This window comes from Annulohypoxylon maeteangense (genome assembly GCF_022496945.1).
Source record: "Annulohypoxylon maeteangense strain CBS 123835 unplaced genomic scaffold GGS22scaffold_32, whole genome shotgun sequence".
Lineage (NCBI taxonomy): Eukaryota > Fungi > Ascomycota > Sordariomycetes > Xylariales > Hypoxylaceae > Annulohypoxylon > Annulohypoxylon maeteangense.
In genome coordinates this window covers 1-50,950 of record NW_025953279.1, presented here as the reverse complement: position 1 = coordinate 50,950, position 50,950 = coordinate 1, and the positions used below count along the sequence as shown (strand labels likewise).

At 40.9% G+C, this 50,950-nt stretch overlaps 15 protein-coding genes and 1 non-coding gene across 16 annotated transcripts; 6 read left to right on the top strand and 10 right to left on the bottom strand.

Moving 5' to 3' along the window:
* Positions 1 to 8,058: 8,058 nt before the first annotated feature.
* Positions 8,059 to 10,110, bottom strand: GGS22DRAFT_100332 (uncharacterized protein). Its single transcript, XM_047957662.1, has 4 exons — positions 9,893 to 10,110; positions 9,550 to 9,824; positions 9,338 to 9,479; positions 8,059 to 9,275 (listed from the first exon to the last, which is right to left on the bottom strand). The coding sequence occupies exons 1-4, from the start codon at positions 10,021 to 10,023 to the stop codon at positions 8,564 to 8,566; spliced, it is 1,260 nt and encodes a 419-aa protein (XP_047813879.1). The 5' UTR covers positions 10,024 to 10,110; the 3' UTR covers positions 8,059 to 8,563.
* Positions 10,111 to 10,570: 460 nt separating this feature from the next.
* Positions 10,571 to 12,270, top strand: GGS22DRAFT_176001 (uncharacterized protein). The gene is made up of 2 exons (XM_047963353.1): positions 10,571 to 11,176; positions 11,241 to 12,270. Exons 1-2 carry the CDS (start codon positions 10,655 to 10,657, stop codon positions 11,865 to 11,867), a joined length of 1,149 nt encoding a protein of 382 aa, XP_047813878.1. The 5' UTR covers positions 10,571 to 10,654; the 3' UTR covers positions 11,868 to 12,270.
* GGS22DRAFT_176000 (nineteen complex-related protein 2-domain-containing protein) lies at positions 12,271 to 13,820 on the bottom strand. Its single transcript, XM_047963352.1, has one exon. The coding sequence runs from the start codon at positions 13,646 to 13,648 to the stop codon at positions 12,308 to 12,310; it is 1,341 nt and encodes a 446-aa protein (XP_047813877.1). The 5' UTR covers positions 13,649 to 13,820; the 3' UTR covers positions 12,271 to 12,307.
* Positions 13,821 to 14,165: 345 nt separating this feature from the next.
* On the top strand, positions 14,166 to 14,989 carry GGS22DRAFT_175998 (LSM domain-containing protein). The gene is made up of 4 exons (XM_047963351.1): positions 14,166 to 14,256; positions 14,319 to 14,390; positions 14,479 to 14,553; positions 14,611 to 14,989. The coding sequence occupies exons 1-4, from the start codon at positions 14,227 to 14,229 to the stop codon at positions 14,677 to 14,679; spliced, it is 246 nt and encodes an 81-aa protein (XP_047813876.1). The 5' UTR covers positions 14,166 to 14,226; the 3' UTR covers positions 14,680 to 14,989.
* Positions 14,990 to 15,200: 211 nt separating this feature from the next.
* On the bottom strand, positions 15,201 to 15,306 carry GGS22DRAFT_t137. The gene has a single exon. It is a non-coding gene; the product is annotated as a tRNA-Met (tRNA).
* Positions 15,307 to 15,877: 571 nt separating this feature from the next.
* Positions 15,878 to 19,554, top strand: GGS22DRAFT_100299 (uncharacterized protein). Its single transcript, XM_047957661.1, has 2 exons — positions 15,878 to 16,842; positions 16,896 to 19,554. The coding sequence occupies exons 1-2, from the start codon at positions 16,415 to 16,417 to the stop codon at positions 19,447 to 19,449; spliced, it is 2,982 nt and encodes a 993-aa protein (XP_047813875.1). The 5' UTR covers positions 15,878 to 16,414; the 3' UTR covers positions 19,450 to 19,554.
* A 104-nt stretch (positions 19,555 to 19,658) lies between these two features.
* GGS22DRAFT_193630 (uncharacterized protein) lies at positions 19,659 to 20,456 on the bottom strand (the record flags this gene model as incomplete). Its single annotated transcript, XM_047965405.1, has 1 exon — positions 19,659 to 20,456. The coding sequence occupies one exon, from the start codon at positions 20,454 to 20,456 to the stop codon at positions 19,659 to 19,661; it is 798 nt and encodes a 265-aa protein (XP_047813874.1).
* A 2,857-nt stretch (positions 20,457 to 23,313) lies between these two features.
* Positions 23,314 to 25,029, bottom strand: GGS22DRAFT_198361 (uncharacterized protein). Its single transcript, XM_047966125.1, has 3 exons — positions 24,881 to 25,029; positions 24,112 to 24,727; positions 23,314 to 24,052 (listed from the first exon to the last, which is right to left on the bottom strand). The coding sequence occupies exons 1-3, from the start codon at positions 24,920 to 24,922 to the stop codon at positions 23,460 to 23,462; spliced, it is 1,251 nt and encodes a 416-aa protein (XP_047813873.1). The 5' UTR covers positions 24,923 to 25,029; the 3' UTR covers positions 23,314 to 23,459.
* Positions 25,030 to 27,194: 2,165 nt separating this feature from the next.
* On the top strand, positions 27,195 to 27,947 carry GGS22DRAFT_175989 (uncharacterized protein). Its single transcript, XM_047963350.1, has 3 exons — positions 27,195 to 27,680; positions 27,821 to 27,857; positions 27,927 to 27,947. The coding sequence occupies exon 1, from the start codon at positions 27,227 to 27,229 to the stop codon at positions 27,593 to 27,595; it is 369 nt and encodes a 122-aa protein (XP_047813872.1). The 5' UTR covers positions 27,195 to 27,226; the 3' UTR covers positions 27,596 to 27,680; positions 27,821 to 27,857; positions 27,927 to 27,947.
* On the bottom strand, positions 27,878 to 28,944 carry GGS22DRAFT_100281 (uncharacterized protein). Its single transcript, XM_047957660.1, has 2 exons — positions 28,511 to 28,944; positions 27,878 to 28,445 (listed from the first exon to the last, which is right to left on the bottom strand). Exons 1-2 carry the CDS (start codon positions 28,659 to 28,661, stop codon positions 28,078 to 28,080), a joined length of 519 nt encoding a protein of 172 aa, XP_047813871.1. The 5' UTR covers positions 28,662 to 28,944; the 3' UTR covers positions 27,878 to 28,077.
* Positions 28,945 to 29,864: 920 nt separating this feature from the next.
* On the bottom strand, positions 29,865 to 33,549 carry GGS22DRAFT_198357 (P-loop containing nucleoside triphosphate hydrolase protein; the record flags this gene model as incomplete). The annotated part of the gene is made up of 7 exons (XM_047966124.1): positions 29,865 to 30,207; positions 30,238 to 30,315; positions 30,349 to 31,220; positions 31,325 to 32,071; positions 32,173 to 33,078; positions 33,129 to 33,296; positions 33,435 to 33,549. The coding sequence occupies 7 exons, from the start codon at positions 33,547 to 33,549 to the stop codon at positions 29,884 to 29,886; spliced, it is 3,210 nt and encodes a 1,069-aa protein (XP_047813870.1). The 3' UTR covers positions 29,865 to 29,883.
* Positions 33,550 to 35,116: 1,567 nt separating this feature from the next.
* GGS22DRAFT_198351 (heterokaryon incompatibility protein-domain-containing protein) lies at positions 35,117 to 37,723 on the top strand (the record flags this gene model as incomplete). The annotated part of the gene is made up of 2 exons (XM_047966123.1): positions 35,117 to 36,497; positions 36,588 to 37,723. The coding sequence occupies 2 exons, from the start codon at positions 35,117 to 35,119 to the stop codon at positions 37,646 to 37,648; spliced, it is 2,442 nt and encodes an 813-aa protein (XP_047813869.1). The 3' UTR covers positions 37,649 to 37,723.
* Positions 37,724 to 38,771: 1,048 nt separating this feature from the next.
* GGS22DRAFT_100269 (putative hydrolase) lies at positions 38,772 to 40,388 on the bottom strand. Its single transcript, XM_047957659.1, has 2 exons — positions 39,103 to 40,388; positions 38,772 to 39,033 (listed from the first exon to the last, which is right to left on the bottom strand). The coding sequence occupies exons 1-2, from the start codon at positions 39,992 to 39,994 to the stop codon at positions 38,864 to 38,866; spliced, it is 1,062 nt and encodes a 353-aa protein (XP_047813868.1). The 5' UTR covers positions 39,995 to 40,388; the 3' UTR covers positions 38,772 to 38,863.
* A 1-nt stretch (position 40,389) lies between these two features.
* On the bottom strand, positions 40,390 to 41,442 carry GGS22DRAFT_100268 (uncharacterized protein). Its single transcript, XM_047957658.1, has 2 exons — positions 41,121 to 41,442; positions 40,390 to 41,039 (listed from the first exon to the last, which is right to left on the bottom strand). Exons 1-2 carry the CDS (start codon positions 41,385 to 41,387, stop codon positions 40,941 to 40,943), a joined length of 366 nt encoding a protein of 121 aa, XP_047813867.1. The 5' UTR covers positions 41,388 to 41,442; the 3' UTR covers positions 40,390 to 40,940.
* Positions 41,443 to 41,584: 142 nt separating this feature from the next.
* GGS22DRAFT_175985 (3-deoxy-7-phosphoheptulonate synthase) lies at positions 41,585 to 43,407 on the top strand. Its single transcript, XM_047963349.1, has 2 exons — positions 41,585 to 42,344; positions 42,408 to 43,407. Exons 1-2 carry the CDS (start codon positions 41,854 to 41,856, stop codon positions 43,360 to 43,362), a joined length of 1,446 nt encoding a protein of 481 aa, XP_047813866.1. The 5' UTR covers positions 41,585 to 41,853; the 3' UTR covers positions 43,363 to 43,407.
* Positions 43,408 to 43,660: 253 nt separating this feature from the next.
* Positions 43,661 to 48,951, bottom strand: GGS22DRAFT_100258 (uncharacterized protein). The gene is made up of 4 exons (XM_047957657.1): positions 46,484 to 48,951; positions 46,207 to 46,436; positions 45,212 to 46,140; positions 43,661 to 45,145 (listed from the first exon to the last, which is right to left on the bottom strand). Exons 1-4 carry the CDS (start codon positions 48,663 to 48,665, stop codon positions 44,290 to 44,292), a joined length of 4,197 nt encoding a protein of 1,398 aa, XP_047813865.1. The 5' UTR covers positions 48,666 to 48,951; the 3' UTR covers positions 43,661 to 44,289.
* Positions 48,952 to 50,950: the final 1,999 nt, after the last annotated feature.

Here is a 50,950-nt window from a genome sequence, read left to right as displayed (position 1 = left end):
TTAAAAAAAAGAATTTTATTATAGTAATAAATTTTTTAATTATCCCGTAATATTAATAATTTAAACATATTTAAAAATTAAAAAACTATATTATTTTATAAATTTATTTTAAAGTTAATTATATACGAAAATTTAATAAAACTTTAAATTTTATTTAAAAAACACGTTAATTTATTTCGCATTTATTCGAATATAACGCGAAATAAATAATAAATATATATAAATTTAAAAATAATTTCGAATATATTTTTTATTTTATTATAAAATTAATTATTAATATTTTATATATATATAATTATTTCGTAAAAAAAATCTTATTAAATTTTTTATAAGTTATTTTTAAAAAAATAAAACTTAAATTAAAAATTACTTTTTTTTTAAATATACTTTTTTTATAATTAAATTTATATAACGTAAAAAAATTAGTTTTTACTTTTTAAATATTTTATTTAATAAAATTTAAAATAAGTTTAATAAATTTAAATATTTAATAATAATTAATATAATTACGTTTTATTATAAAAACTTATAATCTTTTAAAAATTTCCACGGATTTTTCCTTTTTTAAAAATCCATTATTTTAAAACTTAAAATTTTAAAACTTTAAATTATTAAATTTTATTTTTTTATTAATTTTTTTATCATTATATTTTAATAAATTAAAAATTATTTTTTTATTACGCGTTAAAAAAATAAAATTTAATAATATTTTTTTATCGTTATTATTAATTTATATATTTAATATTATATTAATATTAATTTTATAAATTTTATAAACGAAATTATCGTTATCGTTTATTTTTATATTAAATATTAAATTAATATTTAATTTTTAAATTAAAAAGAATATTTTTAAACGTTTAAAACTAAATTTTTCTAAAATTTTCATTATTTTTATATTTTTAAAACTTTATTTAATAATTTTACTTTCGTAATAAATTTCCACCTTAATTATAAAACTCATTTTTAAAATATTAAATAATATTAAAGCCGTTATTAATAATGTAAATAACGGAATAATTAATATAAATAATTAAGGAAATTAATAATAAAATTTTCCTTAATCTTTAAAAATAATATTAAATAAAGCTACATAATAATAAATTAATAAAATAATAATTATTATAATAATAATAATAAATATATAAATAAATAATAAAATAATAAAAAAAATTATTAACGAAATAATTAAAAACTTAAATTTCTTTAAAATTTTAAATAAATGCGTAATATTAAAAAATTAAATTTCGAATATAAAAAGTTAATTAATTAAAAATATTAAATATTTTTATTTAAATATAAAATTAATTATTATAAAATTTTTTAATATTATAATCGTGGGAAAAAATACTTTTTAAAAAAACATGAATTTATTTATCAAAATAATAAATATTATAAAAATTAATTTAAAATAAATCGAAATAATTTATAAAAAATTCCCGTAAATACTTTAAAAATTCACTTAATAATAATAAATAAATATTTTAATAATTAATAAAAAAATTAATTATTTATTTAATAATAATTAAGCTTTTTAAAAACTTTAAAAAAATTATAAAATATTTATATATAAAGTAATATTTAAAATTTAAAACGCGAAATATACTCGAAATAATTATTTATAAAATATTAATATTAAAATTTAAATTATGAAATTTTTTCGTATATATAAAGTTACGAACTTTATAAAATTAAAACATTAAATAATAATAATTTAAAATATTTTAAACGTTAATTTAAAAATAATTATATTATAATTAATAAAATTTATATTTTTAAGTATTTACTTAAAATATTTAAATAAAAAAAAAAAAGCTTAGAAAATATAATTATTTATATTTAAAATTATTTTTATTCTTTTAAAATTAATTAAAAATGTTATTAAAACTTAAATAAAACTTTTTAAAAATATTTTATTTAACGAATTTATTATTTTTAAAATTTTAATTAACATTATTTATATAATTAATTAAAAAAATAATAATCCCTTAATTAAATTTAATGATTTTATAAACATTTATTAATAACGAATTAATTTTCGTTAATTATATAAATATTAAAAATATAAATAACCGTTTAAAAATCGTTATAAAACTTAACAACCAAGTAATTATAAAATAACTTATAATTATAATCGTTTTTATAATTATTCGTTTTATAAAAATTATCGAAAGTATAAACGTTTACGTTATAATAAAAATTAATATAATAATAATTACCGTAAACTATTTCATTATTAAAAATATTAAATAAAAAAAAAAAAATAAAAAAACGGCATATATTTTATAAAGAATAAAGTTTTTTATATAATTAATAACATAAACTTTATTACATATAAAATTAACTTTTAAAAAAAAAAATATTTTTTAATAAAAAAAATTAAAAACTATTTAAACATTAAGAAAATTAATAATAAATTAAACGAATATAATTATTTTATAACTTTTAAAATAAATAATAAATAAAAATTTAAATATTCGAAATATGGAAAAAACTTTAATACGAAATTAAATTATTTTAAATATATATTAACGAATAAATATATTTATTTAATTATGTTTATAAAATAAATAATTAAAAAAATTAAAAAAATATTTAAATAAAAAACTTATAATTATATATTACCCTTTTTTAATTTTAATATAAAAAACGAAAATTTAAATATAATAAATAATAATAATTTAAATATAAAATTAATATTTTTTTATATAAAATTATATTTTTTATTTATAATCGAAAATATATTAAATGTTTATTTTATAACTTTATAAAAAAGAAAAAAAAAATAATATAAAATTAAATTTAATAAAAAACTTAAATTTAAAATATTAATTAATATTAAAAATATATTTTATATATTTAGAAAAAAATTAAATATAAATAAAATATAAAGTTATAATATTTTTAAAATATATTTTTTAATTATATTTATATTTAATATTAAAAAATATATTAATATATTTATTAAAATTATTAATGATTAAAGAATGAAATTTTAAATATATATTAATTTAAAAATAAATAAAAAAATAATAAATAAATAATAATTAAAATAATTTATTTAAAATTACGAAACTTTTACTTTTAAAAAACCATTTTACATTTAAAGAATTAATTTAAATAATATTAAACTTTATTAAAAGGCTTAATTTTATATTAATATATTAAAAAAAATAAAAATAAGATAAAAATGTTTAATCCATATTTAAGTTAAAACTTAAATTTATAAAACCGGTTTTATTATATATTTTATTATAAGAAATAACTTTTTATATAAATATAATATAATTTTAAATTATTTTAAATTAAATATATTTTTAAAATTATATTTAAAAATAATAACTTTTATTATAATTAAGAAAAATATCTTTATTCGAAAAAAAGTAAAAATCTTAAAAAAAATAATAATATTTAAATATATAATAATATTAATTTTAATAAAATATTTTAACTTATCGAAAAAAAGAAATTTCTTATTTATTTTAAAATATTTTAATATTTATAATAATATTTATAATTATTTTTTAATAAAAAGTGTTATTATTTTAAATAATTTTAATAACGAAATAATTATTTTAAAAAACATGTATTTTAAAATAATAATTAAAATTAAAAACGAAATATTTTATAATATAATATAAAAAAAAGTAAACGTAATATAAGTTATAATTTTTAACTTTTATAATTTAAATACGATATTAAATTATAATAATTAATATATTTTTACCGCCGAATTTTTTATAAATAAAGATATTAATATTATATTAAAGTTAAAAAAAATAAGATTAAAAGTTATATAAAATTCTTTTTAAAAAAAAAAAAGCTTTTTAAAATTTAATATTTTATTTTTAAAAATTTTAACGTTTATAAATACTTTTAAAATTATAACGAAAAATGAAATCCATTATTACGTTATTAATTCTTAATTTATAAATAAACTTATAAAAATAACCGATAAATATAATTATTAAAAAAATAAAAAAATATTATAAATACTCGAAAAAAATAAAATATTAATAAATATAATTAATAATTAAAAAAAAAAATTAAAAATAAAATATATTTATTTTTTAAAAGTTAAGGATAAAAAATTTCTTAATTAAATATTTAATACCATACATTTTAAAAATAAAATAAATTAATAAAAAAAAATAATATTATTTAATTATCCGTATTTTATAATTTAAAAATTAATTAACGGTAAAAAAAAAAAACATGTAATTATCGACTTAAAAGTTTTAAATAAATATATTTTATTAAATATATATCCCTTATTATTATAAAACGAAATTATTTAAAAAATATAAAAAAAACGATATTTCGTTATAATAAACGGAATAACATTTTATTATTAACTTTTAATCGTTATAAAAAACCGTAATAAAATAATAATGATTTTATTTCGAAGTTTCGAAATTTTAAATATCGCTTTAATAAGTTTTAAAAATTTTCCTATTTACGGATAATAATATATAAATTATTTATTAAAATTATTAAAAAAATTTATTAAAGCTTATATAAATAATATTATTATTTTTTTCGATATAAAAAAATAATATTAATAATATTTAATAAAACTTTTCCGTCGTTACGAAAATACCGGTTTAATTTTTAACTTTAAAAAAATATTTATAAAATACTTAATAATTATATTACTAAAATTTATAATAAACGGTTTAAAATTAAACGTCACGGAAAATCGTATTTTAATAATTCGAAAATTAAAAATATTAATTATTTTATTAAAACTCGAAACTTATATTAAATTTATAAATTTTTTACGAAAATATATTTTTTATTATTAATAAAAAATAAAGCCGTTTTAAAATAAAAAAACTATATTATTAAATAAAAAGTAAAAAAATTAAAAATTATTAATATTTTTAAAAAAACGAAAAAAATATATTATAAAAATAAAATTCGAATTAACGAAATTAAAAAAAAAATTATTTTTAATTTTATAAATATAATTTTATAATTCGATAAATTTAAATTATTAAAAATATAATTAATAAGTTTTTTTAAATATTAACGCTTCGAAATAAATAAAATTTAAAGTTATAATATTTTATTTAAACGAAAAATGAAATAATTAACCGATAAAAGTCGATAAAATAAAATTAATGGCTTATTTTTTAAAAATCTTAACACGCGTAAAATCCCGATATAATATCACGAAATTAAAAATAACATATTTAATTTAACTATATCGTTTTAACCGTATTCGTTTATAATTTTACACGAAAATTATTAAAGTAATTATTAATTATAAATCGATACGAAAAATAATAAATTAAATATCCTTAAAAATAATTAATATAAATAAAATAAATCCGAAATTAATCGTTATTTTAATTTTTTTATTTTAATTTAATTTAAAAATATATTATATCGTTAATAAACTTAATTTAATATTAAATACTTTATTAAAACTACTTACGATTTATAATGCTTTAAACGTTAAAAAAAAAATATAAAAAAATAAATTAATATTTAAAAATATTATAAATAATATTACGATAAATAATAACAAAATAATATATTTAATATTTAAAATTAAAATATTAATAAAATTTCGTAATTAAATCATAATAAAATATAAATATAACCGAAAATTAAAAAAAATAAAAAAAATTTTAACGAAAATAAAACGAAATAAAAAAAACATAACTTAATAATATTAATATAAATTAAAAAATAATTTAATATATTATATTACAACGAACGGTAAAAAACGTTTTATAATTTTATTAAATTATACTTAAAAATTTTTAATTTTAATTTACGATGCGAAACATTATTTCGGCTTTAAACGTATATATTATAAATTAAAACATATTTAATTATAAAATATATCGAAAAAAATTTAAAAATATATCGCTTAATATTTTAATTATATTAAAAATAAAACGAATAAATTTAAAATAAAAAACTAATTAATCTTTATAAACTTTTTAATAATACCGTATTATATAATCGTTTAAAACTTTATTATTAACTTATTAAAAATAAAAATAATTTTTTTATTTTAATTTATAAAAAAATATAAATATTTTAATTTTTTATTTATTATTATATATAAATTTAATAAAAAAGTTATTTTAATATTAAAAAATGTTATATATAAAATCGAAAATTAAATATTATAATTATTAAAAACATTATAATTATATAATTAAAAAATATTAATAAAAATAATATTCGATTACGATCCGAAATTTATATTAAATATATAATAATTTTTTTTTATAAAAATAAAAATTAAACTTATAATAAACATTACGTATTATTTTTAAATAAATAATTAATTAAAAAAAAAAAATTAAAAAATTAAATTTACGTTATAATATCACGTTATAATAATAAACATTTTATAAATTAACATTATTTTAATTTTATAACATAACATTAATAATATTTATTTATTTATTTTTAAAAAGTTATTAAATAAAATCGTTTTAAGTTTTAAATTAAAAATAACTTTTAATTTATTAAAAATCTTAATTAATACTTTTAATTACGAAGTAATTAAAAAATAATATTAAAAAAAAACGAAAAAAACGATTAATTATATAATTATAAATACGAAAACCCGATATAATAAAAAATATAAAAATATAAATTTTAAAATTAACGAAATAATATATTTACAATTATATAAAAAATATTAATTATTAAACGTTAAAAATAAAAAATTTAAAATTTAAAAAACCGGACTTTTAATAATTACGAAAAAAATCGAAAATATAACATACGAATTAAATATTTTTAACAATTAAAAAATTTATAAAGTTATAAATATATTTTAATTATATAAAGTTTTATAAAATTAAAATTTTTATAAACGTCGTATTTTTACGCATAACCGTATCGTTATTAAAAAAAACATAAACGAATAATAATTATACGAAATAAAAAAATTATTACGATAATAAATTAATAAATAAAAAAATAAAATAATATTAAAATATTTAATTCGTTAAAAAAGTTTTTCGGTTATTTACGATTAATAATATACGAAAAAACTTTTATTATAAAACGTTATAAAATTAATTTATAAATAAAATATAAAAAATCTTATAAACTTTAATAAAATAAAAACTATAAACCCATAAAAAACGACATAAAAAAACTTAATTAAATTAAAAAAAAAAATTCGATTTATTATTAAAATTACGACAATTCCCGATGTTAATAAATCTTAATTTTTCGAACCTTTATTTTTTTAAACGTTAAAACTTATATTACTTTTATTACCATTTAAAAAAAACAACTTTATAATTTCATTACTTACTCGTAAAAAACTAAAACGAAAATTAACGAAATGTTAATATTTTTATAAAAAGCCGGAAAATTAATAAAACATAATAAATAATATAAAAAAAAAAAATATTTCATACGTAATTCGAAATTTAATATAAAAAATCCTTTCTTATATTTTTATTTTATTTTAAATTTTTCTTTTATTTAATAATTATTATCTATTTTTTTATATAAATAACTTTATAAAAATAAATTTTTTTTTATTTTATAAATATTTACGATATTTTAATTAATTTAAACTTATTTTATAATTATTTTTATAATTATTTTATAATTAATTAACTTCGTAAATAAATTATATAATAATAAATATATTAAAAATTAATAAATTAACGTATATTAAAAAAAATACGAATAAACGCGTTTTTTAAATTTTATTAACGTTTAAATTAATCGTATAAAATAAAAACATATATTAAATAAATATATAATTATTAAATTAATTAAAACTTTATTATTATTTTAAATTTATATTTATTTTTATAATAATTAAAATAATTAATTAAAAATAATAAAATAATTAATTAAAACTAATTAATTAAAATATTTAAAATTATTTTAAAATAAAATTATATATAATATATAAATAACTTTTATAAATGCAAAATACTTAAGTATATATAAAGCCGGAAAGTTTCTCCGTTCCGTTATACGTATAATGATTTTATTATACGATATTAATATAATACATTATGCGTATTATGCAGTTTTATATTATATATTGCAGAACCTTATCGTGAATACTTAGCTAGGTACTGAAAAATGGACATAAAAAATAGCTGAGAAATACAATGGGTGGTTTACCGATGACATCGGAGAGTCCTAATGAGCTTAGTTTAGGTAGGCAATTGGTCACGAGGCTAAGAGCAACGACCACAGAAGCCTTCTAGCTCTCAGGAAAGCAAATTGTGTAAAATTCGCTGAACCCTTCGCTATCCAGCGGGAAGAACCCCTCTGGTTCCATTTCTATGATATCTAGTAGTCGTCGAACCTCCTATTTCAAAACTCGCTCGCTCTCTAGTCCCCTTATGTGCAAGCGAAAGTCAAATTAAACCTAACAAGCCGAAAACGCCCCTATTATGCATGCACTAATGCATCTCCCTAGCTTCTACCAACCGGGTGGATATACATTTTCAACCCTATACCCATTTCCCTCCTGAACGCCGGCCTAATCCATTAATGCCATCAGTGGTATCCTCTTAACCCTAGTCTGACCTGTCGACGACGTGAAGACATTCATCTAATACTTAGGAGATTGTGTCCTCATGCGGATAGTCCTAAGGCGAAAGTTCGTCGTTCTAGTGTCGAAAGTCTCCGTCTTGGGATCCCAGAACGCCGTGGCATCGATTGTGATGAAAGCGCGCGGCGTGGTGATCTCAATAAGCCCGTTTACGTAGATGGAACCTCGCGGAGGGAGACCCTGAATAGGTCGCCAAGATTGACCGAACTTCTTCTTGAACTCCATCCAAGGTCCTTTCACGTGATCTTGAGTATGTTCTATGCCATATATATCCTTGACGCTCTTTGGCTTATTGGATTCGACGCCGGAAATGATCGGCATAGGGCGACTCACCCCGGAGCCGGGAGAGGCGGTTGATTCAGGAGGTGGGGATGACCCGGGGGATGTAGAGTCACTTGATGGACCACCGGCTTCTTGGGCTTTTGCGGAAGAGGAGGGGTCAGATGCCTTCGTATTAGGTTCGGAGGCGGGTTTCTTTAGCCTCTGTTGGACCTCTTCTATAGTTTGCTGCAGTGAAGGAGGAGTTGAATCGGGATCAGGGTCGTATCCGAATAGCCTGGCAACGTGCAAAATGTTCTGCTTCACTAGCGCCCCCGAAAAGCTCCATAATGATACGGAGACTGCGTAGGGCCAGAGAGCACGCTGTATCCAGATAGCTGTTGTAGTGTCGATAGGTTCCTCCGTAATAGCAACTTCGTCACCTATCGATATCCTATAGAGCCGGTTAGTTTTCAGGATTAGATATACGAAGCAAGGCGCATCGAGGAGTCGTACCCTTTATGGACGAAGGTTGGCGGTGGTCTAGTGGGATATATAATATGAAGCCAATATCTACTTAGCGACATATCATTACCACATCTCTGAACAAGCACCGTGCTCCGCATTGCGGTTTTGCGAACAATCTCAGCGAGACCATCTAAGACAACAATTAGCTATCCGGTCGATGCGCTCTCGTTCTTCCCTTTCCCGAGTCTCCACCAGCTTACCTTGTATACTCCTTACCAGTTTTTGATCTTTGTTAATTCTGATAAATGTCTGCCACTCTGGATCGGAACCCTTGTACGGTGGTGACTCAATAACCCTCGTGGTGAAGGGGATCGGGAAAAACATAGGCTCGAGCATATCTTCTTCTATCTCTTCCCGTTCTTTTCTAGTTAAATGTTTCTCTTGCTCGTCTAGCCAGGCGGAAAGGGTCATGAAGATAGCCGAATCATAGACTTGGTAACAGACGTAGTAGATAAAACCGGCGAGCATGAAACTCCTGTATAATGTTGGTTAGTATGTGTGATATGGATAATATGGACGGTATTCGGATTTCTGATCTCTTACTTTGGCTTGAACCATTTTCGCCGAATCCTCACCCTCTGCACTCGCATAACTTGAGGCGTAGGACCGGTAGATCCATGGACTCGAGAAGCGAGAGTAAAAGGATTCGGTCGCGATCGCAAGAGTCGCAACATGGTGGATAGGCGATCGAGGCGCGCCTAAAATTGGCGGCCGAAGAAGGGAGGGACGTGGCGAGATTTCGGATTTCTATGTAGGTAGAAATTTAGCGATCGGTGGTGTAAATTACTTAGGCGTACTGGGCGTATCGGCGGTTATAAGTGATGTATGGTACGCTTTGGAGTTCCCATTTCATGAAAACCCGACATCGGAAATAACGGGAGGAATAAAATGAAAGTTGTGAAGCTTTCGGTCATTTACAAATAAATTGACTTTAACTTGTAAATGACAAGGCAAAATCGTAGCCTCTAGACGTGGAAGGTGTGATAGACGATTGACCATTTGCTTCTAGAACTTCGACACCCCCCAATTAGACAGTTTCTAGCTAGAACTAATACTGTATAGATTACCTAAGATATCCACATATACATCTTATCAGATCTTCTTACGCACGTATTACATATCACGTGTTTATTCGAATAACGTGAGTAGGAAATGATTCTGTATATACATATTTCTGCATCACTTTGCCGATATTCATCCAGTCAAATCCCCTAACCTCTTCGTCGCATAAGCTCCAGCTAACGAACGTCGTCTTCGCGATCTCCATCACAATCAAACAGCTTCAGAGTTACCAACCTTAACAATATGAAGCTCCAGGGCTTCTTGTTACCGGCTTTGGCTGGTATTACCACTGCCAAGTCAGAAGAGCAATTGCAAAATGCAGAGGTCTACATCATTAAACAACAAGAGACCAAATTCTCGAATGTCCCTTCGATACCGCAAGACCTTGCTCAAGCTATCCTCCTTCAGCGTCTCAGCACGTCCGAGCAACCATCGATTTTAGGCCAACTACCCGAATCAATCTCCCAAGATGAATCTATACTCTATCTCAACCAGTACGCGAAGACGCCTCGGCCGTTATTCGAAGAGGTCGACGCGAATGAGCCTAGGCAGCTAGTCATCGCGTTTTCCGGCGTTACGACCCAGAAGCAGAAGGATCTTCAAGCCGCTCTTCCGGGTGTACCTCTTGCTTTTACGGCTCCTGGACTGAGTCGACTTTCTGCGAAGGGGAAGAAGACTGGCTGTGCATTTGATCAGTCGATCAACCCGGAAAATGCCAAATGCTGGAAAGGCAAGACACAGTATCTCGAATACAATGCTGCTAAGGTATGATTCACTTCCTTATTTGCGTCATATGATTGAATGATGGGTATAATCTAACACTAAGTAGGACAAGAACATAATCAAACAACTGAGCCAAAACATCGCAACCCTCCAATCCCGCGCCCAATCCAGCACCCTCGAAACCACTATCCTCCTCCTCGCCGACCCCAGCTCCTCCCCTCTCCGCCGAGACATCCTCGAAGACGAACTCGTCATGGCCGAAGACATCCCCACAGCTGACAGCTCCTTCAACGCCGACGGCACTAAGAAGCCCTCCGACCCATCTAAGCCCTTCCACGCCTTCTCCTCCAAACCCACCAACCTCGCCTCCCGCCCCGGCATCCTGCCCTCCTGCTTCACTTCACACAATGCTTGCATCACAGCAACGGACAGTTGCTCCGGCCACGGCCAGTGTCTCGACAAGTGGAGCACCATCGACAGCGGCGACAAAGCGTGTTTCTCTTGCCGCTGCATGAGCACGAATGAGACGAATGCGGAGGGTCACACGAGCCTATACCACTGGGGCGGGTCCGCCTGCCACAAGCGGGATATCAGCACCCCGTTCTGGCTATTCGCTGGCACTACGCTTGCCTTGGTCGGCACAGTCGTCTTTGCTATCGGTCTGCTGTTTAATGTCGGTGAGGAGAAGCTGCCGGGTGTTATCGGGGCTGGTGTTTCCCGGTCTGGGAAATAAGTAGGTGTCTACCTAGCTTATCGTTTAAATCGACTAGGTGGTTCTGTGTAAGTTGCCTAGGAGAAGAGTAGAGAAGTCCGGAAACTGTATGGACAGATGAATAGAGGCAAGGACTGCCACCAAGGCTTACCGAAGACATGGCGAAGAACGAGAGAGAAAGACTGTCTCAATGTAGACGATAATGCAGATGTATCATACATGTACTGATACCGGGGACAAACAAACAGGCGCTGGTTAGCATATCTTGTTTCTCCCTACCTATAAGGGAGTTTTCGCATGGTATTTCATTATGTAGAAGGTTCAAGACAGACATTTTACAAGGTTCGTCGGATTGACTTGGAATTCTCTGTGATTCCTCTATCGTGAAGAGTCTAGTCGAATTGAAAAGAGTAGACTATAGGTACTGTATATGTAGTATGGGGTATCAATATCAAGTAGTATCACATTTCCATTTCCATGTCCGATCGTTGCCTCACCGGCGTCGTTCCTAGACTTTCTAATCCCCTCTGCCCAGGCGAATGAATCCCACCTCTAGCTTGGTCAAGAAGCGCTCTCGCAGCCGCCACGTTATCTTCCGCGCTTGCCCCAACGACTCTATTCCCATTCCCGTTGCTACCACTCTCATTCTCGCCATCGCTATTGACAGTCTCAGTCTCAATACCACCAGCCATCAAAACCCGATACCGCTCCCCTGCCTCATTAAGCAACCTCTGTACCTCCGGCTCCCTTTTCTCAATCCCGTCCCTCTCACTCTTAATCTCCTCGATCCTAACCCTGATCCTTTCCATCTCCTCCTCCTTCCTCCGCACCTTAGCTTTGAACTCTTCCACTAAAACGCTTAGATCCGGTAACGGCGTAATCTTCGGTATCGCCGCGCTCTGCGCCCGCATAGCTGCGGCGCCGAGTCTACGCCGCTGCTGCTCGCGCTCATCGGCTAGCCCGTCCATTCCTGCGCGTGTCTGCGCTGCCTCGTACGCGGCCCGTCGCTCTGCTTCTGAGTCGTCGGATTCGTCGTCCGATCCACCTTCTGCCGCTGTGATCAGCGACGCCATCTCCGCTCTCCGTTTACGGCGCGCTTCTCGCTCTGCTCGCTTGCCTAGCGAGAGCCCGCCGTCCTCAACGAACTCGTCGAAGCCTTCGCCTAGGTCCTCGTCTTCGGCTATTAGACGCGTGTAGTCTTTGTTCTTGCGGTCTTGTCGCTGGGAGAGCAGCGTTAGGTATGAGTCCCCGGGGCCCCGACTATCGTTGTCGTCGTCTGAGAGTGAGATGAAATCGTCCGTGTCCCGGTTCTGGCCTTCTTTGGCTAAGCGAGCGCGGCGGGATTTCTTCTCTTGGATCTCGGCTTCGGTTAGGATGGATGTGGGTTTGGAAGGGGCGGGTTGGGATGTGATGGTTTCGACGATTAGGGCGCCTTCGAGCTCGGACGGGTCGAGGCTCATCTCGTCGTCGGATGTGGGCTGGAGTTTGGAGAGATCCTGAGGGGTGTTTGGGGTCGACATTTGTAGTTCGGATAGGTACTCTTTGCTATAGCGCGGTCGATCCTCATCGGTGTCTGTAGAGCGCATCGGTAGTCGGCCGAGAGGTAGGTTCTTTATTCCCCTCCTGTAGGCGCTATTCTCGACTGCGGCATGCGCAAGCGTTGAGGATCGTTTTGGCGTAGAGACTTCCTCCCCTAGTACCATAGAGTCCTCGTCCGTTAAAGCTTCTTGTCCGGGACCACCAAAAGAGAGGCGGGAACTCGATGCTCGCTTTTTTATCTTTGTAGATCCTGGCCTCCCCATCGGTCGGATCCGTAGAGGTGCGCCCCCATCTTCGTCATCTTCCGTCTCGTCTTTAGTCTTTTTAGCCGTAGAGGTATCATTTTCGGTCTTATCTACGTTGATACTCTTTCGCAGAGATGAGTGTTTGAATGGTCGGCGATTTGTCTTGAAGGATGGTTGTAGCGCAGGTTCTTGTGGTTCTTCTGGTGGATTTAGGGAATCGGTCGGGATTATATCGTCATCGTCATCCTGAACAGTAATCTTGCGAGGTTTTCGTTTTGCCCCAAACGCGCTCATTTTGAATAATTATATGTCCAATTACCAGTTTAAGCGAGGGAAATTCTTGTTGAGGCAAACCTCACGTGTCTAGGAAGTTGAATGTTGAAGTGAAGAAGGAATCTTGAATATCAGAATCCACTATTATTTACAGGTACCGCTGGGGCTTTAAATTCCTTATCGATAAAAAGCTGTCGCGCTATCTTATCAGGCTACCCGCAAGCTTGGTACTTCTTTTAGACCATTGACTTTCAATGTTCTTCAATGATCGCGTTCAATTCAATCTTGAGCTCCTACCATAATTCAACTCGATTCTCGTTAAGATGGCGCCCGCACAGCCAGAGCTAAAGAAGGTATGTTCCCGATTTCCCTACGATATTTGATTTCACAACACTTAACTAAACAAATAACACAGTATCTCGACAAGCGACTATTCGTCCAACTGAACGGTAGCCGCAAGGTTCTAGGCCTTCTCCGAGGCTACGATGTAAGCAACCCAACCGCATATTCTTTCTTCATTTACGCGTCGAGATTATATATATCTCTATTAAAAATACCAGCTAACAATTTTCTAGGTCTTTCTAAACATTGTGTTGGACGATGCCGTAGAGGAGAAGGATGGAGGCGAGAAAGTCAAGCTAGGAATGGTTGTATGTCTTCATGAACCCCAAGACCGTCAGTATTGACATCAACTAATAATTCTTCAGGTTATTCGAGGTAATTCTGTCGTCATGCTGGAAGCATTGGAGAGAATTGGCGGAGATCGCGACAAATGAAGACAATACGACACGAAATATACAACCTTGGGAACGTCCCAGCAAGGCCTTTAGTTAATACCCACGCGAGAACCAAGCAGAAGACCAGATTTTGTTCGCTAGTTCAGAGACCAAAACTAGCTAATGGCGTTTTTATGGATGGCAAAAGTCTAGGAGAAGAGGGATCCGTATGTTTGGACGATTCCCCAACTACGTTTACCAAAGGAACCAGATACTCCTAGAGAGATCCATTTCTATAGCCTATATGAAATAGGCTCGGAGTCTCAGAGTCTGCCACCAATATAGTTCATATTGGATTGCATCCTTGACACTTCTGGCATCAAATAATGATGTGGAACTGAGCTATCATATCGTGATTACCTAACATCAAGTTTTATATGTTGAGGTATACCTCAAACAAGATCTAGATCCCCTAGTTTAACGTTGAATCTAGCCGATAACTCAACCAAGAATCCACCAAAGCGGGCCCTAGACCACAAAAAAAATAGTAAAAATGGACAAAAAGAAAACTCAAGAAATCATGTCCTCGGTGAGACTCGAACTCACGACCTTTGGATATCCCAATCTTTTGAAGAATGGGTCATATCTCTATGAGACCAACGCTCTAACCAACTGAGCCACGAAGACTGATGAGGCCAAACTTTGATGAATCCTCGGAGGAGATTGGCCACTTGATGCGATTGGCTAGCCTAGCAAACCCTATATGGCCGGCATGATTAGCCGGTGTGGGCTCTAGATCCAACGGAGCGGATTACCCACTGTACTATTAGGATAATAGTATAATTGCCGACCTGTAGGCCCCGATGGACTATCATCACTTCTCTGGTTGAATCGAACGGCGCATCCCTTCGGCTTTCCAATAGCCATAGTTGTAGCTCACAGAGAAAGATGACGAAGGGGGAACTGGCGTTTCCACCTATACCTTCCCCTTACCTATATAACAACGATCGGACCGGTCTCCTGAAACTTCAAGGCTATCTCAAGACTTTAGTAACTAAGATATACCGATGTGCGCTTATCAGAGTAAAAGATGAAGATGAGAGCTTGAGATCCAACTCTAAAATAGGTGCACCTAACCTAAGTGGTCAGCATGGTGTCACCAAGTCACCAAGTCAGGTGACCACAGCACATGTAGGTGCATATTATTAAGGTTATGCCCATACTTGACTCTACCTTATGTAATTCTCTCAACAACATCATTCCAGCAATGAGGGTTGCCGATAATGAAGAGTAATCGATACAACATTCTAAGGCTTCTCAATTTTCCCCATATATGCCTATTTGTCTTCTAGCAACCTTGCTGATGGGGTATGGTAGCGACAGTGGCTGAGTGACCGACCCTTGGAAGTTTTCTCGAATCATGTGCAGAGGGCTTCGACGTCAGCAAGCTATTTAGTATGCCTACCTTTTCGAGGACTTCCATTGGTAGGCCACCTGCAGCGAGGCATCCGCTACGTGGCGAGGTAACCCCGACCTGTGAGATTTATACACTATAATGATTATGTTGCGATATGCAACCCGTCCACAGCCTCCAAGCATGTCACGATACCTACCCAAGTTAGGGAATTAAACTTAAGCATCTGTCGCTCACACTGAGCTGTAGAGTTCGAAATACCTCTAACTGCCTTTTATGCAGTGATTCGGTCTAAAAACACCTCTGTGGCAAGGGTGAATTCAAATCGCTCCTTTGAATGACTTCGAGGTGCTTGGTGGCACCCGATTGAGAAATCCGGGGATGGATCCTGTGTCCGCCTTTGGCGTAGCCGGAACAATTGTTCAATTTATCGGATTCGCGACAAGCCTAGTCTCTAACTCTTCTGAGATTCTCGAATCGGCAAATAATCTTACGAAGGACCTCGACAATATTGACACGGTTTACGGTACTTTACACAACCTCAGTGTAGAGCTAGAGACCGCTTACAGGTTCTGTCACGACAAAATAAAAGGAGAGCTCCTGCAACTTCTATTAACATGCCAAGCCGATTGCGCAGAGTTGTTAAATATTACAAAGAAGTTGAAAAGCCAGGATGAGGGAAAATCCAGATATGGATCCTTGCGTACGGCGATAGGAGTAATGTGGAAAGGATCCAAGGTTCGACAACTTGATGAGCGATTACAGAGGACCCAAATGACTTTGGTTTTGATCGTCTGTTCTATATTAAGGTACGTGAGTTTTAATCTAATATGACCTGTTTAGTTGCTGAGATTAGCCATAGCGATTTTCAAAAACAACAAAATCAGGGGATCTTGAGGCTTCAAAGAGACGGCGAGCGACACCAACTAAACCAAGAACGGCAATTTATCGAGCTTAGACGAATCATGAATTCCATCGATTCACGAGTGGCTGACATTCGTCGTCCCGATAAATCAATGAGAACTGTGCATCTAGATGATATATCCGTGCTCGCAGAACATATGCAAAATCTGTGCATGACTGCAAACAACATTCAAAACCAGCAGAATATCATAGACAGCCTAAGCTTTGAATCCCGACCCGTACGACATGAAGCTATCCGAGAGGCCCATAGTGGAACCTTCAGGTGGGCTTTCACTTCAGAAGATGAGGGTTTGGATGGTGCCAAGAGACTCTTGACTTGGCTGAAAAGCGGCAAAGGCATTTTTTGGGTCTCGGGTCGACCAGGCTCTGGCAAATCAACTTTCATGAAGTACGTAGCAGATAGCCAGGAAACCCGATCTGCGTTGCAACATTGGTCGAGTCCATACCAAGTCGTGATATCTAGTCACTACTTCTGGATTTTTGGTACGTTGATGCAAAAGTCGCGAGAAGGCCTCCTGCGAACACTTCTCTACGAAATATTCCGACAATGTCCTTCATTGCTCGAGGCTTGCAGTTCTAGATGGTCGTCAGAATTGTCTAGCTCGGAGTCGAAAACATGGCCATTGAGTGAGCTACGTGAGGTTTTACATTCAATCGCGTATCAGGAGAAACTCGATGCGAAAATCTGTTTCTTTATCGATGGGCTTGACGAATTCGATGGGGACCATCTCGAGATTTCCGAGGATCTTACCAGGCTTTCGCAGTCAGACAACATCAAAATATGTGTATCAAGCCGATCTTGGAACGTTTTTGACGATGTTTTCGGGCAGAATATATCGCAAATGCTCTATATTCACGAGCTCACGAGAGCTGACATCCAGAAATATGTCCATGATCGCCTCACGTCGCATCCTCGGTGGAATTATTTAATTTCTTGGACGGAAAACGCTGGGGAGCTGATAGAGGACGTAACAGCCAAATCATGTGGCGTGTTTCTTTGGGTATATCTTGTAACAAATCTACTCAGAAATGGATTGACAAATGACGACACATTATCGGATCTATCAAGAAGGCTAGCCAGCTTCCCATCGGATTTGGAGAGCTTCTTCGATCATATAATGCACACCGTTGATCCTTTCTATCACGAAAAGATGGCAGGTATGCTACGCATCGCGAAAAAGTCAACTGAACCGTTGGACGTGATGTTCTACGAATTTCATGACAGAGAGTATGATGATCAAGATTATGCCCTCCGAATTGCCCCACACTACTTTACAACAAGCCAGCACCAGAATATCATAGCTCGGACCCAGCGTCGCATTAACGCGTATTGCAAGGGGCTTCTAGAGGTTCATGAAAGTCGTGTCGAATTCCTGCACCGTACGGTGGCTGATTTCCTGAACAATAGCGACATATCAGATAAGCTGATCGCAAAAAGTGCCCCATGGTTTCAACTCGATCTCTCATACGCACGAGCGCATCTAGCTTTTGTTAAGACTTCAGGACCCTCTCTGCCCGAGCGCCGAAACCCAGGTCGCTATTCCAACACGACACTGAACAGCCATGTGCTCTCGGTAATGGTCTATGTCTCTTCACTCAACAGAGAAAATGCTGTTTCGACAGACACGATTCAATCTCTGTTGGATGAAATGGAAGCATCATTATGTTGTAAACTTGCTGCAACGGCCACAGAAAACGGCGAATGTATGAGCGGGCGTGCGCGGCTCTACTTTCGTGAGTTCTTAGTTCAATATGAGTTCCCAGATTACCTAGAAACGGCACTTTCGAGGGATCCTAACTACTTTGACGACTTTGATTGTCCACCTTTATCTGTTTTGATGAGCAATGGATGCCCTAGCAAGAATTTGAGGACATTCCAACTCTTATTGGAGCATGGGCAAAACCCGAATCAAGAGTACAAAAACTATACGTCCACACACCGCATCCATAAACAGACTCCTTGGAGCTTATTTATCCCCATCTTGATTCATAAGACCCCTTTCACACTGGCTTCATATCTGCGGGAATATTTTCAGCCTTGCCTCCAAGCAGGGATGTTCGAACTATTCCTTCATTATGGAGCAGATCCCAATGCTCAAGTGTACCACCACGGAATAGGGGAAAAAACAACGGCATGGATTGACTTCCTTTTCGCATGCTTCAAGATACGTGAATCTGACGAGACAGCTTATTTAAGGGTATTAAAAGAGTTTCTTTATAATGCTTCCATAGAAAAGCTAGCCCCGCATTTGAACGAACTCCTCGATATTACATACGACAGGCCTGCCTGCGAGAACATCTTGAAACACTTCTTAGATTCAGTTCGTCCTCCCGGCCGACCTAAAAAATTCATAGTGCAGGTCTTCGAGCAACTTGTGCGAAAGGCTCGGAGCGCCGGGTGGTGTATAGACGCCATATGGCCCGAAGTTCGGAAGTCTCTTGGAGAGCGCAATCTTTTGCTTCTAGCGAAGATATATGATACCGGTGATTAAGCTTACAGGCTTTTACGTTAACGGAGGAAAATTCGCCCTCTGGGCTCAGCTTCGTAGCAGCTACCAAATCCATCATCTATGTACACGGCCCGGCCGCTAGCAGACCAGATATCTCATAACCCATCACATCGTCCATCCATCCATCCATCTAACATTTTGCCAACCTGTCCCTCTCGCTTTTCCCAACACGCACATGCACACACGCGCCATTAAATAGTAGTCTCTCTTCGCTCCGGCGGCACAGTCCCCACTAGTGCTGGTTTCGCACCGTCCATCTTCTTCGACACAGCGCCCAAGACAGCCTTAACCATATCATCGGACCCAAAGCTCGCGGGCCAGCCGCGCCAAGAGACAGTATCGACGATATCCCGTGTACCCGCCTTCTGCCACAGCTCATCATCCGCATGCTCGAACTTCTTCCGCGCCTCCTCATCGTCGCCGAGCTGGAACAGCATGACGCCTAGCTGATGCAGCGGCGCCTTCATATTATCGAGTTCCCTCGCAGCCGTCGTTAACGGGCCGGCGAAGTCATCGTCGGAGATACCCGCCGTGATGACGATGATGTTGAGGGGAGCGCGCTGCGGGTCCGCTTTCAGCTGCTCAATGTACCAAGACAGCAGCTTGCCTAGGCGCGCACCGAGCTTGCATTTCCCTCCCGGCTTAACGTTCCGGAAGATGGCTTGCGTGCTGTCCCTCTTGCCGCTGTCGCTGTGCACCTGGCCGATGTGGTTGTACCCGGACTTGCGGACGTGCATGCCCGGGAAGTACAGCGTCGGTCTATGGTTGATGAAGTAGATATCGATCCCGTTCTCGTCGTATTTAAGGCAGATAGGCGCGACGGCTTGGATTAGTGATGACACGTCGCTCCATTGACGCTTCATGTGCGTCGAGTCGTCGATTATGAATAGCGTCTCGAAGTATTGCAGGAATGAGAGTAGCTCGGTGTGCTCTTCGCCTGGGGCTTGCGGCACGCCGGCGGTGTCGTCATCGTTGGTGTAGGTGGCCATGTTTGTGGCTTGACTTGTCTTGGCTTGGCGCTGTCTTACAGTTACAGTTACTGTTACAGTTCAACCCAACGGCGGTAGATGATGTAGGTTGAAGGTCGGAAAAGGTGTTGCAAATGTTGTTAATAAAGTAGAACCAGTGTTAGTTTTATAGGCTACTCCGAAAAGCGACGAAATTGCGATGGGTACGATACGGTTTGACAGCTCATCCTGAATTGGGTTGAGAAGGTGATCTTGTGGCAAATCCCCCGCATCACTAGGGAGTTGTCAAGGGTCTATCGATTGTTATTGTGGGGAAACAGTTGCGCGTTTGACCGACATTTTGTGATACCGCTTTCTACAGGACGTGCGGAAATCGGTTTCATGGGGCTCGTTAGGTCGTCGTATTGGTTACCAGTTTGATCTGCCCCTGAACATGTGGGGCTTCCGTACGACCTGCCGGTACTTACGTATGTGCCTAGTAAAACCAGCGGCGGACGGGGTATTCTAAGGTGAGCCTCATGTCGAACAATAGTACTAGGTGAACAAGGGCCTTATGCTTATGCTAGATAGGATACGACATGGGGAACTTAGAAAATTGAATAATCTTGCATCTTTTTACCCGAATCTTCACTTTTATGTGGGGAAAGGGATCCATCTGGCCATGGGCGACTTGAGCTATACGGATGGCGAAGAGATAGGTACAAGAAACATCGATGCGGTGTAAACCCTACCTGCCTACCTCAACAATTAGAAAACTGATGGCATGTACTTAATAGGTACCTAAGTATAGGCACATGTCATTTCGTCCATTGAAATAAACGCGGTTGGGGGGAAAGGCTTAGGCATAGGTGAGTGTGAGATCAAGTTCTCGAACGCGGGGGTTGATCTAATATGTTCGCCTACCAGACATGTTCAAGCTACGAGATCGAGGAATCGATTCGTGGGGTCTGCTGTTTTGGTTAAATCCAGGGGCATTGTATCACCACACATAGGCAGATAGGTAGCTTCCCTAATCCCTGACTATAAACGCCATTTTGTCTATGTAAGACAGCCTCTAGATAGTCGCACCCCACCCATACTTTCGGCGACAAGGTCTCACTCTGGGCTTGGCCGTCGCGGGGCGGTTTAAATGTGCTAGAGAACGCCACGGCTTCGGACTTTTCCTTTCTGCGTCTCGATCCTATCAATCTGCCCAAGACCCGGGATCTGGATTGAGAAGTAGAGGACAAGTTTTGCTAGAATTCGTTAGCCCTGGGTGCGAGATGAATCTATAGGCATGGCCGATACGGGCTTGTAGTAGCTGTATTTCATGAAGGGAGGAAATTCTTGGTAGCCTTGATGTTCATTGAGTCAGCGTAGGGTAGCCGGTTGGCGACGAAGGTGCCTTCTAGGTCGCGTAATACGATACGCCTGGGGATGCTGTGATACAAACAAATCGTTTCGTGTTACCCGATTTGGAATATAATAATTATTCACCTCTAAATCTCTAAGGAGTATCGTGTTCGCGTCGTCGCGATTATAGCGCTCAAGCTGAACATCTCTGGTCATAAAAAGGTAGTACTCCGTCTTCTGCTCGGCCTGGTCACCCAAATATTTCTCTAAGAGTTTTTCCCATGAAGCGTGTAGGGATTCAATATTATTTCATTTTTTAGCAATCCCAAGATCACGATCAATTGGTCTAGGGTCACCGTGCAGGCGATGAAAGCTAGGTGTTATGGCTGCAACGGGAAAAAAAGGAGTCCACGTTGGGACCCTCGAGGATATATGTCGCAGATGGGACCCATGACCGTACCCGTAATTGGTATTAGGCATAAACATAGACTGGACGAAAAACACTTCCTGGAGCTGCCTTAAAATTTCGCGAAAACTGTCTCGAGTAAAGGGTTGAGAGTATAGTGATTAATCTTGTGTAGTTTAGTCACGATGTCCTCGCCAATGACGATATTAATAAGACCCACGTGACAGGGATCGTGAAGAGTCTTCGCATCGCAGATAAATTGAATTACCTTGTTAATGCCGAAGGTATCGGTGTCGTTCACGTGAATACAATCGTGTTCGGGGTTGATATAAAGAATACCAAGTATTAGGCGCCGTTCAATCACCGTGGATGCAGCTAATCAGCAAGGAATATGAACCCGATAAAATGCTAAAGCAGCGTATCGCGAATCTCTGTTGACACAGAATAGCTTGCTAACGGTTCAGTACCCATTAGAGACCACGGTGTAGTCCTCATGCTGGCGTTCGTCAGGTCTGGTCCTATTCTGTTAGATGCGTTCCCGCACCAATGAAAGATACCATATCATGATACGCGATTCGGGTGGAAGGAAAGAGAACAGAGCGAATTTCAGTGTAAATTCTATCGGTGTTGCATCACCAGTGTTGAATATACTTGCTGATGGCATTTTGCTGGTTTTCGATGCTTACACACTCTGTTGTAAAAGAGAGAAAATGAATGGAGGAATAATAGGTTTATATATAGGTAGATTTACCATTTTTACTTATTTGAAGAGGACCAATTGTATTTGCCTCATGTACAAAGAATGGAAGGTACGATATGGATTTTGTAGTACCATCTGATGTACTAGTGAAAACTTAAGTACATGTATGGTGCACGAGCCAGGTATGGGTACCTAGTATTCACACAGCTGTGTTGCTATGAAAGCCAGTATGTGATCCATGTAGAATACACAAAATTTCAAGATTGTTCGGTAAGTCTCTTCATACGGTATATCCATTGCCAAGAGGGTAGGAGTAGTCTTATATGGATATTTTTATAGGTGTCATCTGTAGTCTGTAAGGCTGCCAGGGCACACCGAGGTGTGTGGGGTGTTGGTCTTGGAAAGCTTAATTTAAGCTTTTTTTACATTAGCGAGTGGGGATTGCTTGTTTGTCGGATCGCGGATCGATCTTGTCTAAATTTCATCCTCGCTCATGAACCTTTGAGCTTTGCAACTTCGTAACTTCATAATCGTTATCTTCGCAATCTTAGCCCAACAAATAGGTACTAATATGCAGTTAAAACTGTCAACTGTATTGTCGATTAAACTTCGCGTGCTCTGCGGCCAGTCTTTCAGCGTCGTTGCTCTCAAAACCAAAGTTCCAGATGTGGCTCGGCGTCATAGTACCATACGTGCCCCTGAATACACCGTGGCTACTCTGACCGCCGACATGCTGCATCACAACCGGTGTCAGCGCCCAGCGTAGTCCCCCTGTCTCTTCCGCATACTCTTCTATAAAACTGTCTGTCGGTACTTGAGACCACCTATTACTGCGGAAATGAGGTAGCAGTTCGTTGGTCACGGTTGTCCGCGGGAAGACTAACCCCTGGCCGCAACATGCGTTCTTTGTCATAAGATGCACGCCTTCAGGTTGCGGCATGATGCAATTGCCTCCCGCGGAAAAGAATAGGATGATGAGAAGGGGTGTGAAGACAAGGATGGTGAGGAAAAATACGGGATGGGTTAGATATTGACGCGCTTTTGGCATGCATCGTCGCACTAGGAGCAGTAGGCAAAGAACGCTAATGGCAACTGCTAGGGACGATCCCAAGTACGCCAGCCAAGATTCCGAATTCCAACCAAGCAAGCCTTCATAGTAGAATAACCGTAGGTATAGGACTAACTCAACAATTAGTTAGGCCGCCCCAAAAACAGTAGTAATGCGTTGCCGAGCTTACAGTCGGTATGTCCCGCCGCCCAAGACTTGGTGGTGACGGTATCCAATGCTTCTATCGTTCGGTGCCTCCATCCATCTAAGAACACTACATCATCTTCAACCACCAAGATATACGGAGCACTCGTCTTTTCGCATTCCTCCATGACGATCGAGTAATCGAACTTGGCCTTTATTCCGTGACTTTGGTTTCGTTCCATCTGGCGAGCAAGAGCTAGATATTCCGCGTCGTCGTGATATGAAGGAAGTCTGTCCGCCATATTCATAAGCCATGGTTGGCCATAGTCTGGGTGTCTTTCTGGGTCGGTATGTGCAAGAAGTACGACAAAGCGAAGGCTTGCTCGTTCTTCTGCGCTCAGTCCGTGTTGGAGGGAGCCTAAAGTCGACTTCAGATATGATATGCCATCTCTTCGCACCGAGGGGATTCCTATGCATAGTTCGGGTGGGGTTGTCCTATTTGCCCCTTCTAATTGTTCAACTCCTGCTATATCGGCATATTGTACAGCTTCCTGAATTCGATGCGCCGAATATGTAGGGGTATACGCCCGTTGAGGTTGAAAGAACTTGGATGTTGGGTCTTTCCAACACGACGACCGTAGATGCCCTATGAGTGAAGTGTACTGCAACGTCTAAGTATTAGGTGATATTCTTCATTTCTCTAGGTATTGCTAGGCCTAAGGTATGGCCAAGTAAACCCCTCTTATACTGGGAGTTCATGTATTCGGAGAAGTGCAAATGAGCATCAAATAGTGATTGAAGTTGCCAACACCTACGAGGATTATAAAGCCCAAAGTAAGGCCTATGCTGGTATGCATATTAACATTCTATGCTTGATTCAAAAGAAACAATCTCATGAAATGATTTCCATTTTGAAAAGACAGCCCTAAAAAGCAAGGTCAAGTTGGTTTCGTGGATGTAAAACATAAACTCATTGTAGAGGAGACAACAAAAAGGCTTTCCGGCGTTGAGAATGGGATCGCCGGGCTGAAAATAATCAGGTAGCCAAGGCGGGAGTCCTTTAAACCCCGTCTCAGAAGCCAGTCGATTGCTTTTTGGGATCGTAAGACATAAGTAAGGGAGTGTGACTTCGGAATTAGACTGTTGGTACTTTTAACTGGCTCCTTTGTCGCGTGGCTGAATGCCTCCGCACACAGCAAAGGCTTTACAACGCTACACAGACTGAGGGATCGACAATTTAAATCTGAGATAGGAAGTGTAACACGAGCTTTCAACACCTTGCGCCTTACCTGCAAGGTTCCAGCACACATGTTGTCAGGAGCTACCAGTACACACCTAGCTTTACTAGTCAGGTTGGTCTTTCCACCCGGGAAGCCGGGGCAGGTATGCCAGTGGCTTTTCCTAACACAATACATCCATGATGTATCTCAGCCCGTACAGCCCCGTAGTCTTGGCGCTTACAACCTATATCCTAGTATTTTAAGACACGAGGTGAAAACACTGATAGGCGGCCCCCTGCACATAGGCAGTAGGTCAAGTACTACAGTAGGTAGGTAGGCAAGTATTGTAATTATATTCAAGTCTTTCTTAACTACCTAACACTTAGTATATATTTTGAAAGTATCGCACACCTTGGTTAAGTGGGTGGGTTAGGTATGCAATCATAGCCTATCGTGATATATTCGTCCTTTTGTTACAGCATATTTGAGCTAGATGGCTCTGTAGGCGGTACCTACCTACATATACGAGGTTCGGCAGTAGAATATGCAGGTGGCTGCTACCTAGTAACATAAATGGAATGGGAAAGAAACAAGCGATCGGCATTGATGTAGTACGGTAACTTTCAGCGTTACGTAGATGGCGTCAACTTATGGCTTACTCATGCCAGTATTTTTATAGATTTATTACGTCATCTTAACTCCGAAGCCTTCAGCACTTCCAGGTGCTACCTTAATCAAATCCTACGTTCACGTGCACGTTAACTACTACATACGGTACCTACCGCAATCGGTACTTCCAAATGGAAAAGTTACCTAGTATAGTTGCAACTATCTTTCGAATAGTAACAATCTATCCATGCACCTGGGCAGCTATGATAATCCGCGATTAATAATCCTATATTAATTACAAATAGAAGCGAGTTTTCCTTGGCTATCTAGGTATATATCAGCGGATGGGTAGTGTAAATGCTTAAATCTGCAGTCTCGGCCCCAACAAAGTCGCTACCTATCCTGGGAATAACAGCATCCCCAAGTTGAACAGTTTACCGAAGTTTAGTTCTTTTCCCATAATCCGCGATTTGTGGCGGGGATGCTGAACGGAAACCTACCTAGGTAGGTAGGTATCTACTTAGTAACCGAGGTAGATATGAAAGGTTCCTGCGTCTCAGCGAGGAAATTTCAGTTGTACCAGATTCCTACATATTTCTTGTAAAACATGCGGTTGATGGGCTCATATCATCTGTATCAAGTCAACATATTCGGCTCAATTACCTCATCCTGACCGACTACCTAGGCATCGACCAATTAACCGTGCACGATGGTGAGCTGGTAACTCTTGAAGGATCATGCGTACAGGTAATTTTTTATATTCTAGAACAGCGGTAGTGGCTTGTGTAATTGTGAGTGAAAATGATAGTTGTGTCTTTCCCACATATTCAAGCTCATAATGAGATGCTTACTAGGTTAGGTACACAAGCTTCAACGATGATGCTTGCTTCGTAGCCTCGTGTCGAAGCCGCGCTCATATATCCCACTTTAATGTAAGACGGCGTTGACCACTTGAAGCTGCTTTCACGGTCTAATACTAGGTAGTTTCAACGTCAATACCATGCAAATGAATTCAAGTGTACCGTGCCTAATGCCCAAATGCTAATCAAGAACACCCACAATGGGCCACTCTATGGCGATGCTGACTATGATGATGTATTTGTATGTATGCAATTAGGATAAAAGTACCTAGATAGTTATGGAGGGTATGGCATTGAGTGAACCAGTAATTAGGTAGGAATCCTTGAATATAAAGGAGGCCCATTCGAACTGTTGTTTGAACCATTCTATATCACCATCATCGGATTCAAATTCTCATACTATTACACATAAACAACACTACAATACTCTTACTAAGAAACCACTACCTAGGTATCTATCAGTATTTTCACAATGTTCTTCACCAAGACCATCGCTATCTTCGTCGCGGTTGCCGCGCCCCTATCCTTTGCCATCCCAGCCGAGGATAACACCGAAGCCTATTGGGCCCAATTCTGTGACGACACAACATGTTCCCAGAACTGTGGTGAATCCGTTAGTGTCGCCAACACAGGCTGCCTTAACGAGCCTGGCCGCAAATCCATCAGATTCCACGGTAGCAGCGGCAGCTACTCTTTGGTTGGCTCCCCCCAACAAAATTGTCCCTGCCAGAATAAATGCTCTTCCATTCCCTCTGGCATCGAGTGTTGGGATATCTCATCGTACTCTGGCGATTCGTCGCTCCGCTTCATCTCTGGAAGCTGCAACGGCAACAACTGCTAGGTATCTTCTAAGGGGAATCAAATCCGAGATCAAGGGGTGGGTACGAGTGGGTACGAGTGGGAATGACATCAGGTTACAATAGAACCTACACTCTCTTAGTTATCCTTGTGGGGTTCCATTTATTGGTCGAAAACATGAATAGGAAAGAGGTTTTGGTGGTGGGAAGGGGTACATTGAACGGATTTCCAATAACGATATATGACTATATATATGATGGGCACCTACCTAGGTACCTATTTATCTCTCTTTAAATAAATATAACCTTCAGCCGCCGACTAAGTCATCATGTGCCCAGATGGCTAAGTGACTGCCTGCCTAAGTGATTACTTACCTAAAAGCCTTATCCATCCCTCATGAAACACTGAATCAATATCATTCTCGTCCCATTGCAGCTCCCCTATACACCGCTTAGTACAACTGATTTCGTACGATGAGTTATTGGATATGAGAAATTTCTTTGTTTAAATGCATCACTTAAACCCTCACGAAATGGCATAGAAGAATGCCGCAAAATAGCAAATCCAAGACGGAAAGTCAGCTACAAGACCTCTAATCCGATTCATGACGGCCAAATCTGCCATAGCCGCCTCGTTATCCTTATCCTCATCGCCGATGCGCTTCAAGATAGCCAGATCGTTCGGACCGAAGGCAAAATGAAGGGCGCTGAACATGGCGCCGGCAATGTAAAGGTAGCCAGAGGTGCGCCGATTGTACCCCAAACCCCCTGATAAATCTAGCTTGCGACTCCCGCGAAGGAGGAGATTGGCGATGGATGTACCGATGCTCAAAGGGTACAGTACAAAGATCATCGCCAGCGCAGGTGGAAACCATCGGGCCTTATAGGCTGGGACTGTGAAAAGGGGAGTCAGTTATTGCCTCAGGTAACTTTTAACTGACAGGACCTTGCGCGCTTACTCAGTCTGTTGGCCTCAGGCCTCAGATCCGACCTGAAGTTTCCGAAAGGGCGCAGGTATATGTCCTCGGATAGAGTGAATGTTATGTAGGATGTTGAGGATAGAAGAGGTGCTGCCCGAAGGAGCGCGAGGCCTGGTGTTATAAATGGCATTGCTTCTATTTTAGCGACGTTGAAGTTGAACTCCGGGCGGGTTTTGGAGAAATGAGTGAATGAAAGAGGGACAGATCAGAAAAAGGATAGACGAATCAAATAAATTCATTTTGATCAATACACGGAACTTTAACCTAACGCCGCTCATGCAGCTCGCTCAAGGACCTGGTACCAACAATCGACGATCATATGCAGGTCGACCACCCCCACCAAGGGGTATGTATCGCGACCATCAGAAGGGGAATATTGAAATGGGGTCAATAGATCGAAACCTAGGATTCGAACATGGAGATGAAAGAGTACCTGGTAGGTAGGTAGCGAGAGATTATAAAAGCCTTTTCTTTTCTCTTTTTTTTTTTCTTTTCCTGGGAAGGATGCACCCAATGAAAACGTTGACAGCGAGAGAGTGTAACCAATCAAAAGCGATACAGACTTACTAGCGCGCTACTTAAGTACTTAAGTAGTTTAGCGGCTTTCAAAGTGGTCAATGCATTCAAGGACATGATAAAAGTTGGGGATCTCAATATTGAAGCTATTTGTGACCTCATTGGCGCCGCGTGCATCTATGGATTCTTGTCTCAACTCACATAGCTTTAATAATTAAAGCCATTCCTAACGCTGTCGACTCGTCTAAACTTTGAATAATTTCAATTAGTTCAACTACCAATCAACACTTCAACCAATCAAGGTTCAATTGAATACCTACCTAAGCACCTATGTATGCCAGGAAGGTGGCTAGTAGGTAGTTGAATATAGATGGTCGGTTGGCTTTTTACATGAAGATAGGGCTGTTAAAAGAAAAGAAAATTGTAATCCTCCTGCGGTGCTTATGTTAGACTTCTTCTCGGGGTTACGGGGCGGTACCTAGCTCTGAACCACGCCATATTTATAGAGGGTTTTAGTGATGAAGTACGCTATTGTTGCAGGCAGCTTACAGCCCTGGAGGTATCCATAAAATACAACATATTGAATCGCTAAAACCCCCTGTAATTATAGCGCTCAATTACAGCTTCATCAGGTACCTAGTAGGTACCTAGTAGCTGTGCTTGGGCCACCTGCCGGAGGATAACCCAAGTCAAGCTAATCGTCAAGCTCCCAAGTAGAAAATTATCAATTAACGCACGGATAGCTATGTGTAATGATTTTCCAATTTCTGAATGAAAGACCCCCCTAACCCAAGCCCCAAGTCAACATCTTCCCCGTCCTTATCCGCGGCATACTACTACCTAGACTGGAGTTCAGCATCACTGGTAAAGTGGGAGCCACCTTCACATCGATAGCCTCCATCCACCTGAGTCCAGTTATACCCATATTCGCATTTACCCATCTTCTTTAGTTTGTCCTGAATCCTTTTTTCTTCCTCCTCGCGTTGGCGGAGTGCTTCCAGCTTTTTGCTCAGAATATCACATTCCGCGGAGAGACCCTTCATTTCCTCCTCTTCGCTAGTGTTCACCAATTTATCTCCGACTTTTTGTAATTTTTCCTGCAAGTCATGGATCTGGGCCTTGCGCTGAGCATCCTGGACTTTTGTCTCTGTCTCTGCCGACTGTAACTTCTCCCAGATATCATCAGACACCCCATCTTCCCGTTCCACATCTTCATGTTTCTTCCTCTGTTGGTTGTGATTTATGGCTATTCTAGGCATTTGTGCATCCTTCGTGGCACTTTGTGTCTTTGAGGAGCTAACCTGGGTCGGCTGATTATTGCCTCTTACTGCAATGTCAACGTCGGCGTTTGTGAAATGACTATGCGCGACCCGACTCGTACTCGTATTGGAGGACAATCGCTGCAATGAAGGCAATAGCTGTTTTAGATCCGGCCAAGGCTCATGAGGGCCAGGAAATGCTGCATGCGGTGATGTCCCATGGATGGTCGTGTTTGCAGTAACGGACCGAGATTTTTGCCGTGCGAAGACTTGCGCCATGCAGCTCGTAGCTTGGGTTACAGAAATGGTTCGCATATCTTGGGTTTCGTCGTCTAGTTCAAGAACCCTTCCAATAATCTCATTCGCTAGATTTTTCACATCGCGAGCGTTGCTCCAGTTCTGTGTTGTTTGCATGTTACGGAAGTGCTCCCTGACCTGGCTATAACCTTCCGAGCTGGCATTAGTTAAGAAGTTCGCTTCACTCACGAATCCATTGCATTCTAATTCTTTGTTGAGAAGTGCAATGCAATTATCCGGTGGTATATTTTCGAACACGATCTCCTCTGTAAATAGGTTTGACAGGGCGGGTCGCTTCATCAATTGGTCCATTCCAACTCTGTCACCCGCGAGAATGACGATTATTTTGCACTGATTCGCCGGCTGGCTTAGATACCGAACTATTTCATCCACGGCTTCGGTGGCGTATGGACCGGTATTAAGACGGTTTGCCTCGTCGACGAAGAGGATTCGTCCCACGGCTTCCTGGAGCTTCCTTCGTGTTTGAGGGACTGCGTGGCCGACGTATTGTCCTATAAGATCAGTTGCAGAGCATTCGATAACGCTTGGCATCGAGAGGAATCCCATATCGTGGAAGAGCTCTGCCATTGTCTGGGCTGTCATAGCTTTACCCGTTCCTATATGACACAAGGGTTACCATTGTAATTACTTAGTAGAGTAATTCCTTACCGACACCGTAAGAACAGTTTATAAATATATCAAGAAAAAGGATTAGAAATACCTGATGCCCCTTTGAACACGAATCTCGTAGGAATGATACCTCTTGGGCTAAGACCCCGTTTGATCGCCCTCATGTGCCGCCTTTGATAACCGACAAGCTTGTCGGTGACGCTACTATGCACCAGGTTCTCTAACGTATTGCGTAAATCGAGTATAGGACGTGTATGGAAGTCTATGTCGAAGTCCACTGCCTGAAATTCGTCAATACTATCATTCTCAGTAGTTACCTTCGGTTTTCTCCTCATATAGTTCATCTTCGCCACCCCCAAGACCTCATTTACCACTCCTGCATTTGTGAAGTTTGGTCGCATCAATGCTCTTTTGAAGGCTTCACGAGCCACATCGATGGCTTGACTCGTGCAGGCAAGATGCTGCTCTTTTAACTTGAGCCGTAAGATCTGCTCTAATTGGTTTACATCGAAATTTTCGAAGCGAAAGGGTTGCTCGACAGGAAATCGGCGTGAAAAACCTGGGTTTGCGTTGTGAAACATGTTTTGAATCCTGTCTTCGTAGCCAACAAGGATAATGCATCTATCTTCTCCAGTCTCTCCATGTATCATTGATATCATAGTATCAATTACGCCGGTCTTGAACTTGTCTTGATCCCTACTAGAATCGCCCGGGTCCAACATGTATGCGTCGTCAATTACCAGTACTCTTCCAATAGAGGCATCAAGAATCTTTCTGGTGTTCACTTCAGATTGCCCAAGGCAATCACCTATGAAGTCCGTCGGGGTTTTTAATACCACTGCCCAAAATGGGTTAGCCGGTTAAAGGGGAAGAAGGGCGGGAAGAGGAAGAAGATGGAAAATGAGTTTTAAGGGGGGATAGGGGCAAGGAGAACTTTACCATCACCTCGACTGAGGTATCCCAAGTCAGCCAGTATTTGACCGTACAATTTAGCCACTGTTGTCTTTCCAGTACCTGGCTGCCCAACAAATATCTGGTTCAACTGTAGCGCGATAGGTTTGTGTCTTTTTAATTCCCGACAGTAGTTCTGTTGCAGTGTATCAATCATGATCCGCACACTATCCTTCACTCCTTCCAATCCGATGAGCGTGTTCAATTTATTCCACGCTGTAGTAGCTTGGACAGTGAGTGACGGTTCGGGCCCGATCAAGTCCTCTTTTGTGAAGAAAAAATAATCCACCCGTTTGCCTTCCTGCCGTTCGATTTCTAGTCGTCGAGCTTGTCTCTGTGAAATTTGAGCCAGGAGATTGTGAACTGCATGCGCATTGCCAAAGCCTCTGCTGCCACGGCCCCGGGCTAGACGGTTGACAGCGATTCCTATGTACAATCCTTCCAGACCGCCCTCGACTTTCATGCGCTCACTATATTGGCTGTTGATTGTTCCACAAAGGATCTCCTTGAGCTGGCGGTTCGTGAAATCTTCGAAGTTGACGATATAGGGGATTCGGCTGCTAAGACGGGGGTTATATTCAAAGAATGATTCCATGTCATCCTTGTACCCGACGAAAATAACAACAAGCTTTCCTACATTATTCTCCATCGCCGTAAGTATGAGATCCAATGCTAGCCCAGGGTTGTTTGTATTTTGTGAAACCAGTCGGGAAGCCTCATCGATAAGTAGAATTCCACCGTCCATTCTATCTACCAATTCCTCTAGCACCGTGTCGATGTCCCTTGAGGACTGAGTCGCCATGATCATGCCGGATCTCTCCTCTACGTAGTCTGATTCCAGGAGCCCTATGCTGCAGAGGAATTTGGCGTATAAGCGAGCAATCGAAGTCTTTCCTATGATCCCAGTTAGACCCACAACAACAAGTAAGGAGCTGGCCTCTAACCTGTTCCCGGGTTTCCCAGGAATACAGCATTAAACCTCTCAGACTTTAAATCTCTGCCCTGTTCTCTGTAGGTGATAATCTTAGACAGTATGTCTAAGAATTGTTGCTTGACAGATATGAGCCCCTCGTATCCCATCAGTTCGTTCAGGATATCTTTGGTCTCCCTATCTAGCAACTTTTCATACCCCCCTTTCTGAGATATTGATGGTGTCCACCCAAATAGCTCTTGTGAAGATTGGGGCGTTCCTGGAATAAATCAGCGAAACGACATTCTCTAATCTTTGGTTAAATTCCATGAGGTCCTACCAGGAGAATGCGGTGATGGAGTTTCATTGTCACGAGGATAATCAATGTTAGTCGTGCCCGTGTCCGAACCAGTAGCAACCGAGCTAGATACTCGCGGGGTGACGAGTGACTGCATGGAGTTTGGTCTCGTAGATTTTCGAGGCAATAAATGCTCGATCTCATGACCTACCTCGCCGTATCAGGCGAGTCGATGAATAATAATGTTTGAAGTTCGTAGGGTAGGTACTAGGTACTAATAGTAGCAGAGGTGTTACTTAATACTTCCAGCTCTATTGTTGCTACGTACTAAGCTAGTAGTAGACAATGCGTCGGGGTATGGTTATATTTAACTTTTTAGTACCCGTGATGTCGATGTATAGCACCTCATCGAAGTCGCCACTGGGTGAATCAGGATACTGTTTGACTAAATTGTGCCTTGACACCCTGTCGTCGAATTATTATCATTAACATTCGTGCTCGCCTCAAAATATGTGGATAAATTAAGTCGTCACCACTTAACAACGAAGGACAGAGTGAGGCTAAGTAGGATATGGAGGAGCTGCTGGCAAATTAAGATATATTCACTTATCTATTGGAAGTCCCTATGACACGTCAACATGAGTACCAACCCAAGGGCCAAGCTCGGTGAACATGCTGGGCCATGTCTTCTCCCACATTCAAGAACACTGCAGGCCCAGTGAGGGTCATTGCTACCCACATAGGATGCATAAATCATACGCCCACTGGAATCTTTCACCGGCAACAATATTTCAGCTAGCATCAGTACCTAGGTATATTCGGGTGCATGTAGGCTGTTGAAATAGATGCAGGTTATGAGTATCATATGTGTTAATTAGTTGGTTAAGTTACTAGTTCTAGGTAGTGGTTCGTAGATAGTACATATATACCCCTTGAGTACAGGGCGTAGACTTCCAGCCACCTAATATTCCAGCATAGGCCGTGGTTTCGGACATGAATCCAGATTAGGTATGCTTAATCTTTGACACGAGCCAAGCCATTCATGCCTACAGACGGCGGCATTATACAAAGTTGTATTTGTGGCGTGACGAGAGTATGGTACCAGCTTAATTGTCAAATAGAAAAATTAATTAATTACCTGGTGGGTAGGTAGGTAGGTAGGTAGGTAGGTAGGTAGGTAGGTAGGTAGGTGTAGGTACTTTTGTGTTGTGAACCTAGGTACATGCCAGCCAAAAATGGATAGGAGCCTATTCAAAATAGCAAGTTAGGTAATTTGCCAACTGTGCGTAAGGCTTCTCGCCTTTGATTGCAAAAAAGTTGTCTTTTAGAAGAATAAATCCAACTGTCACGAGATTACCTAGGTGTTTGACGGTGGTCGATACTACAAGGAAACCAACCGTGCTTTTAAAAGTTGACTGAATCCATGATACGTCCACGTCTGTTGTACAGTTAATATACCTGGATGGTATTGTACTACCTACCTAGGTAGGTAGATACCTGTATTTCTTGGATTTACTACCTACCTACTTAGGTACTAAATATCAAGGTACATGTAATTTCATTAATACCATGGACAGTACTCCAAGTTTGTGTCCAACTCTATACATCCTAAAGCAACAAGCATCATATCCATATAATTCCATCTACTTACTTACAGGCCATAATTTTCTCTATAGACACTCTCTATCTTTCCGTTTCTCATTCCATTATAAAACCATCCAATCATGGAGAGCGAGCTTGGAGATATCTTCCCACCTTTTCCAACAATAACAACACCGGATACGGATCTAAACGGTTTTCACTCGCGATTTTCTAGGGCTTACACACTTTTCGTCACAGTCGCACATGTTCTCCAAAGCATTCTGAATGATCTTTGTACAAGAGAACCTCTTCGACTTGGGTTTATCAATGGAGCGATTCAAGATTACTTCGAACATTCTACGTTCAAACATAAGTACAATCAGTTATATGAATTGTTTGATAAATTATCCACTTTACAACCATCTACAGATTGGGTCGAGTTTGATCCCAGCTTCCACTATGTGGTAGAGTTTCTCATGCAACGTATAAAGTGGGAAGAGCAGGATGAATCCTATAACTTTGATATACCCCAAGGCCTAACCGAAATCGCACAATCGACTGTTTACGAAATAATCAATATATATGACATTGACTTCATCCCAGAGACGAGCTTGGAGGAATGGCATCCAAGCTTATCCAATATTCTTCATGTCCTCTCAATTGTCCACGAGAAAGCTATATATTCCGAGGTGCGACAACCGATAAACATCAAGAAATCCGAGCCCACAATTATAACACAAGAGGAATCTAAGAATCCATATACAAAACCTCTTGACCACTCTTCTAAACAGATCCGAATTCTGAAGATTTTCCCTGGCACCGGTTCATATATCCGATGTAGTCTCGAACAGCGCACTTTGGGTCCAGAAGCCATCGATATGGCTTTATCATACGTTTGGGGAAGAGGTGAAAGAAAGAAATGCATTTGGATTGACGAAGCTTATTTCGCTGTAACCGAACGTCTCTATGAAATACTTCTGAAATTACGCGACTTGGACCCTTCTCGGACCATACACATATGGATAGATGCTGTCTGCATAAATCAGTCAGACAGTGAAGAGAAGACGCATCAGGTCCGTCTCATGAGGGATATATATACTGCGGCGAAACAAACAATCATTTGGCTGAGCTATACCTTGCCTGATGCGACAACCAATCCTAACGACTTTGATTTTGTACTTCCAGAAGGGCTCGAAGAAATAACCGTGGACCGATATGACCTTTGTAGCATCATTAAAGAACTACAAGACTGCCCTTCACAGGTGCAATCGATTGAAAAGAAGACGGCGCTTTATCTAATGCTTTGGTGTTGCATACAAAATATATTGCTACAAGAGTGGTGGGAGAGAACATGGACAATCCAGGAGGCCGCTCTGCCTAGGTCTCCGCCGATTTTCTATTTTGGAGAGTGTGGAAAGTTTCAATTCTCGTTCGATGACATGATGCTTGCAATGAACATGCTTTCCGAGGTGAACGAGCTATTACGCCAAACTCTCCATGATTTGGAAAATGGCCAAGAATACAGTGAGTGACTACCTTATAATGTTACCCAAACCTACGACTGTCATTAGGTATATTTGGCCCTTTGTGCTAACTTCTTGACTTACCAATCAGAGCCAAGCAATGCATTGTCAACTATGATTACCCGAGCCAACACGATGCGTCCAATTCGAAGGCCGTTATTATTTTATCTCCGTCCAGGCCTCGCGAGGAAAGAGATGATTGGGGAGGAGAATCTCCATACATTCGACAGCATCATACATTTCACAAACGCCTATAAAGCCACCAACCCCCAAGATAAGATTTTTGCGTTGCAGTCTCTTCTCCCTAGATGGCTCGGACAACTCATACATATAAACTATGCTGAGACTTGTGAAGACACCTTTACACGGGCAACGGCCCGTCTCTACAATAAAGGAGGCATGGCGGTTGTATCAGTGCTCAAACTTTTAGTTGAGACCCGAACGGATCGCAAGGCGACCCCAACAGCTCCCTCTTGGGTTATAGATTTCACCTTTTCTGAAGCGCATCGCTTCACAAGTGATGACGCGAAAATGGCAACACATCATGTGACGCCCGACGGATTCATTTTCTCAAGGATCCGTTCACATCCTGCCCGTAGAAGGCCTATCGGCAGTAGGTGTTTTGCTACCCCAAGGTCTCTTTTCTGCTCAGGGATCTACATAGATCGAATCTGGAAGACAGATTTGATGAATGAGTATAAAGATGAACTTCATACGTCATTGCTCGGATTTAAAATAGGGAGGGAGCAAAGACAAAGACGGGGCCTAGGCGAATCATTCACGTCGTTTTCTGCAGAGGCCTCGTCTATTGTCTGCTTCATTGCTATGATATCTGGAAAGGTGCTTGAAGGAGATTTTTTGGACCTTCTTCAACATCGATATGCTAATATTTACAACGGTGATCATAGCTACTTCATTACAGACAAGGGACTTTTGGGAATGGCCACAACTTCTACCAGAGTTGGTGACAAAATTTGTTTATTGCAGGGCGTACCGGTTTATTTTATTCTTCGAGAGGTAGAAGTCCTTGGTGGGAAGCTAGAAGGGTCACTGCAACATCGTATTGTTGCTCGAGCAGCTTTAAACGACACTTTTGGGGACCTAGATAAGGTACTTGACTCTCTGCCCATCGACAACATCCGGATTGTCTAGGGGGAATTGGTAGGCATGTATATATAGGTACCTAGTTTATCACAGGTTTATTCTATATTGGTATGATACTTGGAAATGGATTAAGGGTCTTGTCCTTATTGGCTGACCTATCTGACGATCTACTTGAAGCTATTCACAACATCATCAGCCCGTCAAAGTTGGGAATAGGTAGGTAGCTTTATAAACCTATCAATAGTTTGACCATTCAATGCTTTGCTTACCATGGATATCAATGCATGTTGTCATTATAGGTCACTAAAAGCGCTATGTTTCAGCGCCTGTAAGCTACCTACCTGTAATGATAGCGCGTTTCATCGCTGAAGCCCCCTATAGTTATAGCACCTTTTAGAGCGTCGTACGCTATAAACAGAAAAATAAGCCAAAATAATTATGAGATTTCAATAAGTATGCATATTTAAACGACTCTAATTGGTTGAAAAACAAGGTACTATGGGAGATAAGTCTACTGATACGCCCAAAGATTAGGATTAACTGCTGGAGATCCACTACAAACCCATCCATACCTAAGTTCCAGTTGACTTACCTACCTACCTTGCAGCAAAACACCTTCTAAAGATACTAGGCCGAGTCAACTGAAACTTACGGGTTTATAGTGGACCTCCAGCGGCTGTAAGTTAGGTACCTAGGTATCTAATCCTGCTTATTTTAGATAGTTTCACAGCATATGAAGCCCTAAAGCACGCTATATATTAAGGGGGTTTAGTGATAAAGTGCATTATTGTTGCAGACACCCGTGGAGCTTATAAATGTTGAAATATAGCGCGTTGCGTCACTAAAGCCCCTTGTAATCATAATGCATTCCGAGCCCTGAGGTCTTGTTGAACCGAACATTGCCCTTGTTGATTGAACCGCGACGACTTCAAATATATTGTACCTACCTAGGTACATAATATCTAAATGTGGTCCTAATAAACCCTATAAACTCTGCCCTAATGTTTACCTCTCGTGAAAACAGCATTTCCAAACGCGCATTCAATTCATTGGCTGTAGCACCCTCTCATATAACTCACATAGCCTTCGTACATACCTATCCATTCAAGTCACTCTGCATGTAGAACGATGTTAAAGTCTTCATTTCCAACTACTTCTATTGTAATGAGTCCCTGATGAGTCTGGGTCTGATTCCGAGAATATACCTTAGTACAACTAGATCCCCAAATACGTTATTTTACCAAAGGTCCCTATTAAACTTCTTCATGACACCGTCAAACCCCCCAGAGCCGCATTCCTCAGCGTCCCGAAATATCCCACCTTCAACGTCACCATATCCTTAAACGATGACAAATCAACAGCTTCCACCGTCGACGAATCGTTGGCCAAGAATCGCTGAATGCGGTTTGCAACCCAGACAGGATTCTCGTCAGCTGTGTTGACAACCATGTTAGCGATTTGCACCCCAATCAAAAAGTAAACGAAAAAAAAAAAAAACATACCAAGCCAATGCCCTGCCTTAGGAACAACATCAATTTCCAAATCCCCCGCAACCGGTCCAAAAACCTGCTTCAGCGCACCCGGCAACCCCAAGCTCGCCTCCCCACCAAGCGCCAACGTCGGAATAGTCAGGGGGTTCGCACCCAACGTGCCATTAAAGAACGCATGATCATCGGCGACCGCGGCTGACGAGAACGGGCCGAGCAGACCCCTCAAGAAGCCCGGCTTCTGGATACTAGTCGCGTACCGATTAACCGTGTCTTCCGAGAACGCAGTCGGACCTGCGTAGCTGCCATGGTAGAAATACCATTCTAGAATCTGCCTTTCTTTGCCGGTTATTAGGAACTCGGCGAAATCCGTGATCTGGAAGAACGCGAGTTGCGGGTTCTGGTATAAGTCCCAGTACGCTGCGGGTGCGCTTGTGGTCTCGTAGCCGAAGCCCGGGAGGATGTACTCGGAGACGCCGAGGCGCTTGACGAGATCGCGGTTCTGGGCTGCGAGGGCCAGGGCCGGGCCGACGCCCTTGTCGTGGGAGAAGACGTACGTGGAGCTGATGTTCAGGAAGTCCAGAACACCTTTGAGGTCAGCGGCCATTGCGGTGGCACTGTAGTTGCCGTCGGGGGGGATGCTGGAGTCGCCTGCGCCGCGGTTGTCGGGGGCGATGACGGTGTAGTTCTGCGCGAGTATGGGGCCGATAAACTGCCATGTCAGACTGAACTGCGGGTTTCCGTGGACAAGAAGTATCGGGGGACCGGAGCCCGCGTATCGGAAGTGAATGCTGACATCTTCAAGAGCTACTCGGCCGTGATCCCAGTCGTCCCATTTCGTTAGGTCTGCTGCTGTTACCTGGGCCACGGCAGCTAATACTGACAGCGCTACTCTGGTGAAAAACATGATTAATGCGCTATTAAAGCTCCGAGTTTATGAGTTCTTGTCCGAGGATCTCGAGTCTTGGCTGAGGCTTGTCGACGGGAATATGTATTTCCTAACTGAGAAGGCCAACGTTTTTATAAGTCCTTATGAGGCGAGCTTCGTTCTGCATCACGATGACCTCGGTCTCCCGAACAAAGGGTCCTGGAATTTTGATTACATAGCATTCGGAGAAATTTCTAGGGTGTATTATTAGCGCCGTGATCTCTTAGACGAATTCGGCCGTAGAACGGCATCGCGAACAAAGCTCGACGAGCTCCCTTGATTAATAAAACGATATGCTGAGTCAGGATACTGGGTACCTAGTAGTCATTTAATGGTAAACCCCAGTGAAACTAATTAGTGATCTTCCAGACTAGACTCTATTCAGTGCAGGAAATTGGGTCTAAGTATGGTGTTAGGATTTCTAAAATTTTTGATAATGAAGTAAGGGTGAGTTTAAAGCCGAGTTCTTGACCACCCGGCAGCAAATGACCCTCATCGGTAAGGGACTCGAGCCGTAGATAAACACGGCCATATTCGTCCGGTGTTTGGAGAATGGATGTATTAGTAATGTCTATAATATCTACCTAGTAGGTAGTTGAACATTTTGGCCGTCCGACCGAGGGTCCTTAATTCCCTCGTCGGATTTAAATGTTTGCTCCTAAGACAATCATCTGCTTTCGGCTCTAGGTGTCGAAGCTCGAATACCTGCAGCATACACCATTAGTGATATGAATAAGCCAGAGTATAACAAAGAGGCCTTCATTCACTAGGTAGCCCTCGAAAAGCGTGGTATTCCCCGTGAAACTGAGCAGTTGGGTATATCAATTTTTTCTATCACTGCCAAAACCATGCAGCCATGACCATGACGCCTCTTATGCGAAAATTCGGAATTTGCCTTTTGCTGACTCCCCATTCGTAATCATTCTCATGTAGCAATAAAAGCCTTCATGGCCAACACCGCGTCGCCGTCGTGCGCCTTAAGCAGTTCAGTTGCCTTAACTTTAGTAAGATCTAATTCGTCGACCTATCACCCATCGCGAATTGTCAGCGACCGTACTTAAAAATTGAATCACAGGGGACGATGGGTAACTAAGGCCAAACTTACCAGCAATGAGACATCAGCAGCGTCTACCTTCACCTTCTTGACCTCCTTCTTATCAGCACCAGGAGTTCCATTCCCGAGACTCATTATAGCTTTGCTGGCAGCTTCTTGATCGACGGCGCTGCCCGAACCCGCATCATCTCCCCGCGCATCGAGGCTAGCCATTGCGGCCGCTGCCTTTCTATCCTCTGCCGACTTCGCGGTAGTCTGGACCTCATCTTCGACATCTCCGGCGCCTTCGTGTACGCTCTTCGGTTGTGGTTCAGCCATCTTGCTTGAGTAATTTACTGATATTTGCTGCTTTCAAAAGTTGGTTCGTTGGTGAATTTAATATTTTGTGAGGAAAGCTTCAATCGATGCGGGGCAGCTTCAAGCTTCTGTCAAAAGCCACATATCATCAATGCAATAAAACATTATAATACTATCTACTTAATACATATACTTCAATTCCTGCATACAACCGACGCCAAGAAGCCACGACGTACGTCAGATTCAGGGGTCCCTTGCAATGAACACTCATCCCAATTAGGTAACGAAAAACACAAAAAAGTGCATCTTATATCGGCGGCTTCCTCTTCTTCTGACTCATCTTCGACTTTCATACACCAACTAACTTCCTGTGCCACATGGATCGGATGTTAAAACCCCTCATTCATCATTTATAGTCTGTTAGTTCCGTCAGTCTTACTCAATTGCTCTCAATCCCCTCTCATCTCCCTCAAACACAATCGCAAACATGGCCGAGTCCGCCGCGAATGGCGAGTCCTGGACACCCTCGTCGTGGCGCTCCAAACCTATTAAACAGGAGGCCGTGTACCCAGATCCAAGCGGAGTGAAGCGTGCTACTGCAGAGCTAAGCCGTCTGCCGCCCATCGTGCACCCGCAGGAGATCGACCGGCTTAAGGCCAGTTTGCGAGATGTGGCCCGCGGGGAAGCCTTCCTCTTGCAAGGAGGCGATTGCGCCGAGCTCTTTGACTACTGCCGCGCCGACGCCATTGAGTCCAAGATCAAGCTTCTGCTCCAGATGAGTTTGGTCTTAGTCTGGGGCGCCAACAAGCGTGTCGTTCGTATCGGTCGTATGGCAGGGCAGTATGCGAAACCTAGATCCAGTCCCAATGAGAAGGTCGTCGTGGACGGGGTGACGAAGGAGGTTCCTTCATTCAGGGGTGATATCTTGAATGGCTACCACCTCGAGGAGCGACAATTGGATCCTCAGAGACTTGTTAAGTATGACTAAGACCTACCTTGTTGAAAAATAGAATATCTGAGAGCTCACAAAAAAACCCCTAGAGCATACCACCACTCAGCCGCGACCCTAAACTACGTGCGCTCCGCCATCGCGGCCGGCATTGCGGACCTCCACCGGCCACTAAACTGGACGCTCGGACACGTCAAGGACCCGCAGCTGAAAGCAAAGTACACAGAAGCCGTGCGATTCCTCCAGGACATGTTACGCTTCATGCACACCGTCGGCGCGGACAGGAGCCCCAAACTGGACACCGTGGACCTATTCACCAGCCACGAAGGCCTTCTCCTCGAGTACGAAGAGAGTCTCACACGGCTTGTTGAGAAGCCCGTTGTTCCTTTAGACGAGAGCACCATCACGCCTACCGGCGCGGAACCGAAGGCGAAACAGTACTATGACACCTCAGCGCATTTCCTCTGGATCGGAGACCGCACGCGACAGGTCGACGGCGCGCACGTCGAGTTCTTCCGCGGCATCGCCAACCCGATCGGTATTAAAGTCGGGCCCACGACACCGACTGCGGACTTGCTTGCGCTACTACGCACGCTAAACCCGGATCTCGAAGTCGGGAAAATCACGTTAATAACACGATACGGCGCGTCGAAGGTACGGTCTTTACTCCCCTCGCACATCCGCGCGGTCGAAGGGTCGGAGTACCGGGGGCGATGTATCTGGCAATGCGACCCGATGCACGGAAACACGCAGTCGACTTCGACAGGAATCAAGACGCGGAGTTTCGGGGACATATTCACCGAGCTGCAGGAGACACTGCAGGTACACCGTGAGGAAGGCAGCTACCTAGGCGGCGTGCACCTAGAACTAACCGGGGACGCGGTGACGGAGTGTCTAGGCGGCAGCGAGGGGCTAGACGAAGACGATCTAAGCACCAATTACACGAGCTTCTGCGACCCGCGCCTGAACGAGAAGCAGGCTCTCGAACTGGCGTTCCTGGTGGCGGATTCGTTCCGCCAGGAGAGGACAGATTTGGTCCACCATTAGAAGTGGTGGGTCAGAAAGGGGTTACCAATAGGGATTCCCGGGGCGGGAGGGGAGGGCCGGTGAAGGATGGATGGATGGGAATGAGATGATGGCGCACTCTCTGGGTGATCAGTTACCTATCAAAGCTACTCAGAGAGGTTATATGAGAGATGATTTGGGAAAAGGTCATTTAGACCACCTGCATGATTGATTGGTATTGCACTATCGCGGGTAGATAAAAGTACAAAAGTATTTGTATCGAATAAGCATCTACATTTCAATCAAATCAAGTTCAAACATAAGGCTTCAAGTGGAAGTAATGTTAACTATCTCAGCCACCTCTTCCAAGAACCTTTTCCTACCTAGGTACTAATTACCTCCAGTACAAAACCAGTCACATCACGCACCACTCATTAAAGCTATCTTTTATTATCACTAGGTAAGCAATACGATTACGTAGCACCTAGGCATATACAGCGTATCCACCACATAGTGCGTAGGTCGCCGAGCATTTAAGACGCCACTTCTGTACGCCCAAGCAGTACCGCGTTTACAAATAATCAGACAAGCCATAAGCCATGCCGCTCAGCCCTCGCAGTTTACATAGAACCAACTCGCAGAGGCGACGTGCGTGATTTTTCACCTCCCCAACCAACCCAGCCACCTAAACGCCAAGCAGAGCCTATTTTAAACAACGCAGAGGGGGTCGTCGTAGCCGCCAACGCCGGCCCTGCGTCCGATTCCCCATCTATAACGCCGGTTGCACAAAACGGATTTCGGGGGTGCTCGTAACCGTGAGATGGCGCTTTTTAAGACATTAAAATGCTCCTATCGGATAATCCAATCCTTGACCCGGCCCCGCCAGCCTTCGATGCAAGCCCCCTAATACAGCAAAGCAAAGCGAAAAGTTCCCCCAAACGCCTCTCGTCGTGACGGCATGTCTCGGATTCATAACTTCCTAGCGGGTGATCTACCCGGTGATCCCTTCATCCCCGTTTGTTCCAACAGGAGAACGTTAGCCTCTGTTAAGGAATCGCCTTCGGAGAAAGAGTGTGGCATAGACGTCTTTCCGGTATTCATATTATTACGGCTATCAGCAGCATCGATGAGCTTATCATCTCTCAATTGCATAGCTAGCTCATTGCTATCAAGTGACCTAGATGGCTGGGAGATCCCGAAAGAAAACGGGTTCATCTCGTTCGACCCTTTCCGCGTCGTAGTCGGCCGAGGTGTCGGAAGATTCATGAGAGGGTCTTCCGGAGAACCTTCTGGTTCACGGCGCGGCGAATGTTCCGATGGAGTTTTGGGATTATATATCGATGTAAACCCAAAGGTAGCAGGGGTAGGGATGCCCGTGCTAACGCATCTGTCTGCCGATTCCGAACAGTCCGAAACAGACTGGTTGGCTGAGGAAGAGGACATCGATTCTACTTTCCGACGGGATCTACTCCACCTCACTAGCATTCTTTCGAGCGTATGACTCTTAACAGGCTTAGCTAAGTAATCGTCCATGCCTGCCTTCTTACACTTCTCTTTATCCCCTTGAATAGCCGAAGCCGTCATAGCCACGATAGGCACATCGTGGGTATACGCTTTGTATGGTATGTGATGTCGTAGTATATGTGTGCATTGATATCCATCGACCACCGGCATCTGCACATCCATAAGAATAATATCAGGTTTTATTTGCTTGCCTTCCCTGCATGCCTCGAGGTGTTCGAGAGCCTCCTTCCCGTTCCACGCGGCGCAGACGTTAAAGCCAAGTTTCTTAATGGTCTTGGTTGCGATTTGTTGATTGACCGCGCTATAGATTTCATGTTAGAAAATCATTGCAATCGGATTGCCTAAACCCAGTAGGTGGTTAACTTACTTATCCTCGACGACAAGAATTTGAACCTTGGCTCTTTCCGACTTGGGAAGGTCTTCAATTTCGTAGGTGAAAGGCGCCAGCAGGTTAGATGGCCTCTTAGGCCGATGCCGTCTCGGCTTGTCCAATAGGCCCTTATCTGCGGACGGCGCACCCAAGAAATGTTCGTGCTCTGAACTATTACATGAGACACTCATCTCTGATTGTAACCGATCGGGTAAATGACCAAGATCGACAAGTCCATCCCGCTGCGGATTTTGCGGTTTATTGAACGGTATCCAAAAAGTTGCAGTCGTGCCATTGCCAATCGTAGACTCTAATGTTATTCTTCCACGCATCAGATCAACGAGGTTTTTCGATATTGTTAACCCAAGTCCCGTTCCCCCGAATTTTCTAGCTGTCGATGCATCCCCTTGACTAAATGGTTGAAATAGGCGCTTCAAGACCTCCTCTTCAATCCCAATGCCGGTATCCTCAATAACAAATTTGACCTCGAGGGTATCATTCGTCTCCCTCTCTTTTACTACCGAAAACTTAACGTAGCCGCCGGTAGTAAATTTAATGCTATTAGTGAGAAGGTTCGTAATAATCTGTCGGACGCGGCCGGGATCTCCGAGAACTACAAGATCGTTCTCGATATCCGCTGCTATATCGGATCGGAAGTCCAGGCTCTTTCTCGCGGCCGCGAAACTTAGCATTTTAGAAACATCTTGTACCACAACAGAAAGAGAGAACTGGACTTCCTCAATATCAAGCCGTCCAGACTCAACCTTGGAGAAGTCTAGGATATCGTTAATAACGGTTAGTAACGCGTTTGCAGATCGACTAAGGTTCTCTGCATAGTCTCGCTGCTCCTCATCAAGAGACGAATCTAGAAGAAGCTCTGCCATTCCTATCACACCGGTGATAGGCGTTCGAATTTCATGCGACATCTAATAAAAATTTTGTCAGAATTTACACGTACCCCTAAGATAACGAGAGAAAAGCACTCCACCTACGTTCGCCAAAAATTGACTCTTCAGACGACTCGCCTCTTTAGCTGCCGCTTCGTTGGCCTTAAGTTGCCTCTTCTCCTTGACTTGCACTTCGAGATCTTGCTCCCGTTTCTTCAACTCGGTAACATCCATGATGACGCCAATGGCACCTTTGATGTGTGACACGGTAATCTGGCCATGCTGCTGGAACTTATCTACGTGTGGCAAGAACCTAGTACGATAATAGCAATCGTCTAAATGATCATTAATAAATTCCTTCTTTAGTCGCGTGAGTACCTACCCAGCTTATGTTCATGTACTGTCTCTGACGTCTGCTCACCAGCCAACACGAGCTTCAACGGTTCGAGAAATTCGGGAAACTCATCTATGCGTAGATGTGGATTCAAGTTGGTGAATACAGTGTCGATGCTCTTTCCGACGTATGTCTCTGGGTCAGTTCCGTCCGGGTCATCACCACCTTTCATAGCGTTCCAGGTCAAGGCGCCCTCTAGCATTGTAACTTTGAGATCGTTGTCTACGGCGAATATCGTAGTCTGAGCGTGTATAAGGACGCTGAGAAGTTGTTCTCTCGTTTGCTTCGCGGCCATCTTCGCCTCGAGGGCCTCGTGAACATCAGTACAGGTACCAAACCACTTTTCAATCATCCCTGTGTGTTTGTTCCTCAGCGGCAACGCACGTCCTAACATCCATCTATACTCGCCATCTTTGCTACGGCAACGATACTCGGTGGTGTACGGCTCCCCGGTAGCTATGCTATGCTCCCACCGCTTCTTGCTCAGCGGTATATCATCCGGGTGGAATGCACACTTCCAATTGATACCCATCGAGTCTTCCGGCGACAACCCGGTGTAATCGTACCAACGGCTATTGAAGAAATCATGCAATCCGTCTGGCCTAGTAGTCCAGACCATTTGCGGCATTGTATCGCAGATGAGTTGAAACCTTTCCTTGTCCGCTATCCTGATTTCTGTGATCTCCTGGGCCATACCAGTTACGTTGCGACAGGTTATTATACCGGCAATAACGTCTCCGGTCTCATCGTCCGTAATTAGCTCACCTAACACATCATATACAAGACGAATATCCTTCTTCTTATCATGCATGCCAATTCTCCAAGAAGAGAAAGGCTTCCTCTCTCTTATAAGCACAGCAATAGGGATCTCAGACGGGCTGTATTTTCTGGTAAAGTCACCATCCCAAACTTCCCATCTAGGAAGTATATCAAATCCATCTTGATAAGTCCCACCTGTAGTCGACACAAAAAGATCCCGAGCAGCTCTATTCATAACAGGGGTGCTGCCATCTACCCACATAGAAAATATCGGCGTCTCGGTCTTGTCAAGAAGTGCATCCTTAATAATAGTCAACTTCTGGAGGTACGACGGAGTGCTCGTTTGAATTAGACGTGAGGGAGGACCGTTTGGAGGAAAGGAGGCCGACGAGACCGAAATAGAACAGGGACTATCGCCGAAGGACGGGGAGCTCGAAGAACGACCCGAGCCAATTGATGGGGGGTTGGAGTTAAAAATAGATCTACGTTCGGCGGCATCAAGCGTGGATGGTCGGGCGACACGAACACGTCTAGTTGAAGTCGTTGACGGAGGGGGCGATGATCCTGTGCTGGTGAATGTTAGGGTAAAATAGGTTTGTTGATTTTCGATCTCCCATATTGAAATGATCATCTTCGCATACGTTTGGTACTCGGATCTTTTCGATCTGGGAACTCCAGCAATGTCGAAATTCTTTGGTAACACTACCACGTCAACGACAGAATTCGTTGTCGGCTTACCCAAAACGCCACCGGGGGGCTCCGATCTCGCACCGTCTGCTGTAGGTATGGCCTCTCCATCTACGTTATTATTATTTGACGGCAAGGTGTCGGTATCTTGCTTCGGGCTCATCTCAAGTATCAACTCATCCAAGAAAGATTCCCAAGAAATCCAGACCGGTCTCCCATCCTGAACCATGTCAATACCAATCTGCGAGAGCGTTTGCCCTCGAAGGCTCTCGCACAGCACAGCCGGGTCGTCCTCGGGCGGAGGCGCATCACCGACCATGCCTAACAACTTCCCCATGGCCTCGTTTGCCAAGACGACAGTCTTTAAGTTATTTAGGACCAGTAGTGGTACGGGCAAGAACTGCATAGCCGAGTAGGCAAGTTGACCCGGCGTAATAAAGGGCATGGCCAGTCTCAGAGGACTTACGGAGGCAGAACGCCTCTCCATCATCGATGGCATGTTCGGCATATCTCGCAACGTGCGATTGGGGCTAAGGGAAAGAGGATCGCCATCCCGAAGACAAGATTGTTGGTCAATTGGAAAGATGGCGGGTCTGCAGTTCTCGTCCAAACGCTGGTTCGGGGGTGGGACGAAATCTGGAGCTGATGCTGGAGTAGGCGAAGATTCCGAGGTCATGGATATGGATATGGAATTCGGGACGCTCAAAGAGTTTGAAGACGTCATGTCGCCGAAGCAAATGGTTCGGATAGAGGAAAGCCCATGAGCCACAACAGCTACAAAGCAAAACGCAGCCTGTACGTCGGTCGTTAATCGTTAGGTAAAGGAATTAGAGCGAGATTTTTTTTTTCCAGTTTTCAGTATTTCCAATGTGTCCTAGCGAAAGATCCGACGAGAGGGTTTCTTAAGGTTCTGCTAATCGGGTGGCCATGGATCGATCGGTAATACAGTGGTATCAGTGGTATACGCAATGGCCGGAGGCAACGGTTGGCTAAAGGGTTGCTCTTCTAATGTCTAATGTCAGATCCACGCCGGACAGCGCACCGTCCACGGGACTACGGCAGACGGTCTCGAACGTTCGGTGACACTAGGCCTAAAGAGAACTACCAATGCCGTATTAAGGAATGACTTCCTTCGAAGAGGATTTAAGAAGTGGTAGGTTACCCGCAGCGTTTGTTCAACCCCTCGGGATATGTATGTGCGAACAACGCCGCGGCGGCTTGATATGATCACTGTCTCTGCTCGGGCAGAATGTAGAATAAAGTTGTAAAATAGAGGAATGGGAGAGAAGTTCAATTAGGTTAGATCTGTTGGAGTCCGAGTAAAAATAAAAATAAAAAAGAACGGACCTTTGTCGGTGTGCGGCATTGGATGAGCTAGACCGTACCTACCTAAATGCAGCTCACTCAGCTCACATGCCGTACCTGGTACATCCCTAAGGTACGTACTTGCACATAGCTAATCCTTGTATCCATTAGGAAATAACGGGGAAAGAGCTCAGAGCTTACCTGATACGGTTTGCCGGGAACTACGCCGTTATTAGTTAGAACCTTCTGATCTCGTGTTGTACAAGAGAATGCTTTCGGTTGCCAAATGCAATCTTTAAATTCAAGGTTTACAAGGTTTGAAGTTCATTCATATGTAATATAGTACAATAAGACCCTCGATTTTCAAAGCTGTCGATGTAACAGGTCCGATTCCAACGGGAACGACGGTATCAATTCAGGGTCCTACGCAAGCCATGTTAAACCATGTTAAACCATGTTAGGCGATCGAATGAGAAGTGTTCGTTGGGGGTTGAAAGTGGACCTGACAGGGCTCTAGGCAATCTAGGCCGCCTAAGACAACTACCGTACCCGGTACTGAATCTATACTCGATCGTATTCCCGCCGTGATTGGAAGATGAGACAGAAAAGGTTACGGACTATCGATAGTATCCATCTACCTAAATCCATGCAAGGGATAGGCCATACTGAACTAAAAAACTCCCTAAAAACTGCTAGATAATTTACTTAAGACGAAATAGAATTTCGGTGACTTCAATCTTATCCATACATTACACAACTTCGCCAACGGATAGCAACAGCATCGCAAAACTTGATGCGGTGACTTCCCTTCGAAAAGATTTATATCAAACTGCAGCCAATAGATAAAAAGTACATATACATCTATACAATTATCGTGCAGGGTTTAGGATTTTAGCGCCAGGTAGATCGATAAGCGGTTGCAACGGCCGCCATGTGGGATCAGCCCCAGAATGACGTCGTGGTACGATAATCTCCCGAACAGTTCCAGCTGCTCCTGCTGCTCTCGTGCTTCACACCGTCAGCTCGACTCGATTTCCCCGCCTAATTACTCCCTCAGCTCCGTTACTGGATTGCTAAGTATGTGATGAGATGCAGTGTACATACAGTCAGTACGGGGATTGCTAGATTGTTAGATTGTCCAGCCTTACGTACTTAAGGATCGGCTTTTTGCCTCACTCTACCCATTCTAGTCATCAGGGTTGTAATGATCCTGCATCATGATGTACATATCATCATAACAGACCGGTTAGCTGATATAGGAAGGAAGGAATTGTGTGCAGCTAGGCAGGGTCGAAGACACTTCTCGAAATATCGACCAGTCAGATTATCTCAGCAATGTAACCACACAAGCAGACAAGTTAAAAAGTGAACATGAGAAAATACCGTAGCGGGAAAAGGGGGGTTTTAAGAATTATTCTTCTTATAAAAATATTATTATGAATAGAATATTTTGACTCGGTGTAAGTACCTTCCCATACAAATTTGGTGAGAAGGTACATTGATCGAATAATTCATCCCTTAGAATCATTCTTCCACTGTACAATGCTTCCGAAATAACCTCACTTTTACTGAATTATTTCGAGAATCATTCCTTGCTATCAAATCATTATTATTAATAGCTATCATTCTATCGAATAATACTAGAATCATTCTTTAGATTAGAATCAAATCAGCAAATAAGGAAGAATTATTCCTTGAACTGCA

Coding starts and splice junctions, on each gene's coding strand:
- GGS22DRAFT_176000 (XM_047963352.1), bottom strand. CDS start 13,648: ATGGGGAGGCCAGGATCTACAAAGATAAAAAAGCGAGCATCGAGTTCC.
- GGS22DRAFT_100268 (XM_047957658.1), bottom strand. CDS start 41,387: ATGGCTGAACCACAACCGAAGAGCGTACACGAAGGCGCCGGAGATGTC. Junction 41,040..41,120: donor CTGCTGATGTCTCATTGCTG/GTAAGTTTGGCC, acceptor GATGGGTGATAG/GTCGACGAATTAGATCTTAC.
- GGS22DRAFT_175989 (XM_047963350.1), top strand. CDS start 27,227: ATGTTCTTCACCAAGACCATCGCTATCTTCGTCGCGGTTGCCGCGCCC.
- GGS22DRAFT_175998 (XM_047963351.1), top strand. CDS start 14,227: ATGGCGCCCGCACAGCCAGAGCTAAAGAAG. Junction 14,391..14,478: donor GCCTTCTCCGAGGCTACGAT/GTAAGCAACCCA, acceptor ACAATTTTCTAG/GTCTTTCTAAACATTGTGTT. Junction 14,554..14,610: donor AAGTCAAGCTAGGAATGGTT/GTATGTCTTCAT, acceptor ATAATTCTTCAG/GTTATTCGAGGTAATTCTGT.
- GGS22DRAFT_175985 (XM_047963349.1), top strand. CDS start 41,854: ATGGCCGAGTCCGCCGCGAATGGCGAGTCCTGGACACCCTCGTCGTGG. Junction 42,345..42,407: donor GATCCTCAGAGACTTGTTAA/GTATGACTAAGA, acceptor AAAAACCCCTAG/AGCATACCACCACTCAGCCG.
- GGS22DRAFT_100299 (XM_047957661.1), top strand. CDS start 16,415: ATGGATCCTGTGTCCGCCTTTGGCGTAGCCGGAACAATTGTTCAATTT. Junction 16,843..16,895: donor ATCGTCTGTTCTATATTAAG/GTACGTGAGTTT, acceptor GATTAGCCATAG/CGATTTTCAAAAACAACAAA.
- GGS22DRAFT_198361 (XM_047966125.1), bottom strand. CDS start 24,922: ATGCATACCAGCATAGGCCTTACTTTGGGCTTTATAATCCTC. Junction 24,728..24,880: donor CTTTGGGCTTTATAATCCTC/GTAGGTGTTGGC, acceptor TAGACGTTGCAG/TACACTTCACTCATAGGGCA. Junction 24,053..24,111: donor GGCGGCGGGACATACCGACT/GTAAGCTCGGCA, acceptor TTGTTGAGTTAG/TCCTATACCTACGGTTATTC.
- GGS22DRAFT_176001 (XM_047963353.1), top strand. CDS start 10,655: ATGAAGCTCCAGGGCTTCTTGTTACCGGCTTTGGCTGGTATTACCACT. Junction 11,177..11,240: donor TCGAATACAATGCTGCTAAG/GTATGATTCACT, acceptor AACACTAAGTAG/GACAAGAACATAATCAAACA.
- GGS22DRAFT_100269 (XM_047957659.1), bottom strand. CDS start 39,994: ATGTTTTTCACCAGAGTAGCGCTGTCAGTATTAGCTGCCGTGGCCCAG. Junction 39,034..39,102: donor TAAGGCAGGGCATTGGCTTG/GTATGTTTTTTT, acceptor TTGTCAACACAG/CTGACGAGAATCCTGTCTGG.
- GGS22DRAFT_100332 (XM_047957662.1), bottom strand. CDS start 10,023: ATGTTGCGACTCTTGCGATCGCGACCGAATCCTTTTACTCTCGCTTCT. Junction 9,825..9,892: donor CGAAAATGGTTCAAGCCAAA/GTAAGAGATCAG, acceptor AACATTATACAG/GAGTTTCATGCTCGCCGGTT. Junction 9,480..9,549: donor ACTGGTAAGGAGTATACAAG/GTAAGCTGGTGG, acceptor TTGTTGTCTTAG/ATGGTCTCGCTGAGATTGTT.
- GGS22DRAFT_100258 (XM_047957657.1), bottom strand. CDS start 48,665: ATGACGTCTTCAAACTCTTTGAGCGTCCCGAATTCCATATCCATATCC. Junction 46,437..46,483: donor AGTACATGAACATAAGCTGG/GTAGGTACTCAC, acceptor ATGATCATTTAG/ACGATTGCTATTATCGTACT. Junction 45,146..45,211: donor ATTCTTGTCGTCGAGGATAA/GTAAGTTAACCA, acceptor TGAAATCTATAG/CGCGGTCAATCAACAAATCG.
- GGS22DRAFT_100281 (XM_047957660.1), bottom strand. CDS start 28,661: ATGCCATTTATAACACCAGGCCTCGCGCTCCTTCGGGCAGCACCTCTT. Junction 28,446..28,510: donor GCCTGAGGCCAACAGACTGA/GTAAGCGCGCAA, acceptor CCCTTTTCACAG/TCCCAGCCTATAAGGCCCGA.